Source organism: Engystomops pustulosus, unplaced genomic scaffold (assembly GCF_040894005.1).
Source record: "Engystomops pustulosus unplaced genomic scaffold, aEngPut4.maternal MAT_SCAFFOLD_444, whole genome shotgun sequence".
Lineage (NCBI taxonomy): Eukaryota > Metazoa > Chordata > Amphibia > Anura > Leptodactylidae > Engystomops > Engystomops pustulosus.
In genome coordinates, this window is record NW_027285323.1 from 1 (window position 1) to 65,216 (window position 65,216).

The following is a 65,216-nucleotide window of genomic DNA, read 5'->3' on the forward strand; positions in this document are numbered from 1 at the left end:
CGGCCGCCCTGGGGCTCCGCCCTCGTCCTGCCGCACACATGTACTGATGGCGTTGTCTTCTCAGGGCCCTCTTCATCCGCCCCTTTATGTTATTACTTGATGAGCCGACCAATCACCTGGACCTGGAGGCGTGTGTGTGGCTGGAGGAGGAGCTCAAGCAGTAAGTATGGCTGCCCTCTGGGGGTCCCCTGGATTGGGGTCTCTCGTCGGCTTCTCATACGTCGCTGTCTTTGCTCGCAGGTTCCGGAGAATCCTGGTCATGGTGTCACATTCTCAGGATTTTCTCAATGGAGTTTGTACAAACATAATCCATCTGCACAACCGTAAGCTGAAGTATTACACGGTGAGTGAGCCCCGCGCCTCGGCTGCCTCATGGCGCGTTCACGTGCTCCGCCAGCGCACAGGGGGCGGGGCTTGGGACCATCGCATATCCATTTCCAGGGAAACGCCCCGCCCTGTGTGCGCTAGCGTAGCATTACCAAAGCGATGCTAGCAGAACGTGTCAACGCGCCATAACAATTTTCCTAAGAAACTTCTAGTTGTAACCCGCAGTCAGTAAGATACGAGGTGTCCGTGCAGATAACGCGCTCGTCTCTCTGTGCAGGGGAATTACGATCAGTACGTGAAGACGCGGCTGGAGCTGGAGGAGAATCAGATGAAGAGGTTCAACTGGGAGCAGGATCAGATAGCACATATGAAGGTGAGTGATGGTAGGGAGCGGGCAGGGGGAGCACATGTGATGGTAGGGAGCGGGGGCAGGGGGAGCACATGTGATGGTAGGGAGCGGGGGCAGGGGGAGCACATGTGATGGTAGGGAGCGGGGGCAGGGGGAGCACATGTGATGGTAGGGAGCGGGCAGGGGGAGCACATGTGATGGTAGGGAGCGGGGGCAGGGGGAGCACATGTGATGGTAGGGAGCGGGGGCAGGGGGAGCACATGTGATGGTAGGGAGCGGGGGCAGGGGGAGCACGTGTGATGGTAGGGAGCGGGGGCAGGGGGAGCACATGTGATGGTAGGGAGCGGGCAGGGGGAGCACATGTGATGGTAGGGAGCGGGCAGGGGGAGCACATGTGATGGTAGGGGGCAGGGGGAGCACATGTGATGGTAGGGGGCAGGGGGAGCACATGTGATGGTAGGGAGCGGGGGCAGGGGGAGCACATGTGATGGTAGGGAGCGGGGGCAGGGGGAGCACATGTGATGGTAGGGAGCGGGGGCAGGGGGAGCACATGTGATGGTAGGCGAGCGGGCAGGGGGAGCACATGTGATGGTAGGGAGCGGGGGCAGGGGGAGCACATGTGATGGTAGGCGAGCGGGCAGGGGGAGCACATGTGATGGTAGGGAGCGGGCAGGGGGAGCACATGTGATGGTAGGGAGCGGGCAGGGGGAGCACATGTGATGGTAGGGGGCAGGGGGAGCACATGTGATGGTAGGGGGCAGGGGGAGCACATGTGATGGTAGGGAGCGGGGCAGGGGGGAGCACATGTGATGTAGGGAGCGGGCAGGGGGAGCACATGTGATGGTAGGGAGCGGGCAGGGGGAGCACATGTGATGGTAGGGAGCGGGCAGGGGGAGCACATGTGATGGTAGGGACGGGGGCAGGGGGAGCACATGTGATGTAGGGGCAGGGGGAGCACATGTGATGGTAGGGAGCGGGGCAGGGGGAGCACATGTGATGGTAGGGAGGGGGCAGGGGGAGCACATGTGATGGTAGGGAGCGGGCAGGGGGAGCACATGTGATGGTAGGGAGCGGGGCAGGGGGAGCACATGTGATGGTAGGAGCGGGCAGGGGGAGCACATGTGATGGTAGGGAGCGGGGCAGGGGGAGCACATGTGATGGTAGGGAGCGGGGGCAGGGGGAGCACATGTGATGGTAGGGAGCGGGGCAGGGGGAGCACATGTGATGGTAGGGAGCGGGGGCAGGGGGAGCACATGTGATGGTAGGGAGCGGGGCAGGGGGAGCACATGTGATGGTAGGGAGCGGGGGCAGGGGGAGCACATGTGATGGTAGGGAGCGGGGGCAGGGGGAGCACATGTGATGGTAGGGAGCGGGGGCAGGGGGAGCACATGTGATGGTAGGGAGCGGGGGCAGGGGGAGCACATGTGATGGTAGGGAGCGGGGGCAGGGGGAGCACATGTGATGGTAGGGAGCGGGGGCAGGGGGAGCACATGTGATGGTAGGGAGCGGGCAGGGGGAGCACATGTGATGGTAGGGAGCGGGGGCAGGGGGAGCACATGTGATGGTAGGGAGCGGGGGCAGGGGGAGCACATGTGATGGTAGGGGGCGGGGGCAGGGGGAGCACATGTGATGGTAGGGAGCGGGGGCAGGGGGAGCACATGTGATGGTAGGGGGCAGGGGCAGGGGGAGCACATGTGATGGTAGGGGGCAGGGGGAGCACATGTGATGGTAGGGGGCGGGGGCAGGGGGAGCACATGTGATGGTAGGGGGCGGGGGCAGGGGGAGCACATGTGATGGTAGGGAGCGGGGGCAGGGGGAGCACATGTGATGGTAGGGGGCAGGGGCAGGGGGAGCACATGTGATGGTAGGGGGCAGGGGGAGCACATGTGATGGTAGGGGGCAGGGGGAGCACATGTGATGGTAGGGGGCGGGGGCAGGGGGAGCACATGTGATGGTAGGGAGCGGGCAGGGGGAGCACATGTGATGGTAGGGAGCGGGCAGGGGGAGCACATGTGATGGTAGGGAGCGGGGGCAGGGGGAGCACATGTGATGGTAGGGAGCGGGGGCAGGGGGAGCACATGTGATGGTAGGGAGCGGGGGCAGGGGGAGCACATGTGATGGTAGGGGGCAGGGGCAGGGGGAGCACATGTGATGGTAGGGGGCAGGGGGAGCACATGTGATGGTAGGGAGCGGGGGCAGGGGGAGCACATGTGATGGTAGGGGGCGGGGGCAGGGGGAGCACATGTGATGGTAGGGAGCGGGGGCAGGGGGAGCACATGTGATGGTAGGGGGCAGGGGCAGGGGGAGCACATGTGATGGTAGGGGGCAGGGGGAGCACATGTGATGGTAGGGGGCGGGGGCAGGGGGAGCACATGTGATGGTAGGGAGCGGGGGCAGGGGGAGCACATGTGATGGTAGGGAGCGGGGGCAGGGGGAGCACATGTGATGGTAGGGGGCAGGGGGAGCACATGTGATGGTAGGGGGCAGGGGGAGCACATGTGATGGTAGGGGGCAGGGGGAGCACATGTGATGGTAGGGGGCAGGGGGAGCACATGTGATGGTAGGGGGCGGGGGCAGGGGGAGCACATGTGATGGTAGGGAGCGGGGGCAGGGGGAGCACATGTGATGGTAGGGAGCGGGGGCAGGGGGAGCACATGTGATGGTAGGGAGCGGGGGCAGGGGGAGCACATGTGATGGTAGGGAGCGGGGGCAGGGGGAGCACATGTGATGGTAGGGAGCGGGGGCAGGGGGAGCACATGTGATGGTAGGGAGCGGGGGCAGGGGGAGCACATGTGATGGTAGGGAGCGGGGGCAGGGGGAGCACATGTGATGGTAGGGAGCGGGGGCAGGGGGAGCACATGTGATGGTAGGGAGCGGGGGCAGGGGGAGCACATGTGATGGTAGGGAGCGGGGGCAGGGGGAGCACATGTGATGGTAGGGAGCGGGGGCAGGGGGAGCACATGTGATGGTAGGGAGCGGGGTATATGTGCCCTCATGAAGTGCCTGCACCTCCTTCCTCCAGAATTACATTGCCCGCTTTGGTCATGGCAGCGCTAAGTTGGCTCGTCAGGCGCAGAGCAAAGAGAAGACGCTCCAGAAGATGATGTCCTCAGGCCTGACAGAACGAGTGGTCTCTGACAAGGTGGGTGGGGGCCTCTGACAAGGTGGGTGGGGGCCTCTGACAAGGTGGGTGGGGGCCTCTGACAAGGTGGGTGGGGGCCTCTGACAAGGTGGGTGGGGGCCTCTGACAAGGTGGGTGGGGGCCTCTGACAAGGTGGGTGGGGGCCTCTGACAAGGTGGGTGGGGGCCTCTGACAAGGTGGGTGGGGGTCTCTGACAAGGTGGGTGGGGGCCTCCTGCGCTCCCTCTCCTGTGCTGTAATACTAGTGACGGCTGACGCACGCCTTGTCTTGTAGACGTTGTCCTTCTGCTTCCCGTCCTGTGGAAAGATCCCTCCTCCGGTCATCATGGTGCAGAACGTCAGCTTCCGCTACACTGCAGACGGGGTAAGGATCTGCAGGCCTAAGCTTCAGCCACGAGAGGCCACGTGTAACCTTCTCTCTCCATTGTACAGCCCCTCATATACAGGAACCTGGAATTTGGCATAGACCTTGATACCAGAGTGGCCCTGGTAGGACCCAATGGAGCTGGGAAGTCCACTCTCCTGAAGCTGCTGACCGGGGAGGTGAGGAGCTGCGCCTGTGTCTGTGCTCTGCTCTCCTCCCACTCAGTGCTGAACCTGTGTCCTGTCTGTAGCTGCTGCCCTCGGACGGGATGATCAGGAAACATTCACATGTGAAGATCGGAAGATACCATCAGCATCTGACGGAACAGCTGGACCTGGACCTGTCCCCCCTCGAATACATGATGAAGTGTTACCCTGAGATCAAGGAGAAGGAGGAGATGAGGAAGATCATCGGGAGGTACGGACTGACCGGAAAGCAGCAGGTGAGTGCCCCCCCCCTCCCCGGGTTAACACGCACGGTCAGCAGAGGAGATGTGGCACACAAGGGTTTGTCCCCTGTAGACCCTCTGACGTTGCCCTCACGTGTTGCTTCCTCCCTGTAGTTAACGCTCTTAAACCTTTGCTGTTCAGGTGAGTCCGATCCGTAATCTGTCCGATGGGCAGAAGTGCCGCGTGTGCTTTGCCTGGCTGGCGTGGCAGAACCCGCACATGCTCTTCTTGGATGAACCTACCAATCACTTGGACATTGAGACCATCGATGCCCTGGCCGATGCCATCAACGACTTTGAAGGGGGGATGATGCTGGTGAGCCATGACTTCCGGCTGATCCAGCAGGTGAGGGGTCACGGGTCTGTCGCTGGAGTCTTGTCTGTGCTTTTCCATCTAGAGCAGCGTGATGGCTTCTTGCTCTTATTTTAGGTGGCTCAGGAGATCTGGGTGTGCGAGAAACAAGCCGTCACCAAGTGGTCAGGAGACATCTTGTCCTACAAACAGCATCTCAAGTCCCGGCTAGGTGACGACGAACCGACACGAAAGGGCAACTGAGCCTCCCCCGCAGATGTGCACCAGGAGCCCGCGCTCTCATCATCCATCAGCAAATTTAGTTTTTCTTGTTATTTTTTAAAAAAAAAATAATTATTTATCTGTAACTGAAAAGACAAAATAAAGACAAACTCAGAAGCCGCGTCTCCTCTGCCGCCGCCAGGCGTCACGCTCCACGGCCGTCCTGCCATTACTCTGGGCTGTGACAAGCATTGGAGCATCACATATGACTGATGCCTGGAGCCCCAGTCCACACCACACTGCTGGCTGGATGGGGATCGCTCCTGGACGCTTCCTCTGGGATTGTTAGACTGAATGAACCAAACCTCCAGGATCTCTTAGCACCGGAGGCTGCTGTGACTGTATGTAGAAGGATCATCGGTTGTTTGATGCCACCGATCACTCCCCATATACTGCAGCACATGCCTGGAGCCTAGGGCAGTGAGGTGGAACCTTTAAGAAGCCAAAACAGCAAAAACTTATTTTTCCAAAACGTCCTCCATGACGGCCCACTTGAGGATGCCCCTTGACTTCTGTAGGGACAGGAAGCAGAGAGGTTAAAAGCCTCCCGCCCGTATCCTCCCGCCAGTGTCTTCCTGTCCCTACAGAGGGCAGGTTAAGAGAGGGCCTCTCTCTCCTCTAAGTGGTGGGGGGGGGGGGGGGGGGCGTTTTTTCCAAACTTACCTGGGGTTACGCCGGCCTATTGCAGGCTGTAGTTCTTCTCCGGATCGGGCCCACGGCTGGATCTCTCCTCCCTGGTCCCTGCTGGTCCGGCTTCCCGTTCTCCTTAGCGGCCGACATCGGGCTCATGCGAGGACGCGCGGGCGCTTGGGGAGGTTCAGTTCACAGGCGTCCTTCGCACTCCGTGACGACTTCTGGCCGCGACCGGAAGTAGGGCCGCAACGTCACGGAACCACCGCTGATCAGCTCCACTGCCACCTGCATGGGGGATGGGCTCCCCGATAAGGTATTTAAACATCCAGTTTTTCGACGTCCGTTTGTGCCTGGTGCCGATAGTGTGCTGTTTGGTTGCCGTCCCAGACTGTTGTTATGGCTGATGAGGTAGACTTGGGCCTACTCCACCCTCCTGGTCACGTAAGTGGTGCTATATGGCATGTTCTTATAGTATCTATGATACATACTAGAACCCCAAGTTAGTTACTTTCCTCACCTTTCCCCCTTAGGATCAAGGGTCTAAGGGGAAAGGCAAAGAGGACAGATCAGAAAGGTCTGAGAAACCCAGCAAGTCCAACCGTGCTATGAAGAGTAGGACCTCTGCTAGGAAGTGTAATATGTGTCTCCAGTTTATGCCCGAATCATACGCAAAACCCATATGCAGACCCTGTATTGACGAATTTATGCAGGGGGAAAAAACATAATTCATGGATGAGTTAAAGTCCTTTATTGAAGATAAGGTTATGGCTTCAGTGGCATCTGCGACACAAAAAGATCCTCCTCCTAAAAAACCTAGATTAGTGGATATCTCTTCTTCTGAGGAAGAAAATTATGATTCTGAGGGTCCGTCCTGTTCCCTAGTGGACACAGAGGAACAAGATTCCCAAGATACCAGTGAAAAATTGGATTCCCGTCACCTATTTCAGGTAGATGATCTGGATAACCTCTTGAAGGCGATCCGGGAAGCGCTAAATATTGAAGAGGAGGTTCCCTGTATGTCTCGGGAGGACAAATTGTTCGGGGGCCTAAGGGCCAAAAAACAACGTGTTTTTCCAGTTAATGATACCTTGAAGGGGTTAATCACGGAAGAACGGAGGGACCCGGAAAGGAAGATCATAACTTCTAAAAGCTTCAAGAAGTGTCTCGTCTTTGATCAAGAAGTCTCTAAGGTTTGGGACTCTTTCCCGAAGGTAGACGTGCAAGTAACGAAGGTGGTCAAAAAAACAGACCTTCCCTTTGAGGACTCCGCATAGCTCAGGGATCCCATGGACCAGAAGTCCAACACTCTTCTCAAAAAAGCCTGGGAGACATCGATGTTTAGTTTAAAATCCAACCTATCTGCTACCTCTGTTGCAAGGACCCTTTATTTCTGGCTGAATTAACTGGAATCACATATTAGAGAAGGTACTCCCAGAGCGACCCTACTGGAAAGCATTCCGCTTTTAAGATCTGCCACTGCCTTCTTGGCAGACGCCTCCGCTGAGGGTGTCCGTTTTGTAGCCAAGGAGGGGGCGTTAACAAACGCAACAAGTAGAGCCTTATGGCTTAAACAGTGGGGTGGTGATATACGCTCTAAGTCTAAGCTCTGCAGCATACCCTTCACAGGCGATTTTGTCTTTAGTCCAGAGTTGGACGCCATTTTAGAGAATTCCTCAGATAAGAAAAAAGGTTTTCCCAAAAACAGAACATCCTCCAAGAGACCTTCATTTCGCCCCTTCAAGAACCCTAAAGATTCCTTTCGGGGGAAAGGTAAACAGGGGTGCTGGAGTTACTCCAATGGAGGCAGAGGCAGGGGGTTTCTGTTCTCCAATCCTCCGGACAACTCTGGGGGAAAGAAGCAGTGACGCCAGAGTAGGGGGGCGTCTCCTAGAGTTCACCTCTCAATGGACTTCTATTACCTCAAACCCCTGGGTCTTGAACATTGTCAGTTCTGGCTACAGAATAGAATTCAGCACCTACCCTCCTTCAAGATTTATTTCCCCCTTATCCTCTACCTCTTCTTCTACCCATTCTCATATTTGGCAGGATGTTTCATCCCTCATCCATTCGGGAGTGGTCGTTCCGGTTCCTCGAGACCAAGAAAAGACGGGCTTCTACTCTCCACTGTTCCTGGTCAAGAAACCCAATGGATCGAATCGGCTGATCATAAATTTAAAATCCCTAAACCGCTTCATCACCTACAGGAGGTTTCACATGGAATCGGTAAGATCCGCTACTTAGCTTATTTACACTGATTACTATATGTGCACGATAGACCTTCGGGACGCCTATTACCACGTTCCAATTCACCACTCTTCTCAAAGGTTCCTCAGATTTTCAGTCCTTTCTCCAGAAAAAAAAATTATGGTGGAGGTCATTGCATTCCTGAGGCTGCAGAATGTGTCTATCGTTCCATATTTAGACTACCTTCTGATTGTGGGGAAAGACAGATCAGATCTCATTACAGCAAGAGATATTACCATGAGGGAACTCTCAGATCTGGGGTGGCTAATCAACACCCAAAAATCAGATCTATCTCCTTCCACTTACAAGAAATTTTTAGGAGTTATGTTGAACTCTACTCTTATGATGTCCTTTCTCCCTCAGGAAAAAGCAGATGGTCTAAGACTTCAAATTCGCTCCTTCAGAAAAAAAACCTCCATTACAATCCGAGAAGCAATGAAGGTTCTTGGTCTCTTTACGGCCTGCCTCCCATCTGGAGCCAGAGCCATTGTCGCACTCTGCAGAGTTGGATCCTCCGTTCTTGGAACCGGAGATCCTTGGGGTTGGACAAAAAGGTCACCATTCCATCCCCGGTAAAAAGAGACCTTCAATGGTGGTTGGAGTTGAAGAATCTGGAAAAAGGGGTTCCTTGGCACTGCCTTCAGTGTCTTACCATCACGACTGATGCAAGCAGTCTGGGCTGGGGAGCAGTCTTCCCCTCGCACTACGCCCAGGGATCTTGGACCCCTTCACTAGCAAAGAATCCATCAAATTATCGGGAACTACGAGCTGTCTGGGAAGCCTTAAGGTCCAATCCCCTGCTTTTAAAGAACCATGTTGGACAACATCACGGCGGTGTCTTACTTTGAGACGACAAGGAGGTACAAGGTCAGTAGCTCTTTCCTCCCTAACTCGCACCATCTTTTCCTGGGCAGAAGAAAACATACTCTCCCTTTCTGCAACTCACCTGAAGGGAGTTCTGAACAAGGAAGCAGACTTCTCTCCCAACGAATGGTGCATCAATCAGGAAATCTTCCGCCAGTTGACAGATCTTTGGGGCATCCCGCGGATCGACCTCTTCGCCACAAGGGAGAACTCAGTCGCAAGGGTCCTCAGAAAGATCCTTATGGACCATACAAGGGTAATACTCATCTGCCCGAACTGGTCAAAGAAGGACTGGTACCCCCTGCGGACATCCCTGGCCATCCAGCAACCGGTGATATTGCCTCCGAGGAAGGATCTTCTGCATCGGGGTCCTATTCTGCTATTCTACATCCAGACCCGGGGAAGCTTCAGCTAGCAGCTTGGATCCTGAGTCCGACTTCTTGAGATCGCAGGGTCTTTCCAGGGCTGTAGTAACCACACTTAAGGCAAGTAGAAAAAAAGTTACTTTTGCCATTTATCACAAAATTTGGAAGAGGTTTGTGTCTTTTTGTGGGGATAATCCTCCATCTCAACTCAGCCCAAATATTTTCCAGATCCTGGACTTTCTGCAGAAGGGCCTGGAATTGGGCCTTTCCACTAGCACCCTGAAGGTGCAGGTCTCGGGCGCTTTTTTTGATTTTCCCCTTGCAGACCACAGGTGGGTCAAGAGATTTATCCTAGCCTCCTCCAGAATCAGACCTCAGATTCTTAGGAGGACTCCTACGTGGGATCTCACCTTAGTCTTAGACGCACTTTACAGACCTCCCTTTGAACCTCTGGATAGTACCAGCATTAAAAATTTAACGCTAAAAACTACTCTACTGATTGCTGTTACTACAGCCAAGAGATTGGGGGAACTTCAGGCTATTTCCATCAGAGAACCCTATATGCGTATTCTTCCTGACCGTATTATTCTTACTCTAGACCCTGGTTTCGTTCCCAAGGTGGTATCAAAATTCCACAGGAGCCAGGAGATCACCCTCCCGTCCTTCTACGAGAATCCCTCTTCTAGTGACGAAGCCTCGTGGCATCTTCTGGATGTAAGATGTGTTGTGTTAGCTTATTTACAGGCTACAGAACCCTGGCGCATTGATCATAACCTGTTTATTCAATTCCAGGGAAAAATAAGGGGAAAAAAGCCTCCAAGGTATCGATAACAAGATGGCTGAAGTTGGCTATTTCTACCTGCTATACGTTGCAATGGAAGGAGGTTCCTACTAATCTAAAGGCTCATTCCACTAGGGATATGTCGGCCTCCTGGGCCGAAAGAAGAGGCGCATCACTCGAGCAGATTTGCAAGGCGGCCACCTGGGCCTCACCATCTACCTTCATAAAACACTAGCGTCTGGACTTGCCAAGTTCTCAAGACCTCTCCTTTGGGAGGAAGGTTCTCCAGGCTGTGGTCCCACCCTAGAGTTTCTACTTATTTGGTAGATCTCCAAGTGGGCCGTCATGGAGGATGTTTTGGAAATGGGGAATTAGTACTCACCGGTAATTCGGTTTCCATCTAGTCCTCCATGACTGCCTGTATATTTTCCCTCCCTATGTTTCCTGTACTGTAAGTGTATGTGAATATTTAACATACAAATAAAATTTTTTCTTTTACCTTCCACCGGTGAAGTTATTTGGTAGACACTGGCGGGAGGATGCGGGTGGGAGGCTTTTAACCTCTCTGCTTCCTGTCCCTACAGAGGACAAGGGGCATCCTCCAAGTGGGCCGTCATGGAGGACTAGATGGAAACCAAATTACTGGTGAGTACTAATTCACCATTTCCATAACGTCCCCCATGACGGCCCACTTGGAGGATGCCCCTTGTCCTCTGTAGGAACAGGAAGCAGAGAGGTTAAAAGCCTCCCACCTGCATCCTCCCCCCAGTGTTCTTCCTGTCCCTACAGGGGTCAGGTCAAGAGAGGGTCTCTCTCCTCCTAAGGGGGTGGGGGCGGGACGTTATTTTTAAAAAGAAAAGAAAAATTTTTCTATGTTTCTCTTACCTGGGGTTCGCTGACTTCGGTCTAGGTTCCCCTCCGGTCGGTCCTCGGTCGGTACGCCTGGTGCGGGCCTTCCCAGGATCATTTTCGGTCCGGCACTCGTCCTCTCCGGCGGCCAGGTGGATCGGGGCGGACGCAGAAATGTACTAAAACTACATTTCCCAGGCATCCCCTGCAGCCAATGACGACTTCCGATCGCGGCCGGAAGTGACGTGGGAGTTGTCTAGTTGCCATCGTTACAGCATGATAGCGTGGAACACCGATGGGGGTCACCTGCAAAGAGGAATGGGCTCCCCATAAAGGTATTTAAACCTCAGAGCGGGTTGTCAGTTGATCTGAGGTCTATGCTCGGAGTGTTTGCTGTCCCAGACAGAAAATGGCTAATGAGGCAGACTTGGGCCTACTCCACCCGCCGGTTCACATGAGAGGTGCTGTATGGCAGGTTCTGTTTTTTTTTTGTGTGTTTGGGAACACCAGGTCATTATTCCTTTGCCTTCCTCCCCCAGGAACAAGGGTATAAGGGGAAAGAAGACAAATCGGGCAAAGCCGAGAAGTCTAGTAGGGAAAAACCTGAGAAGAGTGAAAACCCTGCTAAAAAATGTAATATGTGCCTGCATACTCTACCAGAGGCTTATAAAAAGCCTATTTGTAGAGCCTGTATTGAGGAATTAATGCGGGAAGAAAAGACGTCCTTTATGGATGAACTAAAAACTTTTTCAAAAGGCAGTTTCTTCAGTTGCAGCCGCCACTCAGGGAGCTCCCCCGCAGAAAAAACCGAGAGTTGTATCAGTCTCCTCAGCAGAGGAGGAAGAAGGTTGCATTTCAGACTCCCCATCTTGCTCTATGGTAGAAGATCAGGAACAACAGGATCCCGATCAAGCAACCGATTCCCGTCGTTTGTTCCATAATGATGATCTGGACAACCTCCTAAAAGCTATGTGGGAAACATTGAATTTAGAAGATGAGGTGCCTCCTTTATCCCGTGAAGACGAGCTATTTAGCGGTCTAAAAGCCAAGAAACATTGTGTCTTTCCACTTAATGGGGTTAATTAGTGAAGAATGGAAGGATCCTGAGAGAAAGATCGAGATTTCCAAGAACTTCAGATTTCAAGAAGAATCAAAAGATTGGGACTCATTTCCAAAAGTAGACGTGGAGGTGTCTAAAGTCTTGAAAAAGATGGATCTTCCCTTTGAAGACTCAGCCCAACTCAGGGATCCAATGGATAGAAAATCAGAAGCCTTTTTGAAGAAGACTAATCAATGCTAAGCCTTAAGTCAAATCTAGCTGCCACATCGGTGGAAAGAACACTTCTTGGATTCGTATCCCAATCATGACGAATCCCTGGATTCTGAATATTATGCTATCAGGATACAAGATAGAATTTATGTACCCCCCCCCCCTCCTCAAGTTTTATCCCTCCTTTACCCTCTGCTTCTCTCTCTACCCATTCCCTCATGTGGCAGGAAGCATCTCATCTCGTCCACTTGGGAGTGGTGGTGCCTGTTCCTCGAGAGAAAGAAAGGTCAGGGTTCTACTCCCCTCTGTTCTTAATCAAAAAAACGAATGGATCAAACCGGCTGATCATAAATCTAAAGGGGCTAAACCACTTCACCACATACAGAAGATTTCGCATTGAGTCGGTAAGAACTGCTACCCAGCTAATTCACACAAACTCCTAAATGTGCACATTAGATCTGCAAGATGCATACTATCATGTACCTATTCACCCCTCATCTCAGAGATATCTCAGATTCTCGCTCCTCTCTCCTGGGGGTTCTATTCTACATTTTCAGTTCCGAGCACTTCCGTTTGGTATATCATCAGCCCCGAGAGTTTTTACCAAGATCATGGTGGAGGTGGTAGCCTTCTGAAGGCTACAAAACATATCCATTATTCCCTACCTAGACAGTTTGCTAATTGTAGGGAAGGACAGGCAGAGCCTATCGTCAGCAAGGGAAACTTCCCTGGGAATTCTCTGAGTTGGGATGGTTAATCAATTTGCATAAATCAAATTTAACACCTTCCACTCAAGAAATTTTTGGGGTTATATTGAATTCAACTCATCAAATGTCTTTGCTTCCCCAGGAAAAGATAATCAACATAAAAGACCAGATTTGATCCTTCAGAAGGAAGGACTCCATATCGGTCAGACAAGCGATGAAGATCCTGGGGCTCCTCACAGCGTGCCTTCCTTCAGTCGCCTGGAGTCAGAGTCACACTCGGATTCTTCAGAATTGGATCCTACGCCCCTGGAACAGGAAGTCCTCGGGGCTAGACAAAAAGATCCCCATCCCATCCTTTGTAAAGAGGGACTTGCTGTGGTGGATAGAATCAAGAAACCTGGGAAAAGGGGTATCTTGGCACCACCTCCCAAGTATAACCATTGTAACAGACGCAAGCAGCACGGGATGGGGAGCAGTCTTCCCTTCCCACTACGAGCAGGGATCCTGGACTCCATCCCAAGCAAAGAAAAGTTCAAACTAGAGAGAAATAAGGTCTAATACAGCTCTCCTGGAAAACCATCATATACATATCCTCTCGGACAACATCACGACGGTATCCTATCTAAGGAGACAAGGGGGTACAAGATCTCCGGTCCTATCAAATCTGGCTCACACCATCTTCTCCTGGGTGGAGAAAAACATCCTCTCCATCTCGGCCACCCATCTGAAGGGAACCTTAAACCAAGAGGCAGACTACCTCAGCAGGAGGGAAGTCTTACCCAACGAATGGTGTCTCAACCAAGAGTTATTTCTACATTTAACCAGCATCTGGGGTATTCCCCAAATCTATCTCTTTGCCACAAGAAGAAATCCGAAGTGCCAGCAATTTTATTCTCTGGAGTGCAGCGAGTCCAGGGATCACATGGATGCGTTCAGCCATCCCCGGAAAGGAAGTCTTGTGTACGCCTTTCCCCCTATTCCCTTAATCGCAAGAGTTCTCAAAAAGATCTTGCTCGACCAGGCGAGGGTGATTTTTATCTGCCCGAATTGGCCAAAAAGAAGTTAGTATCCGCTGCTGAGATCCCTGTCCATTCAATAACCACTCATCCTACCAGTTCAGAAGGACCTCCTGAACCAGTGTCCGATATTTCACCCAGATCCAGGGAAACTTCAACTGGCATCCTGGATCCTGAGTCAGAGATCCCAAGGACTCTCCAGAGCTGTAATATCCACACTGAAGGCAAGTAGGAAGAAGGTTACCTTTGCCATATACCACAAAATATGGAAAAGATTTGTGACTTTCTGTGGGGTTAGCCCCCCCCCCCCCCCTCTCAAGCTAATCCAAATATTTTGCAGGTCTAGGACTTCCTACAAAGGGGCCTAGAAATCGGACTATCTACAAGTACCTTGAAGGTGCAGATCTCGGCTCTAAGTGCTTTCTTCGACCATCCTCTGGCAGATCACAAGTGGGTCAAAAGATTTATTTTAGCCGCAACCAGGATCAGACCTCAGATCTTGAAGTGGGTCCCTTCATGGGATCTCTCCCTGGTACTAGATGCTCTCCCCAGGCCTCCCTTTGAGCCTTTGGAGAATATTAGTATAAAAAATGTAACCTTAAAGACTTCTCTCTTAATAGCTGTGACTTCAGCTAGGAGATTGGGGGAACTTTAGGCCATTTCCATTAGAGAACCCTATATGTGCATTCTTCCTGACCGGATAATTCTCACTCTAGATCCGAGTTTCGTTCCAAATTCCACAAGAATCAGGAAATAACCCTTCCATCCTTTTGCAAGAATCCCTCCTCAAGCAAGGAAGCATCGTGGCACTCCCTGGATGTAAGACGCTCAGTCTTGGCTTATTTACAAGCCACAGATCCCTGGCGGAAGGATCATAATCTTTGTTCAGTTTCAGGGGAAGAACAAAGGGGAAAAGGCATCCAAGACTTCGATAGCCAGGGGGTTAAGAATGGCCATAGCCACTTGCTATACAGAACAAGGGAAAGTGGTTCCCCATAACCTGAAAGCTCATTCCACTAGATCCATGTCATCCTCCTGGGCAGAAAGAAGAGGCGCTTCCCTTGAGCAAATTTGCAAGGCCGCTACGTGGGCTTCTCCATCCACCTTTATTAAACATTACCGTCTGGACTTACCCAGCTCCCAGGATCTCTTCAGTCGGAAGGTTCTCCAGGCCGTGGTCCCACCCTAATCTACTTATTTTGTAGATCTCCACGTGGGCCGTCATGGGGGATATTATGGAAATGGTGAATTAGTACTCACTGGTAACTCGGTTTCTATCTATTCTTCCATGACTATATATACTATATGGCCTATATATTTTTCCCTTCCTTTTATTTTGCATGTTTTATAGTCACTTACTATAAGTAACAACAAAAAGTATTTGTGTTGTATCTTCCACCGGTGTAGCTATTTGGTAGACACTGGCGGGAGGATGCGGGTGGGAGGCTTTAAACCTCTCTGCTTCCTGTCCCTACAGAGGTCAAGTGGAATTATGCTTGTGATTCAACCAGAAGGCGCACTCAGAGTGTGATATACAAATAGGTTTATTAAAGGTCGAGAAACACAACGCGTTTCGGGGTTAAAGTTCCCCTTTATCAAGTGTACAAAGACTATAGGACAATGACAGGTGGAGAAGGGAAGTTGGGGATATAAAATATAGTTGGTACTTAGTTGACAAAAGGAGTACAAAAAAATGTGAAATGGAAAAAAAATAATAATAATAAAGTGCATCTAATGTGCCAGTTCACTTTCAGACATTTTTCATAAAAAATTATATAAATGATAAATGAATAAATAAAACAATAAATAATCATCTAGATAGTTTAGAAAAATTGATAAAAGGTGGTATTGACGTTTTACGATAAAAACTGCTACACATGGCCATTCGCGCGCGCGCGGCTACACATGGCCATTCGCGCGCGCGCGCGGCTACACAGGGCCATTCGCGCGCGCGCGCGGCTACACAGGGCCATTCGCGCGCGCGCGCGGCTACACAGGGCCATTCGCGCGCGCGCGGCTACACAGGGCCATTCGCGCGCGCGCGGCTACACAGGGCCATTCGCGCGCGCGCGCGGCTACACAGGGCCATTCACGGGCGCGCGGCTACACGTGGCCATTCACGGGCGCGTCAGACAGGTTTGTCTGATGAGAAATGGAGGCTCTATAGCAGTGATGGGGAACCTTTGAGAGACCGAGTGCCCAAACTACAACCAAGACCCGCTTATTTATCGCAAAGTGCCAACACAGAAATGTAAATTGTGATTTATACTCCCTTCTCTGTCAGAGTTTTCATGGATAGCAGCCCCTGAGGACATCAATAAAGCAGAAAATAGAAGAAATTTGGATGATCATTGCAGCTTCCCTCCAGGGTCCCATAAACAGGAAGACTTGTCGGCTGAAGCAGGAGCTACAATGATAATCCAGATCTTCCAATTCCTCCAGTAGTCCCAAGTAGCTCTGTCACCTTATTATAGCTCTGTGCACAGCAAGTCCTGGGCTGTCTGGGACTGCAGGAAGATACCTGGAGTCATCTCTGGTGAGGGCCTGAGTGCCCACAGCAAGGGCTCCGGGTGCCACCTCCGGCACCCGTGCCATAGGTTAGCCACCATTGCTCTATAGGATGGGTCAGGCTTACGTTTAGGGATGGAGGATGCTTACCAGTGCTGGTGATGTTGTCTGTATCATCCAAAGCAATAATGGACACTATTAGCGCTCTTCCCCGTGCTCTCTTGCCATATTCTATCACTACAGAGGTCAAGGGGCATCCTCCAAGTGGGCCGTCATGGAGGACTAGATGGAAACCGAATTACCGGCGAGTACTTTCGTATTGGCGTCTGGAGGACACAAATTCCATTCAATAGACGGATATTGTGATTATCCCTGGACAGCAAGAACCGAAGGGCAGGAGCTCCAGTGATCCAGCGCCGGTCACTCACCTGTCTGACCAGCTCTGTGCCACAGGTTCCCCAAAAAGTTGTAAAAACCTAAAAGTTAAAATCCCCTTTCCCTAGAACTAATCTAAAGAAAATGCTAAACCTGTCGGGTCTCTTCACGGTCTGATCTATGGTAATATCCACACGATTATTCCCTGTGGTGATTCCGGTACTCGCCCCCAATGTCCAATGAAAACATCAGCTCTTCACACAAAAAAGACCCTGTGCTCCGTGCGCTGAAGTATACTCGATGCGATCACTGGGACGGATCCTCCACGGTCCTGTGTTCTGCTGGAAGAAAATGGGGAAAACCTGAGGAAGCCAAGTCCTCGTCTGATTCCCACAGCAGCTTCTCCCTCACAGGGAAATGTAGCCGATATCTCGGACCCCCAATGTTGTTGCTGGACCAGTCATTTCTGGGGGAATCTGGAATTTTCTGAGACCCAGTTGTGAAAATGTCACCTGGTCATGTGACCTGCGTGGCCTTAGGACTTGTCACCCAACTTACCGGCTCATATTCTCCTCTGGAAGTTAAACATCTCTGAACAACATCTTATTTTCGGCAAAAACTTTGTCCAAGACGACAAGGTGAGAAATGCAGCAGCAGCCGCTCCGTGTACAGCAGAGAATAGGAAACCTCCTTATGGGCTCCCTATAGCTCCGTGTACGGCAGAGAATCGGAAACCTCCTTATGGGCTCCCTATAGCTCCGTGTACGGCAGAGAATCGGAAACCTCCTTATGGGCTCCCTGTAGCTCTGTGTACGGCAGAGAATCGGAAACCTCCTTATGGGCTCCCTGTAGATCCGTGTACGGCAGAGAAGCGGAAACCTCCTTATGGGCTCCCTGTAGCTCCGTGTACGGCAGAGAATAGGAAACCTCCTTATGGGCTCCCTGTAGCTCCGTGTACGGCAGAGAATCGGAAACCTCCTTATGGGCTCCCTGTAGCTCCGTGTACGGCAGAGAATCTGTAACCTCCTTATGGGCTCCCTGTAGCTCCGTGTACAGCAGAGAATCGGAAACCTCCTTATGGGCTCCCTGTAGCTCCGTGTACGGCAGAGAATCGGAAACCTCCTTATGGGCTCCCTATAGCTCCATGTACAGCAGAGAAGTGGAAACCTCCTTATGGGCTCCCTGTAGCTCCGTGTACGGCAGAGAATCGGAAACCTCCTTATGGGCTCCCTGTAGCTCCGTGTACGTCAGAGAATCGGAAACCTCCTTATGGGCTCCCTGTAGCTCCGTGTACGGCAGAGAATCGGAAACCTCCTTATGGGCTCCCTGTAGCTCCGTGTACGGCAGAGAATCTGTAACCTCCTTATGGGCTCCTTGTAGCTCCGTGTACGGCAGAGAATCGGAAACCTCCTTATGGGCTCCCTGTAGCTCCGTGTACGGCAGAGAATCGGAAACCTCCTTATGGGCTCCCTGTAGCTCCGTGTACGGCAGAGAATCGGAAACCTCCTTATGGGCTCCCTGTAGCTCCGTGTACGGCAGAGAATCGGTAACCTCCTTATGGGCTCCCTGTAGCTCCGTGTACGGCAGAGAATCTGTAACCTCCTTATGGGCTCCCTGTAGCTCCGTGTACGGCAGAGAATCTGTAACCTCCTTATGGGCTCCCTGTAGCTCCGTGTACGGCAGAGAATCGGTAACCTCCTTATGGGCTCCCTGTAGCTCCGTGTACGGCAGAGAATCGGTAACCTCCTTATGGGCTCCCTGTAGCTCCGTGTACGGCAGAGAATAGGAAACCTCCTTATGGGCTCCCTGTAGCTCCATGTACGGCAGAGAATCTGTAACCTCCTTATGGGCTCCCTGTAGCTCCGTGTACGGCAGAGAATCGGAAACCTCCTTATGGGCTCCCTGTAGCTCCGTGTACGGCAGAGAATCGGAAACCTCCTTATGGGCTCCCTGTAGCTCCATGTACAGCAGAGAAGTGGAAACCTCCTTATGGGCTCCCTGTAGCTCCGTGTACGGCAGAGAATCTGTAACCTCCTTATAGGCTCCCTGTAGCTCCGTGTACGGCAGAGAATCGGAAACCTCCTTATGGGCTCCCTATAGCTCCATGTACAGCAGAGAAGTGGAAACCTCCTTATGGGCTCCCTGTAGCTCCGTGTACGGCAGAGAATCTGTAACCTCCTTATGGGCTCCCTGTAGCTCCGTGTACGTCAGAGAATCGGAAACCTCCTTATGGGCTCCCTGTAGCTCCGTGTACGGCAGAGAATCGGAAACCTCCTTATGGGCTCCCTGTAGCTCCGTGTACGGCAGAGAATCTGTAACCTCCTTATGGGCTCCTTGTAGCTCCGTGTACGGCAGAGAATCTGTAACCTCCTTATGGGCTCCCTGTAGCTCCGTGTACGGCAGAGAATCTGTAACCTCCTTATGGGCTCCCTGTAGCTCCATGTACGGCAGAGAATCTGTAACCTCCTTATGGGCTCCCTATAGCTCCGTGTACGGCAGAGAATCTGTAACCTCCTTATGGGCTCCCTGTAGCTCCGTGTACGGCAGAGAATCGGAAACCTCCTTATGGGCTCCCTGTAGCTCCGTGTACGGCAGAGAATCGGAAACCTCCTTATGGGCTCCCTGTAGCTCCGCGTACGGCAGAGAATCGGAAACCTCCTTATGGGCTCCCTGTAGCTCCGCGTACGGCAGAGAATCGGAAACCTCCTTATGGGCTCCCTGTAGCTCCGCGTACGGCAGAGAATCGGTAACCTCCTTATGGGCTCCCTGTAGCTCCATGGGGGTCATTTATCTCATCTCTGATGGTTTTGCTGCTCTTTTTGTGACTTCTTTCTGGTTTCTTTCTTCCATGTGCGACGTTTAGCATCTGGGATAGAAGATGAATGCGTCTGATATTAAACCTGCCTGGGCCGAGGATAGAAGTGGACGCAGCCTCGTCCTACAAGGAGCCGTCGCCGCTCCAGGCTCTTAGTTACATTTTGCTCTGATTGTAGGAGACGCTGACCCTTCCCGGTGACCTCGTTATCGGAAACCTCTTGTGTGCAGCCCCCCAGCCCCCATACCAGCAGGCATAGCCCCCGGGGCTCCGGTCCCCACCAGCACCACAGAAGCAGCGCATGAAATACTGCACCATGTGGACAGGTCCTGAATCCTATGAATGCAAAAACGGGGGAAACGTGACATGTAGCAAAAAACTATGAAGCTTTACGGAATACACAAACCAGACAAACTATAAAATCAATTAATAAGACAAGACGCACCCATATACTGGGTGACAACTGGAGCCCGACACCTGATAATGTCAGGACAAAAGAACCAAGCCCCCCACACAAGAACCAAGCCCTCCACAAAAGAACCAAGCCCCCCACACAAGAACCAAGCCCTCCACACAAGAACCAAGCCCTCCACAAAAGAACCAAGCCCTCCACAAAAGAACCAAGCCCTCACACAAGAACCAAGCCCCCCACAGAAGAACCAAGCCCTCCACAAAAGAACCAAGCCCTCCACAAAAGAACCAAGCCCCCCACAGAAGAACCAAGCCCCCCACAGAAGAACCAAGCCCTCCACAAAAGAACCAAGCCCTCCACAAAAGAACCAAGCCCCCCACACAAGAACCAAGCCCCCACACAAGAACCAAGCCCCCCACAAAAGAACCAAGCCCTCCACACAAGAACCAAGCCCTCCACACAAGAACCAAGCCCTCCACACAAGAACCAAGCCCTCCACAAAAGAACCAAGCCCTCCACAAAAGAACCAAGCCCCCCACAAAAGAACCAAGCCCCCACACAAGAGCCAAGCCCCCACACAAGAGCCAAGCCCCCACACAAGAACCAAGCCCCCCAGAGCAGGTCAGGGGCCTGGACTGTACCACATTTATAGCAGGTCAGAGGCATGGACTGTACCACATTTATAGCAGGTCAGGAGCCTGGACTGTACCACATTTATAGCAGGTCAGGAGCCTGGACTGTATCACATTTATAGCAGGTCAGGGGCCTGGACTGTACCACATTTATAGCAGGTCAGGGGCCTGGACTGTACCACATTTATAGCAGGTCAGGGGCCTGGACTGTACCACATTTATAGCAGGTCAGGGGCCTGGACTGTACCACATTTATAGCAGGTCAGGGGCCTGGACTGTACCACATTTATAGCAGGTCAGAGGCATGGACTGTACCACATTTATAGCAGGTCAGGAGCCTGGACTGTACCACATTTATAGCATGTCAGGGGCCTGGACTGTACCACATTTATAGCAGGTCAGGGGCCTGGACTGTACCACATTTATAGCAGGTCAGGGGCCTGGACTGTACCACATTTATAGCAGGTCAGGGGCCTGGACTGTACCACATTTATAGCAGGTCAGGGGCCTGGACTGTACCACATTTATAGCAGGTCAGGGGCCTGAACTGTACCACATTTATAGCAGGTCAGGGGCCTGGACTGTACCACATTTATAGCAGGTCAGGGGCCTGGACTGTACCACATTTATAGCAGGTCAGGGGCCTGGACTGTACCACATTTATAGCAGGTCAGGGGCCTGGACTGTACTACATTTATAGCAGGTCAGGGGCCTGGACTGTACCACATTTACAGCAGGTCAGGGGCCTGGACTGTACCACATTTATAGCAGGTCAGGGGCCTGGACTGTACCACATTTATAGCAGGTCAGGGGCCTGGACTGTACCACATTTAAAGCAGGTCAGGGGCCTGGACTGTACCACATTTATATCAGGTCAGGGGCCTGGACTGTACCACATTTATAGCAGGTCAGGGGCCTGGACTGTACCACATTTATAGCAGGTCAGGGGCCTGGACTGTACCACATTTATAGCAGGTCAGGAGCCTGGACTGTACCACATTTATAGCAGGTCAGGGGCCTGAACTGTACCACATTTATAGCAGGTCAGATGCATGGACTGTACCACATTTATAGCAGGTCAGGGGTCTGGACTGTACCACATTTATAGCAGGTCAGAGGCATGGACTGTACCACATTTATAGCAGGTCAGGGGCCTGGACTGTACCACATTTATAGCAGGTCAGGGGCCTGAACTGTACCACATTTATAGCAGGTCAGATGCATGGACTGTACCACATTTATAGCAGGTCAGGGGCCTGGACTGTACCACATTTATAGCAGGTCAGGGGCCTGAACTGTACCACATTTATAGCAGGTCAGATGCATGGACTGTACCACATTTATAGCAGGTCAGGGGCCTGGACTGTACCACATTTATAGCAGGTCAGGGGCCTGGACTGTACCACATTTATAGCAGGTCAGGGGTCTGGACTGTATCACATTTATAGCAGGTCAGGGGCCTGAACTGTACCACATTTATAGCAGGTCAGATGCATGGACTGTACCACATTTATAGCAGGTCAGGGGTCTGGACTGTACCACATTTATAGCAGGTCAGGGGCCTGGACTGTACCACATTTATAGCAGGTCAGGGGCCTGGACTGTACCACATTTATAGCAGGTCAGGAGCCTGGACTGTACCACATTTATAGCATGTCAGGGGCCTGGACTGTACCACATTTATAGCAGGTCAGGGGCCTGGACTGTACCACATTTATAGCAGGTCAGGAGCCTGGACTGTACCACATTTACAGCAGGTCAGGGGCCTGGACTGTACCACATTTATAGCAGGTCAGGGGCCTGGACTGTACCACATTTATAGCAGGTCAGGGGCCTGGACTGTACCACATTTAAAGCAGGTCAGGGGCCTGGACTGTACCACATTTATATCAGGTCAGGGGCCTGGACTGTACCACATTTATAGCAGGTCAGGGGCCTGGACTGTACCACATTTATAGCAGGTCAGGGGCCTGGACTGTACCACATTTATAGCTGGTCAGGGGCCTGGACTGTACCACATTTATAGCAGGTCAGGGGCCTGGACTGTACCACATTTATAGCAGGTCAGGGGCCTGGACTGTACCACATTTACAGCAGGTCAGGGGCCTGGACTGTACCACATTTATAGCAGGTCAGGGGCCTGGACTGTACCACATTTATAGCAGGTCAGGAGCCTGGACTGTACCACATTTATAGCAGGTCAGGGGCCTGAACTGTACCACATTTATAGCAGGTCAGGGGCCTGGACTGTACCACATTTATAGCAGGTCAGATGCATGGACTGTACCACATTTATAGCAGGTCAGGGGTCTGGACTGTACCACATTTATAGCAGGTCAGGGGCCTGGACTGTACCACATTTATAGCAGGTCAGATGCATGGACTGTACCACATTTATAGCAGGTCAGGGGTCTGGACTGTACCACATTTATAGCAGGTCAGAGGCATGGACTGTACCACATTTATAGCAGGTCAGGGGCCTGGACTGTACCACATTTATAGCAGGTCAGGGGCCTGAACTGTACCACATTTATAGCAGGTCAGATGCATGGACTGTACCACATTTATAGCAGGTCAGGGGCCTGGACTGTACCACATTTATAGCAGGTCAGGGGCCTGGACTGTACCACATTTATAGCAGGTCAGGGGTCTGGACTGTATCACATTTATAGCAGGTCAGGGGCCTGAACTGTACCACATTTATAGCAGGTCAGATGCATGGACTGTACCACATTTATAGCAGGTCAGGGGTCTGGACTGTACCACATTTATAGCAGGTCAGGGGCCTGGACTGTACCACATTTATAGCAGGTCAGGGGCCTGGACTGTACCACATTTATAGCAGGTCAGGAGCCTGGACTGTACCACATTTATAGCATGTCAGGGGCCTGGACTGTACCACATTTATAGCAGGTCAGGGGCCTGGACTGTACCACATTTATAGCAGGTCAGGGGTCTGGACTGTACCACATTTATAGCAGGTCAGGGGCCTGGACTGTACCACAATTATAGCAGGTCAGGGGCCTGGACTGTACCACATTTATAGCAGGTCAGGGGCCTGGACTGTACCACATTTATAGCAGGTCAGGGGCCTGGACTGTACCACATTTATAGCAGGTCAGGGGTCTGGACTGTACCACATTTATAGCAGGTCAGGGGCCTGGACTGTAGCAAATTTATAGCAGGTCAGGGCCTGGACTGTACCACATTTATAGCAGGTCAGGGGCCTGGACTGTACCACATTTATAGCAGGTCAGGGGTCTGGACTGTACCACATTTATAGCAGGTCAGGGGTCTGGACTGTACCACATTTATAGCAGGTCAGGGGCCTGGACTGTATCACATTTATAGCAGGTCAGGAGCCTGGACTGTATCACATTTATAGCAGGTCAGGGGCCTGGACTGTACCACATTTATAGCAGGTCAGGGGTCTGGACTGTACCACATTTATAGCAGGTCAGGGGCCTGGACTGTACCACATTTATAGCAGGTCAGGGGCCTGGACTGTACCACATTTATAGCAGGTCAGGGGCCTGGACTGTACCACATTTATAGCAGGTCAGGGGCCTGGACTGTACCACATTTATAGCAGGTCAGGGGCCTGGACTGTACCACATTTATAGCAGGTCAGGAGCCTGGACTGTACCACATTTATAGCAGGTCAGGAGCCTGGACTGTATCACATTTATAGCAGGTCAGGGGCCTGGACTGTATCACATTTATAGCAGGTCAGGGGTCTGGACTGTACCACATTTATAGCAGGTCAGGGGCCTGGACTGTACCACATTTATAGCAGGTCAGGGGCCTGGACTGTACCACATTTATAGCAGGTCAGGGGCCTGGACTGTACCACATTTATAGCAGGTCAGGGGCCTGGACTGTACCACATTTATAGCAGGTCAGGGGCCTGGACTGTACCACATTTATAGCAGGTCAGGGGCCTGGACTGTACCACATTTATAGCAGGTCAGGGGCCTGGACTGTACCACATTTACAGCAGGTCAGGGGCCTGGACTGTACCACATTTACAGCAGGTCAAGGGCCTTGACTGTACCACATTTATAGCAGGTCAGGGGCCTGGACTGTACCACATTTATAGCAGGTCAGGGCCCTGGACTGTACCACATTTATAGCAGGTCAGGGGCCTGGACTGTACCACATTTATAGCAGGTCAGGGGCCTGGACTGTACCACATTTATAGCAGGTCAGGGGCCTGGACTGTACCACATTTATAGCAGGTCAGGGGCCTGGACTGTACCACATTTATAGCAGGTCAGGAGCCTGGACTGTACCACATTTATAGCAGGTCAGGGGCCTGGACTGTACCACATTTATAGCAGGTCAGGGGCCTGGACTGTACCACATTTATAGCAGGTCAGGGGCCTGGACTGTACCACATTTATAGCAGGTCAGGAGCCTGGACTGTACCACATTTATAGCAGGTCAGGGGTCTGGACTGTACCACATTTATAGCAGGTCAGGGGCCTGGACTGTACCACATTTATAGCAGGTCGGGGGTCTGGACTGTACCACATTTATAGCAGGTCAGGGGCATGGACTGTACCAAATTTATAGCAGGTCAGGGGCCTGGACTGTACCACATTTATAGCAGGTCAGGGGTCTGGACTGTATCACATTTATAGCAGGTCAGGAGCCTGGACTGTACCACATTTATAGCAGGTCAGGGGCCTGGACTGTATCACATTTATAGCAGGTCAGGGGTCTGGACTGTACCACATTTATAGCAGGTCAGGGGCCTGGACTGTACCACATTTATAGCAGGTCGGGGGTCTGGACTGTACCACATTTATAGCAGGTCAGGGGCCTGGACTGTACCAAATTTATAGCAGGTCAGGGGCCTGGACTGTACCAAATTTATAGCAGGTCAGGGGCCTGGACTGTACCACATTTATAGCAGGTCAGGGGTCTGGACTGTATCACATTTATAGCAGGTCAGGGGTCTGGACTGTATCACATTTATAGCAGGTCAGGAGCCTGGACTGTACCACATTTATAGCAGGTCAGGGCCCTGGACTGTACCACATTTATAGCAGGTCATGGCCCTGGACTGTACCACATTTATAGCAGGTCAGGGGCCTGGACTGTACCACATTTATAACAGCTCAGGGTCCTGGACTGTACCACATTTATAGTATATCAGGGCCCTGGACTGTACCACATTTATAGCAGGTCAGGGGCCTGGACTGTACCACATTTATAGCAGGTCAGGGCCCTGGACTGTACCACATTTATAGCAGGTCAGGGGCCTGGACTGTACCACATTTATAACAGCTCAGGGTCCTGGACTGTACCACATTTATAACAGCTCAGGGTCCTGGACTGTACCACATTTATAGTATATCAGGGCCCTGGACTGTACCACATTTATAGCAGGTCAGGGGCCTGGACTGTACCACATTTATAGCAGGTCAGGGCCCTGGACTGTACCACATTTATAGCAGGTCAGGGGCCTGGACTGTACCACATTTATAACAGCTCAGGGTCCTGGACTGTACCACATTTATAACAGCTCAGGGTCCTGGACTGTACCACATTTATAGTATATCAGTCCCCTCGACTGTACCACATTTATAGCAGGTCAGGGCCCTGGACTGTACCACATTTATAGCAGGTCAGGGGCCTGGACTGTACCACATTTATAGTATATCAGGGCCCTGGACTGTACCACATTTATAGCAGGTCAGGGGCCTGGACTGTACCACATTTATAGCAGGTCAGGGCCCTGGACTATACCACATTTATTCAGAGCTTCAGGGTTGGGGAAATTGGTGAATGGCGTCATGTGACAAGTTAGGAATCTGTTGATTTTATATGGAATATTTATAGTAGATTTGGGGAAAAGTGGGAGGGATGACAATGACTTTACATGAGTAACAGAACTGAATAGGAAGCCTCGGGTCCTGCTGACTTCTTCCAGGTCCCATCACCCGTCCATAGATGTTTCTGGGAGACCCTGATCTTTAGGTGATTCTCCTCCTGACATGACCGATATCTGGTGAATGAATATGAGACCGTCCCCCTGCTAGGAGCTCGGAGATCAATCACAAGGTCCCATCCAAACCTCCGTCCATAGAAGTGAGAGGGAGAGTGACCTGAGGATCCGCAGAGTGAAGGTCACGTCCTTGCTGACCCCAGAGGCCTTGGCTCTCGCTCCTGGCAGGGATCTGCTGAGTAATGGCTTCATGGCACAAGATGTGGAGACCTGGAGATATTCCGTGTCCGGCCTCCAAGCCGTCACAAACTACGACAAAAATAAGACATGACGATAGTTATATATATAGATGACTCGGACAGAGGAGCAGAGAAAGGCACAGAAGAGACAGCCACAAAATGTCAGATAAGAAGAGACTATCAGGAAAAAAGTCATCGGAGAGACAGAGAAAAGACAGATGAAAAATAACCGAAAGACAGGCTGAGACAGACAGACTGAGACGGACAGACTGAGACAGACAGACTGAGACGGACAGACTGAGACGGACAGACTGAGACGGACAGATAGACAGACAGAGAGAGACAGACTGAGACGGACAGATAGACAGACAGAGAGAAACAGACTGAGACGGACAGACTGAGACGGACAGACAGACAGACAGAGAGAGACAGACTGAGACGGACAGATAGACAGAGAGAGACAGACTGAGACGGACAGACAGAGACGGACAGACAGACAGACAGACAGAGAGATACAGACTGAGACGGACAGACTGAGACGGACAGATAGACAGACAGAGAGAGACAGACTGCGACGGACAGACAGAGACGGACAGACAGACAGACAGACAGAGAGATACAGACTGAGACGGACAGACTGAGACGGACAGATAGACAGACAGAGAGAGACAGACTGAGACGGACAGACAGACAGACAGAGAGAGACAGACTGAGACGGACAGACTGAGACGGACAGACAGACAGACAGACAGAGAGAGACAGACTGAGACGGACAGATAGACAGAGAGAGACAGACTGAGACGGACAGACAGAGACGGACAGACAGACAGACAGACAGAGAGATACAGACTGAGACGGACAGACTGAGACGGACAGATAGACAGACAGAGAGAGACAGACTGAGACGGACAGACAGACAGACAGAGAGAAACAGACTGAGACGGACAGACTGAGACGGACAGACAGACAGACAGAGAGAGACAGACTGAGACGGACAGATAGACAGAGAGAGACAGACTGAGACGGACAGACAGAGACGGACAGACAGACAGACAGACAGAGAGATACAGACTGAGACGGACAGACTGAGACGGACAGATAGACAGACAGAGAGAGACAGACTGCGACGGACAGACAGAGACGGACAGACAGACAGACAGACAGAGAGATACAGACTGAGACGGACAGACTGAGACGGACAGATAGACAGACAGAGAGAGACAGACTGAGACGGACAGACAGACAGACAGAGAGAGACAGACTGAGACGGACAGACTGAGACGGACAGACAGACAGACAGACAGAGAGAGACAGACTGAGACGGACAGATAGACAGAGAGAGACAGACTGAGACGGACAGACAGAGACGGACAGACAGACAGACAGACAGACAGACAGACAGAGAGATACAGACTGAGACGGACAGATAGACAGAGAGAGACAGACAGACTGAGACGGACAGACTGAGATAGACAGACACGGAAGAGACACATAGAGAAGGCAGAGACAGGACAGATTGACAGGATCCACAATGTCAGCTGTGATTGTGACCCGGAAGGCGAGTGGTCCGGCGTTGGAGTACTGGATGTCTCTTCTATTGGGTCACACAGAGACTGTCCAGTATCTGCTGGAAGAGTCAGAGAATCTCATTCACCCGGACTCAGTGTTTGATACAAGTGATGTAGATGAATGGAGAAACTATCGTTACAACCCTTCTGCCCTTAGTATGTATGTCCCTGCCCTGAGCATGTGTGTCCCTGCCCTGAGCATGTGTGGCCCTGCCCAGAGCATGTGTGGCCCTGCCCAGAGCATGTGTGTCCCTGCCCTGAGCATGTGTGACCCTGCCCGGAACATGTGTGTCCCTGCCCTGAGCATGTGTGTCCCTGCCCTGAGCATGTGTTTCCCTGCCCTTAGTATGTATGTCCCTGCCCTGAGCATGTGTGGCCCTGCCCTGAGCATGTGTGTCCCTGCCCTGAGCATGTGTGTCCCTGCCCTGAGCATGTGTGTCCCTGCCTTGAGTATGTGTGGCCCTGCCCAGATCATGTGTTTCCCTGCCCTGAGCATGTGTGTCCCTGCCCTGAGCATGTGTGTCCCTGCCCGGAGCATGTGTGTCCCTGCCTTGAGTATGTGTGGCCCTGCCCTGAGCATGTGTGTCCCTTCCTGGAGCATGTGTGGCCCTGCCCTGAGCATGTGTGTCCCTGCCCGGAGCATGTGTGTCCCTGCCGTGAGCATGTGTGTCCCTGCCGTGAGCATGTGTGGCCCTGAGCATGTGTGTCCCTGCCTGGAGCATGTGTGTCCCTGTCTTGAGCATGTGTGTCCTTGCCCTGAGCATGTGTGTCCCTGCCCTAAGCATGTGTTTCCCTACCCTGAGCATGTGTGTCCCTGCCTGGAGCATGTGTTTCCCTGCCTGGAGTATGTGTGTCCCTGCCCTGAGAATTTGTGTCCCTGCCCTAAGCATGTGTGACCCTGCCCAGAGCATGTGTGTCCCTGCCCTGAGCATGTGTGTCCCTGCCCTGAGCATGTGTGTCCCTGAGGATGTCATTCATAATGACCCCGGTTCCTCTCTTCTCTCTCCAGGGATCTGGGCTCTGACGTATGAAGAGGAATATACGTGTCCCCTCTACGTGACAGCGAGCCGCGGATATTCCGAGTGCCTCCGGCTCCTCCTCAGGAAAGGGGCAGATGTAGATTTCGCTCCTGGGGGTGAGAGCGCCCTACACGGAGCCTGCGAGAGCGGCCAAGACCAATGTGTGAGACTGCTGCTAAGATATGGAGCCAACCCCAACATCCAGTCCCAGGAGGGCGACTCTCCCCTGCACCGGTGCAAGACGCCCGGGACCTACCTGTAAGTCCCAGAGACACCCCAGTGTATGCATCACCTGCAGCCTCATATAACACCAGAGATACCCCAGTGTGTGCATCACCTGCAGCCCCATGTAACACCAGAGAGAACCCAGGATATATACATCACCTGCAGCCCCATGTAACACCAGAGAGAGCCCAGTGTATGCATCACCTGCAGCCCCATGTAACACCAGAGAGAGCCCAGTGTATGCATCACCTGCAGCCCCATGTAACACCAGAGATACATACCTCCCAACATTTGGGAAAAGGAAAGAGGGACAAAATGGCGGCACGCGTAGCGTGCCGCGGCGAACCCCCTAAGCCACACCCCCAATCACTCCCTGGCCACGCCCCAAATTTTATCCATATTAAAAATAATAAAAATCATAATTTAAAAAAAAAAAAAAATATTATCCTCATTGGGATTTGAACCCAGAACCTGCAGTGTCCATGTACAATAATAACACAGCGCCTCAACCCACTGAGCTATAACCTCTGTGATTAACAAGTGGAGAATTTTGGTAACTAAGAACTATATACTGCCTTGGTATATAGGGAGGGATCTTCTCAGATTATTGTAATTATTGAGACTATTATTATTATTATTATTGAGATGATTATTATTATTTTTACCATTATTAATAATCATCTCCATAATAATAAAATTTATAATAATAATAATAATAATAATAGTCTCAATAATTACAATAATAACCTCTGAGAAGATCCCTCTCTATATATCAGGGCATTAGTCTGTGTCACAGTGTAAATGGCAGATAACATGTCTTACTTACCAGAAATCCTCAGCTCTGTATCACTGGGCTTATAGCTCAGTTAGTTAAGGCTCCTGTCTATGGTGCAGAGGGTCCCAGGCTCGATTCTCAGCCTGGCCAAAACTTTATTTAATTTAATTATATAAAGAGCTTGTGTCTGGGGAAGCCCTGGAGACCATATATGGACAGATAGAGATCTGAGCTGATGACGTGGTCCCTGCTCTCCGCTAAGCCGACACTTCTCTGAAAAGGATTCCCTGCCCGATGTCTGCTCTGGGGAACCCTAGGAGATGCAGTGACCATATATGGACAGATGCTGATCTGAGCTGATGACGTGGTCCCTGCTCTCTCCACTAAGCCGACACTTCTCTGAAAAGGATTCCCTGCCCGATGTCTGCTCTGGGGAACCCTAGGAGATGCAGTGACCATATATGGACAGATGGTGATCTGACCTGATGACGTGGTCCCTGCTCTCCACTAAGCCGACACTTCTCTGAAAAGGATTCCCTCCCGATGTCTGCTCTGGGGAACCCTAGGAGATACAGTGACCATATATGGACAGATGCTGATCTGAGCTGATGACGTGGTCCCTGCTCTCCGCTAAGCCCCGATGTCTGCTCTGGGGAACCCTAGGAGATGCAGTGACCATATATGGACAGATGCTGATCTGACCTGATGACGTGGTCCCTGCTCTCTCCACTAAGCCGACACTTCTCTGAAAAGGATTCCCTGCCCGATGTCTGCTCTGGGGAACCCTAGGAGATGCAGTGACCATATATGGACAGATCTGAAGCTGATGACGTGGTCCCTGCTCTCCACTAAGCCGACACTTCTCTGAAAAGGATTCCCTGCCCGATGTCTGCTCTGGGGAACCCTAGGAGATGCAGTGACCATATATGGACAGATCTGAACCTGATGACGTGGTCCCTGCTCTGCGCTAAGCCCGACACTTCTCTGAAAAGGATTCCCTGCCCGATGTCTGCTCTGGGGAACCCTAGGAGATGCAGTGACCATATATGGACAGATCTGAACCTGATGACGTGGTCCCTGCTCTGCGCTAAGCCCGACACTTCTCTGAAAAGGATTCCCTCCCGATGTCTGTAGAAGCCATTCTGTACTGTGAGTTCAGACTTTCAAAGTATTTACTATGCGGACACAGCAGCGGGACACAGCGGGACCTGGGGGGAGAATCCGTGACAATATCATAGCTGCCCGTGACGCGGGGCAGAGGTACGAAAAACGGGAAAGTCCCGTCAAAATCGGGACGGTTGGGAGCTATGGAGATACCCCAGTGTATGCATCACCTGCAGCCCCATGTAACACCAGAGATACCCCAGTGTATGCATCACCTGCAGCCCCATGTAACACCAGAGATACCCCAGTGTATGCATCACCTGCAGCCCCATGTAACACCAGAGATACCCCAGTGTATGCATCACCTGCAGCCCCATGTAACACCAGAGAGAACCCAGGATATATACATCACCTGCAGCCCCATGTAACACCAGAGATACCCCAGTGTATGCATCACCTGCAGCCCCATGTAACACCAGAGAGAACCCAGGATATATACATCACCTGCAGCCTCATGTAACACCAGAGAGAGCCCAGTGTATGCATCACCTGCAGCCCCATGTAAAACCAGAGAGAGCCCAGTGTATGCATCACCTGCAGCCCCATGTAACACCAGAGAGAGCCCAGTGTATGCATCACCTGCAGCCCCATGTAACACCAGAGAGAACCCAGGATATACATCACCTGCAGCCCCATGTAACACCAGAGAGAGCCCAGTGTATGCATCACCTGCAGCCCCATGTAACACAAGAGATACCCCAGTGTATACATCACCTGCAGCCCCATGTAACACCAGAGAGAACCCAGTGTATGCATCCCTGCAGCCGCATGTAACACCGGAGACACCCCAGTGTATGCATCACCTGCAGCCCCATGTAACACCAGAGATACCCCAGTGTTTACATCACCTGCAGCCCCATGTAACACCAGAGACACCCCAGTGTACACATCACCTGCAGCCCCATGTAACACCAGTGATACCCCAGTATATGCATCACCTGCAGCCCCATGTAACACCAGAGAGAACCCAGGATATACATCACCTGCAGCCCCATGTAACACCAGAGACACCCCAGTGTATACATCACCTGCAGCCCCATGTAACACCAGAGAGAGCCCAGTGTATGCATCACCTGCAGCCCCATGTAACACCAGAGACACCCCAGTGTATACATCACCTGCAGCGCCATGTAACACCAGAGATACCCCAGTGTATACATCACCTGCAGCCCCATGTAACACCAGAGATACCCCAGTGTATGCATCACCTGCAGCCCCATGTAACACCAGAGATACCCCAGTGTACACATCACCTGCAGCCCCATGTAACACCAGAGATACACCAGTGTATGCATCACCTGCAGCCCCATGTAACACCAGAGAGAGCCCAGTGTATGCATCACCTGCAGCCCCATGTAACACCAGAGAGAACCCAGGATATACATCACCTGCAGCCCCATGTAACACCAGAGATACCCCAGTGTATGCATCACCTGCAGCCCCATGTAACACCAGAGAACCCAGGATATACATCACCTGCAGCCCCATGTAACACCAGAGATACCCCAGTGTATGCATCACCTGCAGCCCCATGTAACACCAGAGATATCCCAGTGTATGCATCACCTGCAGCCCCATGTAACACCAGAAAGAGCCCAGTGTATACATCACCTGCAGCCCCATGTAACACTAGAGATACCCCAGTGTATGCATCACCTGCAGCCCCATGTAACACCAGAGAGAGCCCAGTGTATGCATCACCTGCAGCCCCATGTAACACTAGAAATACCCCAGTGTATGCATCACCTGCAGCCCCATGTAACACCAGAGAGAGCCCGGGACATACATCAACCCCTCATCCTCATAGACTGTAAGCTCTTGTTTCCCCCCTCATCCTCATAGACTGTAAGCTCTTGTGTCCCCCCTCATCCTCATAGACTGTAAGCTCTTGTGTCCACCCCTCCTCCTCATAGACTGTAAGCTCTTGTATCCACCCCTCCTCCTCATAGACTGTAAGCTCTTGTGTCCTCCCCTCATCCTCATAGACTGTAAGCTCTTGTGTCACCCCCTCATCCTCATGGACTGTAAGCTCTTGTGTCACCCCCTCATCCTCATAGACTGTAAGCTCTTGTGTCACCCCCTCATCCTCATAGACTGTAAGCTCTTGTGTCCTCCCCTCATCCTCATAGACTGTAAGCTCTTGTGTCCTCCCCTCATCCTCATAGACTGTAAGCTCTTGTGTCACCCCCTCATCCTCATAGACTGTAAGCTCTTGTGTCACCCCCTCATCCTCATAGACTGTAAGCTCTTGTGTCACCCCCTCATCCTCATAGACTGTAAGCTCTTGTGTCACCCCCTCATCCTCATAGACTGTAAGCTCTTGTGTCACCCCCTCATCCTCATAGACTGTAAGCTCTTGTGTCCTCCCCTCATCCTCATAGACTGTAAGCTCTTGTGTCACCCCCTCATCCTCATAGACTGTAAGCACTTGTGTCACCCCTCATCCTCAGACTGTAAGCTCTTGTGTCCCTCCTCATCCTAATAGACTGTAAGCTCTTGTGTCCTCCCCTCATCCTCATAGACTGTAAGCTCTTGTGTCACCCCCTCATCCTCATAGACTGTAAGCTCTTGTGTCACCCCCTCATCCTCATAGACTGTAAGCTCTTGTGTCCCCCCCTCATCTTCATAGACTGTAAGCTCTTGTGTCTCCCCCTCATCCTCATAGACATTTAAGCTCTTGTGTCCTCCCCTCATCCTCATAGACTGTAAGCTCTTGTGTCCCCCCTCATCCTCATAGACTGTAAGCTCTTGTGTCCCCCCTCATCCTCATAGACTGTAAGCTCTTGTGTCCCTCCTCATCCTCATAGACTGTAAGCTCTTGTGTCCTCCCCTCATCCTCATAGACTGTAAGCTCTTGTGTCACCCCTCATCCTCATAGACATTTAAGCTCTTGTGTCTCCCCTCATCCTCATAGACTGCAAGCTCTTGTGTCCCTCCTCATCCTCATAGACTGTAAGCTCTTGTGTCCTCCCCTCATCCTCATAGACTGTAAGCTCTTGTGTCCCCCCCCTCATCCTCATAGACTGTAAGCTCTTGTGTCCCCCTCATCCTCATAGACTGTAAGCTCTTGTGTCCCGCTCATCCTCATAGACTGTAAGCTCCTGTGTCCTCCCCTCATCCTCATAGACTGTAAGCTCTTGTGTCACCCCCTCATCCTCATAGACTGTAAGCTCTTGTGTCACCCCCTCATCCTCATAGACTGTAAGCTCTTGTGTCACCCCCTCATCCTCATAGACTGTAAGCTCTTGTGTCACCCCCTCATCCTCATAGACTGTAAGCTCTTGTGTCCTCCCCTCATCCTCATAGACTGTAAGCTCTTGTGTCACCCCCTCATCCTCATAGACTGTAAGCACTTGTGTCACCCCTCATCCTCAGACTGTAAGCTCTTGTGTCCCTCCTCATCCTAATAGACTGTAAGCTCTTGTGTCCTCCCCTCATCCTCATAGACTGTAAGCTCTTGTGTCACCCCCTCATCCTCATAGACTGTAAGCTCTTGTGTCACCCCCTCATCCTCATAGACTGTAAGCTCTTGTGTCCCCCCCTCATCTTCATAGACTGTAAGCTCTTGTGTCTCCCCCTCATCCTCATAGACATTTAAGCTCTTGTGTCCTCCCCTCATCCTCATAGACTGTAAGCTCTTGTGTCCCCCCTCATCCTCATAGACTGTAAGCTCTTGTGTCCCCCCTCATCCTCATAGACTGTAAGCTCTTGTGTCCCTCCTCATCCTCATAGACTGTAAGCTCTTGTGTCCTCCCCTCATCCTCATAGACTGTAAGCTCTTGTGTCACCCCTCATCCTCATAGACATTTAAGCTCTTGTGTCTCCCCTCATCCTCATAGACTGCAAGCTCTTGTGTCCCTCCTCATCCTCATAGACTGTAAGCTCTTGTGTCCTCCCCTCATCCTCATAGACTGTAAGCTCTTGTGTCCCCCCCCTCATCCTCATAGACTGTAAGCTCTTGTGTCCCCCTCATCCTCATAGACTGTAAGCTCTTGTGTCCCGCTCATCCTCATAGACTGTAAGCTCCTGTGTCCTCCCCTCATCCTCATAGACTGTAAGCTCTTGTGTCCCCCCTCATCCTCATAGACTGTAAGCTCTTGTGTCCCCCCTCATCCTCATAGACTGTAAGCTCTTGTGTCCTCCCCTCATCCTCATAGACTGTAAGCTCTTGTATCCTCCTCATCCTCATAGACTGTAAGCTCTTGTGTCCTCCCCCTCATCCTCATAGACTGTAAGCTCTTGTGTCCTCCCCTCATCCTCATAGACTGTAAGCTCTTGTGTCACCCCCTCATCCTCATAGACTGTAAGCTCTTGTGTCACTCCCTCATTCTCATAGACTGTAAGCTCTTGAGTCCTCCCCTCATCCTCATAGACTGTAAGCTCTTGTGTCACCCCCTCATCCTCATAGACTGTAAGCTCTTGTGTCACCCCCTCATCTTCATAGACTGTAAGCTCTTGTATCACCCCCTCATCCTCATAGACTGTAAGCTCTTGTGTCACCCCCTCATCCTCATAGACTATAAGCTCTTGTGTCCCTCCTCATCCTCATAGACTGTAAGCTCTTGTGTCCCGCTCATCCTCATAGACTGTAAGCTCTTGTGTCACCCCCTCATCCTCATAGACTGTAAGCTCTTGTGTCCCTCCTCATCCTCATAGACTGTAAGCTCTTGAGTCTCTCCTCATCCTCATAGACTGTAAGCTCTTGTGTCTTTCCTCATCCTCATAGACTGTAAGCTCTTGTGTCCCCCCTCATCCTCATAGACTGTAAGCTCTTGTGTCCACCTCATCCTCATAGACTGTAAGCTCTTGTGTCACCCCCTCATCCTCATAGACTGTAAGCTCTTGTGTCACCCCTCATCCTCATGGACTGTATGCTCTTGTGTCCCCCTCATCCTCATAGACTGTAAGCTCTTGTGTCCTCCTCTCATCCTCATAGACTGTAAGCTCTTGTGTCCCCCTCATCCTCATAGACTGTAAGCTCTTGTGTCCTCCTCTCATCCTCATAGACTGTAAGCTCTTGTGTCCCCCTCATCCTCATAGACTGTAAGCTCTTGTGCCCTCCTCTCATCCTCATAGACTGTAAGCTCTTGTGTCCTCCTCTCATCCTCATAGACTGTAAGCTCTTGTGTCCCCCTCATCCTCATAGACTGTAAGCTCTTGTGTCCCCCCCTCATCCTCATAGACTGTAAGCTCTTGTGTCCCCCCCTCATCCTCATAGACTGTAAGCTCTTGTGTCCCCCCCTCATCCTCATAGACTGTAAGCTCTTGTGTCACCTCCCTCATCCTCATAGACTGTAAGCTCTTGTGTCCTCCTCATCCTCATAGACTGTAAGCTCTTGTGTCCTCCCCTCATCCTCATAGACTGTAAGCTCTTGTGTCACCCCCTCATCCTCATAGACTGTAAGCTCTTGTGTCACCCCCTCATCCTCATAGACTGTAAGCTCTTGTGTCACCCCCTCATCCTCATAGTCTGTAAGCTCTTGTGTCCCCCCCCTCATCCTCATAGACTGTAAGCTCTTGTGTCCTCCATCATCCTCATAGACTGAAAGCTCCTGTCCCCCCCCCTCATCCTCATAGACTGTAAGCTCTTGTGTCTCCCCTCATCCTCATAGACTGTAAGCCCTTGTGTCACCCCTCATCCTCATAGACTGTAAGCTCTTGTGTCCCCCTCATCCTCATAGACTGTAAGCTCTTGTGTCCCCCCTCATCCTCATAGACTGTAAGCTCTTGTGTCCCCCCCTCATCCTCATAGACTGTAAGCTCTTGTGTCTCCCCCTCATCCTCATAGACTGTAAGCTCTTGTGTCACCCCCTCATCCTCATAGACTGTAAGCTCTTGTGTCCCCTCCTCATCCTCATAGACTGTAAGCTCTTGTGTCACCCCCTCATCCTCATAGACTGTAAGCTCTTGTGTCCCCCCCTCATCCTCATAGACTGTAAGCTCTTGTGTCCCCCCCCTCATCCTCATAGACTGTAAGCTCTTGTGTCACCCCCTCATCCTCATAGACTGTAAGCTCTTGTGTCACCCCCTCATCCTCATAGACTGTAAGCTCTTGTGTCCCCTCCTCATCCTCATAGACTGTAAGCTCTTGTGTCCCCCTCATCCTCATAGACTGTAAGCTCTTGTGTCACCCCCTCATCCTCATAGACTGTAAGCTCTTGTGTCCCCTCCTCATCCTCATAGACTGTAAGCTCTTGTGTCCCCCCCTCATCCTCATAGACTGTAAGCTCTTGTGTCCCCCCCTCATCCTCATAGACTGTAAGCTCTTGTGTCCCCCCCCTCATCCTCATAGACTGTAAGCTCTTGTGTCTCCCCCTCATCCTCATAGACTGTGGCATTGCTGTAGATGTCGCCTGCAGTCCCATGTAAGAGCACATTACGTCTTGTTATCAGCTGTGCTGAGCTTCTTCTGCAGTCCGGAGCCCTGGTGAACGTGGGGTCGGAGGAGGAGGAGCTGACCCCGTTACATGTGGCAGCCCGCCACGGGTTAGTGGCTCACGTGGACCTCTACCTGCGTTATGATGCAGCGGTGGATAAGAGAGATGTTCATGGGGAGACGCCTCTAAGCTCCGCCTGCAGCCACCCCCAGAGCCCCGAGCAGCTGGACCGGTACCATAGAGTGTGTCAGCACCTCATCGAGGGCGGAGCCAACATCCTGTCCCGGGACAACGAGCAGCAGAGCCCCCTGCACCTGGCCTGTAAGAGCGCCAATCCTCAGGTGGTGGAGCTCCTCCTGGAGCACGGAGCCCAGGTCAACGCCATGAGCTACAGTGGGAACACGCCCATGCAGAACATCCTCCAGGTAACCGCATACAAGCTCCAGAACCGGCCCGAGCTCATCGTGCAGGCGCTGCTCAACCATGGGGCCATCCGGGTCTGGCCTGGAGCCCTCAGCAAGGTACTACAAGAGGATCGGCGCAGCTGCCCAGCTTCTGCGTGCTGCTGACTGGTTCTGCGTGCTGCTGACTAGTCCTGCGTGGAGCTGCCTGGTTCTGAATGGTTCTGCGTGGTGCTGCCCTGGTTCTGCGTGGTGCTGCCTGGTTCTGCGTGGTGCTGCCTGGTTCTGCGTGGTGCTGCGTAGTTCTGCGTGGTCCTGCATGGTGCTGCCTGGTCCTATGTGTTGCCGACTGGTTCTACGTGGTCCTGTGTGGTGCTGACTGGTCCTGCCTGGTTCTGCGTGGTCCTGCGTGGAGCTAACTGGTTCTGTGTGGTGCTGACTGGCTCAACGTGGTGCTGACAGGTTCTGCGTGGTCCTGCATGGTGCCGACTGATTCTGTGTGGTCCTGCGCGGTGCTGCCTGGTCCTGCGTGGTGCTGCCTGGTCCTGCGTGGTCCTGTGTGGTGCTGCCTGGTCCTATGTGTTGCTGACTGGTTCTACGTGTTCCTATGTGGTTCTGACTGGTCCTGCGTGGTCCGGTGTGGTGCTGACTGGTTCTGCGTGGTCCTATATGGTGCTGACTGGTTCTGTGTGGTCCTGCCTGGTCCTGTGTGGTGCTGACTGGTCCTGCGTGGTTCTGCGTGGTCCGGTGTGGTGCTGACTGGTTCTGCGTGGTCCTATATGGTGCTGACTGGTTCTGTGTGGTCCTGTCTGGTTCTGCATGGTGCCGACTGGTCCTGCGTGGTGCTGACTGGTGCCGACTGGTTCTGCGTGGCGATGACTGGTTCCACATGGTGCTGACTGATTCTGTGTGGTCCTGCGTGGTTGTGCGTGGTGCTGCGTGGTTCTGCGTGGTGCTGACTGGTGCTGCGTGGTGCTGACTGGTGCTGCGTGGTTCTGATTGGTTTCACGTGGACCTGCCTGGTCCTATGTGTTGCTGACTGGTTCTGCGTGGTCCGGTGTGGTGCTGCCTGGTTCTGCGCGGTGCTGACTGGTCCTGCGCGGTGCTGACTGGTCCTGCGCGGTGCTGACTGGTCCTGCGCGGTGCTGACTGGTCCTGCGCGGTGCTGACTGGTCCTGCGCGGTGCTGACTGGTCCTGCGCGGTGCTGACTGGTCCTGCGCGGTGCTGACTGGTCCTGCGCGGTGCTGACTGGTCCTGCGCGGTGCTGACTGGTCCTGCGCGGTGCTGACTGGTCCTGCGCGGTGCTGACTGGTCCTGCGCGGTGCTGACTGGTCCTGCGCGGTGCTGACTGGTCCTGCGCGGTGCTGACTGGTCCTGCGCGGTGCTGACTGGTCCTGCGCGGTGCTGACTGGTCCTGCGCGGTGCTGACTGGTCCTGCGCGGTGCTGACTGGTCCTGCGCGGTGCTGACTGGTCCTGCGCGGTGCTGACTGGTTTCACGTGGTCCTGACTAGTCCTGTGTGGTCCTGCGTGGTCCGGTGTGGTGCTGCCTGGTTCTGCGTGGTCCGGTGTGGTGCTGCCTGGTTCTGCGTGGTCCGGTGTGGTGCTGCCTGGTTCTGCGTGGTCCGGTGTGGTGCTGCCTGGTTCTGCGTGGTCCGGTGTGGTGCTGCCTGGTTCTGCGTGGTCCGGTGTGGTGCTGCCTGGTTCTGCGTGGTCCGGTGTGGTGCTGCCTGGTTCTGCGTGGTCCGGTGTGGTGCTGCCTGGTTCTGCGTGGTCCGGTGTGGTGCTGCCTGGTTCACCGCGGTGCTGACTGGTCCTGCGCGGTGCTGACTGGTCCTGCGCGGTGCTGACTGGTCCTGCGCGGTGCTGACTGGTCCTGCGCGGTGCTGACTGGTCCTGCGCGGTGCTGACTGGTTCTGACTGGTGCTGCCTGGTTTCACGTGGTCCTGACTGGTCCTGTGTGGTGCTGCCTGGGCCTGCGTGGTGCTGACTGGTCCTGTGTGGTGCTGACTGGTTCTGCGTGGTCCGGTGTGGTGCTGACTGGTCCTGTGTGGTGCTGCCTGGTTCTGCGTGGTCCGTTGTGGTGCTGCCTGGTTCTGCGTGGTCCGGTGTGGTGCTGACTGGTTCTGCGTGGTCCTATATGGTGCTGACTGGTTCACCGTGGTCCTGACTGGTCCTGCGTGGTGCTGACTGGTTCTGACTGGTGCTGCCTGGTTTCACGTGGTCCTGACTGGTCCTGTGTGGTGCTGCCTGGGCCTGCGTGGTCCTGACTGGTCCTGTGTGGTGCTGCCTGGGCCTGCGTGGTGCTGACTGGTCCTGTGTGGTGCTGACTGGTTCTGCGTGGTCCGGTGTGGTGCTGACTGGTCCTGTGTGGTGCTGCCTGGTTCTGCGTGGTCCGTTGTGGTGCTGCCTGGTTCTGCGTGGTCCGGTGTGGTGCTGACTGGTTCTGCGTGGTCCTATATGGTGCTGACTGGTTCACCGTGGTCCTGACTGGTCCTGCGTGGTGCTGACTGGTCCTGCGCGGTGCTGACTGGTCCTGCGCGGTGCTGACTGGTCCTGCATGGTGCTGCCTGGGCCTGCGTGGTGCTGACTGGTCCTGCGTGGTGCTGACTGGTCCTGCGTGGTGCTGCCTGGTTCTGCGTGGTCCGGTGTGGTGCTGCCTGGTTCTGCGTGGTCCTATATGGTGCTGACTGGTTCACCGTGGTGCTGACTGGTCCTGCGTGGTGCTGACTGGTTCTGACTGGTGCTGCCTGGTTTCACGTGGTCCTGACTGGTCCTGTGTGGTGCTGCCTGGGCCTGCGTGGTGCTGCCTGGGCCTGCGTGGTGCTGCCTGGTCCTGCGTGGTGCTGACTGGTCCTGCGTGGTGCTGACTGGTCCTGCGTGGTGCTGACTGGTCCTGCGTGGTGCTGACTGGTCCTGCGTGGTGCTGACTGGTCCTGCGTGGTGCTGCCTGGGCCTGTGTGGTGCTGACTGGTTCTGTGTGGTCGTGACTGGTTCTGTGTGGTGCTGCCTTGTTCTGCATGGTGCTGACTAGTCCTGTGTGGTGCTGCCTGGTTTTGCGTGGTGCTGACTGGTTCTGCGTGGTGCTGTGTCGTGCTGCCTGGTCCTATGTGTTGCTGACTGGTTCTACGTGGTCCTGTGTGGTGCTGACTGGTTCCGCGTGGTCCTATGTGGTTCTGACTGGTCCTGCGTGGTGCTGCCTGGTTCTGACTGGTGCTGCCTGGTTCTGACTGGTGCTGCCTGGTTCTGACTGGTTTCACGTGGTCCTGACTGGACCTGTGTGGTGCTGCCTGGTCCTATGTGTTGCTGACTGGTTCTACTTGGTCCTGTGTGGTGCTGACTGGTTCCGCGTGGTCCTGACTGGTTCCGCGTGGTCCTGACTGGTGCTGCCTGGTTCTGCGTGGTGCTGCCTGGTTCTGCGTGGTCCTATATGGTGCTGACTGGTTCACCGTGTTCCTGACTGGTTCTGTGTGGTCCTGCGTGGTGCCGACTGGTCCTGTGTGGCGCTGACTGGTTCCACATGGTCCTGCCTGGTTCCGCGTGGTCCTGACCGGTCCTGTGTGATGCTGCCGGGTTCTGCATGGTGCTGACTGGTCCTGTGTGGTCCTGCCTGGTTCTGACTGGTTCTGCGTGGTGCTGACTGGTTCTGTGTGGTCCTGCGTGGTGCCGACTGGTCCTGTGTGGCGCTGACTTGTTCCACATGGTCCTGCCTGGTTCCGCGTGGTCCTGACCGGTCCTGTGTGATGCTGCCGGGTTCTGACTGGTTCTGCGTGGTGCTGACTGGTTCTGTGTGGTCCTGCGTGGTGCCGACTGGTCCTGTGTGGCGCTGACTGGTTCCACATGGTCCTGCCTGGTTCCGCGTGGTCCTGACCGGTCCTGTGTGATGCTGCCGGGTTCTGCATGGTGCTGACTGGTCCTGTGTGGTCCTGCCTGGTTCTGACTGGTTCTGCGTGGTGCTGACTGGTTCTGTGTGGTGCTGACAGGTTCTGCGTGGTCCTGCATGGTGCCGACTGATTCTGCGTGGTCCTGCGTGGTGCTGCCTGGTCCTGCGTGGTGCTGCCTGGTCCTGCGTGGTGCTGCCTGGTCCTGCGTGGTGCTGCCTGGTCCTGCGTGGTGCTGACTGGTCCTGCGTGGTGCTGACTGGTCCTGCGTGGTGCTGACTGGTCCTGCGTGGTGCTGACTGGTCCTGCGTGGTGCTGACTGGTCCTGCGTGGTGCTGACTGGTCCTGCGTGGTGCTGACTGGTCCTGCGTGGTCCTGCCTGGTCCTATGTGTTGCTGACTGGTTCTACGTGGTCCTGTGTGGTGCTGACTGGTTCTACGTGTTCCTATGTGGTTCTGACTGGTCCTGCGTGGTCCGGTGTGGTGCTGACTGGTTCTGCGTGGTCCTATATGGTGCTGACTGGTTCTGTGTGGTCCTGCCTGGTCCTGTGTGGTGCTGACTGGTCCTGTGTGGTGCTGACTGGTTCTGCGTGGTCCGGTGTGGTGCTGACTGGTTCTGCGTGGTCCTATATGGTGCTGACTGGTCCTGCGTGGTGCTGACTGGTGCCGACTGGTTCTGCGTGGCGCTGACTGGTTCCACATGGTCCTGCCTGGTTCTGCGTGGTGCTGACAGGTTCTGCGTGGTCCTGCATGGTGCTGACTGATTCTGTGTGGTCCTGTGTGGTTGTGCGTGGTTCTGCCTGGTCCTGCGTGGTCCGGTGTGGTGCTGACTGGTCCTGTGTGGTGCTGACTGGTCCTGTGTGGTGCTGACTGGTCCTGTGTGGTGCTGACTGGTCCTGTGTGGTGCTGACTGGTCCTGTGTGGTGCTGACTGGTCCTGTGTGGTGCTGACTGGTCCTGTGTGGTGCTGACTGGTCCTGTGTGGTGCTGACTGGTCCTGTGTGGTGCTGACTGGTCCTGTGTGGTGCTGACTGGTCCTGTGTGGTGCTGACTGGTCCTGCGTGGTGCTGACTGGTTCTGCGTGGTGCTGACTGGTTCTGCGTGGTCCGGTGTGGTGCTGACTGGTTCTGCGTGGTCCGGTGTGGTGCTGCCTGGTTCTGCGTGGTCCGGTGTGGTGCTGACTGGTTCTGCGTGGTGCTGCGTGGTGCTGCGTGGTGCTGCCTGGTCCTGCGTGGTGCTGACTGGTCCTGCGTGGTGCTGACTGGTCCTGCGTGGTGCTGACTGGTCCTACGTGGTGCTGACTGGTCCTGCGTGGTGCTGACTGGTCCTGCGTGGTGCTGACTGGTCCTGCGTGGTGCTGACTGGTCCTGCGTGGTGCTGACTGGTTCTGCGTGGTGCTGCCTTGTCCTGTGTGGCGCTGACTGGTGCTGACTGGTTCCGCGTGGTCCTGACTGGTCCTGCGTAGTGCTGACTGGGTCTGCGTGGTCCTATATGGTGCTGACTGGTTCACCATGGTCCTGAATGGTCCTTTGTGGTCCTGTCTGGTTCTGCATGGTGCTGCGTGGTGCTGACTGGTTCTGCGTGGCGCTGACTGGTGCTGACTGGTTCCGCGTGGTCCTTACTGGTCCTGCGTAGTGCTGACTGGGTCTGCGTGGTCCTATATGGTGCTGACTGGTTCACCATGGTCCTGAATGGTCCTTTGTGGTCCTGTCTGGTTCTGCATGGTGCTGCGTGGTGCTGCGTGGTGCTGACTGGTTCTGCCTGATTCTGCCTGGTTCTTCGTGGTCCTGCGGGTGGTGCTGCCTGGTCCTGCGGGTGGTGCTGCCTGGTTTTGCATGGTGCTGACTGGTGCGGTTTGGTTCAGTTTGCAGATGAATTGCTCTGGGCCACCGGTGTGAGTTTGTCCTGGGTCTTGTGTTCAGGTCCGATTGGCCGTGGCCCCTGATTCTCGGCTCCTTTCCTCCAGGTCCTGCGCTATTGTTGCACTTCTCCTCGCACCGTTGAGGTTCTGCTGAACACGTATAGTACAGTGCGAGGTTCTGAGGACTGGGCCGAGGTTGTCCCAGAGGAAGAGCGGCAGGTAAATCCCGCACATGCTCAGTTTGCTGTTTGGGTTGGCGCTGAGGGCGGGGCACAGTGACTCTCAGATGTCTCTTTCCAGAAGGACCCGCCTTTCTTCCGCTCAGTGTTCTCGCTCTCGCGCAGTCCGCGCTGTCTCCAGCATCTCTGTCGCTGCGCTCTGCGCTCACATCTGGAGGGACGGCTCCCGACCTCGCTGCCCCGGCTCCCTCTCCCGACTCCACTCATCAACTTCCTACAGCTGCGCATCCAGGGCGTCCTGTACTGATTTACCCTGTGGGGGCAGAAGTGTCTGAGGGCAGATAATAAACCTCCAAGTGCCACAGTCTGTGTGTGAACTGCGTGTAAGACCGCGGAGCACGAGAAACACCGCGCGGGGGGGGGGGGGTTCTGACATGTGAGACAGCTGGGGGGGGGGGGGCCTAGGAGTAGTGGGAGCTATAGGAGTAGTGGGAGCTATAGGAGTAGTGGGTGCCACATACACCAATAATAGTCTGGCCATACGGGCATTAACTATCCGCCTAGCACAATCCACGGCCCCCGACTATCTCTGACCACACCAGGACCATTTCGGGGAAAAAGGAGGTAAGCCTCTCGATATCTGACCGCATCAGTGTGAACAATTCGGCCGCCCTGGTAAGGCACAAATCATTCCCCCCAGCGTGTATCACTAATATAACTGGGCTGGCTGCAGAAACACTGACGACTGATGTTGACGACTTCCGGAAGGACCTGAGACCACCTCAGGCCCCGAATCCCTCACCAATGCAGGTTAACACCTCGGAAGCCAAGATTTCTGCCGCCAGGCCGTATTTCCGCTCTTTGCGCTGCCCAGAAAACGTAGGAATGACCTAATAACCAAACAGACGGCACCGGGCGTTGCTGCTGAGCAGAACCTAAAAAGAGAAAAAACGTTAAACCAAAATCACTGTAACAGGTCCGGCCTGACCCTAGAAAAACAAGCTGAGCGCCACCGCCCTATGCGCATCACCTCCGAATCGGGAAGGCCTGCCCTAGCCGCTTCTGTAGCTGCACCAATGCGGAACGAGTGCGTACCATACTCCGAATGGGTCACGCCCGAAACCTCCAGGCATTTCTTAAACACCGAGGAAAATTGGAAACGTGTAAGCGGGGAACAGTCCTCATGAACTAACAAACGCTCGGCTGCTATAGGGAGCGCCAAAAAACACCATGCAAGCGCAAAAGGGCAAGCAGGGCCAGATACTGCCTGCAACCAAACCCAAGCTCCCCTCCCATAAACATCTGTCTTAGATTTGCGCACTCTTATGCGGACCACCTCAGAGACCAGTACCACATTCCTTCTCAGGAGGCCGCCGGGGCGAGAGGCAGAAAGGGGGACCCGCTCCCCAATGCATACCACCGCACACGCCTGGACTAAGGAGCAGAGCAAAGTAAAAGATACCAGGCGGCGGCATTCGTCAGACACTCCCTCCCGTTTCCAACACTTCAGTATTCGATGGACTATGAAAGCCTTGGTGACATCCGCCCATCCCAACAATTGGAAATGGAATGAGATGCCAGCAAGGCGCCTCTGTGCCACAGAGCCAGATACCTGACTGCCCCGCAGAACGGACAGGTATTGGCGCGTAACATCAAGGCGATTCGACTCACTAGAGGACACCGGTCTCTCCCCCGTAATGGCCAGCCAGGTTACCCATGCCTTACCATATTGCTGCCATGTGTGGTGCTGACTGGTCCTGTGTGGTGCTGACTGGTCCTGTGTGGTTCTGCGTGGTCCGGTGTGGTGCTGACTGGTTCTGCGTGGTCCGGTGTGGTGCTGCCTGGTTCTGCGTGGTCCGGTGTGGTGCTGACTGGTTCTGCGTGGTGCTGCGTGGTGCTGACTGGTTCTGCGTGGTGCTGACTGGTCCTGCGTGGTGCTGCGTGGTGCTGACTGGTCCTGCGTGGTGCTGACTGGTCCTGCGTGGTGCTGACTGGTCCTGCGTGGTGCTGACTGGTCCTGCGTGGTGCTGACTGGTCCTGCGTGGTGCTGACTGGTCCTGCGTGGTGCTGACTGGTCCTGCGTGGTGCTGACTGGTCCTGCGTGGTGCTGACTGGTCCTGCGTGGTGCTGACTGGTCCTGCGTGGTGCTGACTGGTTCTGCGTGGTGCTGACTGGTTCTGCGTGGTGCTGACTGGTTCTGCGTGGCGCTGACTGGTGCTGACTGGTTCCGCGTGGTCCTTACTGGTCCTGCGTAGTGCTGACTGGGTCTGCGTGGTCCTATATGGTGCTGACTGGTTCACCATGGTCCTGAATGGTCCTTTGTGGTCCTGTCTGGTTCTGCATGGTGCTGCGTGGTGCTGCGTGGTGCTGACTGGTTCTGCCTGATTCTGCCTGGTTCTTCGTGGTCCTGCGGGTGGTGCTGCCTGGTCCTGCGGGTGGTGCTGCCTGGTTTTGCATGGTGCTGACTGGTGCGGTTTGGTTCAGTTTGCAGATGAATTGCTCTGGGCCACCGGTGTGAGTTTGTCCTGGGTCTTGTGTTCAGGTCCGATTGGCCGTGGCCCCTGATTCTCGGCTCCTTTCCTCCAGGTCCTGCGCTATTGTTGCACTTCTCCTCGCACCGTTGAGGTTCTGCTGAACACGTATAGTACAGTGCGAGGTTCTGAGGACTGGGCCGAGGTTGTCCCAGAGGAAGAGCGGCAGGTAAATCCCGCACATGCTCAGTTTGCTGTTTGGGTTGGCGCTGAGGGCGGGGCACAGTGACTCTCAGATGTCTCTTTCCAGAAGGACCCGCCTTTCTTCCGCTCAGTGTTCTTGCTCTCGCGCAGTCTGCGCTGTCTCCAGCATCTCTGTCGCTGCGCTCTGCGCTCACATCTGGAGGGACGGCTCCCGACCTCGCTGCCCCGGCTCCCTCTCCCGACTCCACTCATCAACTTCCTACAGCTGCACATCCAGGGCGTCCTGTACTGATTTACCCTGTGGGGGCAGAAGTGTCTGAGGGCAGATAATAAACCTCCAAGTGCCACAGTCTGTGTGTGAACTGCGTGTAAGACCGCGGAGCACGAGAAACACCGCGCGGGGGGGGAGGGGGTTCTGACATGTGAGACAGCTGGGGGGGGGGGCCTAGGAGTAGTGGGAGCTATAGGAGTAGTGGGTGCCACATACACCAATAATAGTCTGGCCATACGGGCATTAACTATCCGCCTAGCACAATCCACGGCCCCCGACTATCTCTGACCACACCAGGACCATTTCGGGGAAAAAGGAGGTAAGCCTCTCGATATCTGACCGCATCAGTGTGAACAATTCGGCCGCCCTGGTAAGGCACAAATCATTCCCCCCAGCGTGTATCACTAATATAACTGGGCTGGCTGCAGAAACACTGACGACTGATGTTGACGACTTCCGGAAGGACCTGAGACCACCTCAGGCCCCGAATCCCTCACCAATGCAGGTTAACACCTCGGAAGCCAAGATTTCTGCCGCCAGGCCGTATTTCCGCTCTTTGCGCTGCCCAGAAAACGTAGGAATGACCTAATAACCAAACAGACGGCACCGGGCGTTGCTGCTGAGCAGAACCTAAAAAGAGAAAAAACGTTAAACCAAAATCACTGTAACAGGTCCGGCCTGACCCTAGAAAAACAAGCTGAGCGCCACCGCCCTATGCGCATCACCTCCGAATCGGGAAGGCCTGCCCTAGCCGCTTCTGTAGCTGCACCAATGCGGAACGAGTGCGTACCATACTCCGAATGGGTCACGCCCGAAACCTCCAGGCATTTCTTAAACACCGAGGAAAATTGGAAACGTGTAAGCGGGGAACAGTCCTCATGAACTAACAAACGCTCGGCTGCTATAGGGAGCGCCAAAAAACACCATGCAAGCGCAAAAGGGCAAGCAGGGCCAGATACTGCCTGCAACCAAACCCAAGCTCCCCTCCCATAAACATCTGTCTTAGATTTGCGCACTCTTATGCGGACCACCTCAGAGACCAGTACCACATTCCTTCTCAGGAGGCCGCCGGGGCGAGAGGCAGAAAGGGGGACCCGCTCCCCAATGCATACCACCGCACACGCCTGGACTAAGGAGCAGAGCAAAGTAAAAGATACCAGGCGGCGGCATTCGTCAGACACTCCCTCCCGTTTCCAACACTTCAGTATTCGATGGACTATGAAAGCCTTGGTGACATCCGCCCATCCCAACAATTGGAAATGGAATGAGATGCCAGCAAGGCGCCTCTGTGCCACAGAGCCAGATACCTGACTGCCCCGCAGAACGGACAGGTATTGGCGCGTAACATCAAGGCGATTCGACTCACTAGAGGACACCGGTCTCTCCCCCGTAATGGCCAGCCAGGTTACCCATGCCTTACCATATTGCTGCCATGTTGCCGGGGCCAATGACGCCCTCACCAAGGACATCAAACCTGGATCAAGTCCCACAGCAGGGACGGACATTCCCGCCCCTCCAGGAGGGACGAAGGCAGCAGGGACCGGAATTCCTGCCAATGAAACCGAGATAAAGAGTTAGCAACAGAATTCAAAACACCCGGGACATGACGGGAACTGAACACGATATTGTATTGCAAGCAACGTAGAACCAGATGACGAAGGAGAGATAGCACTGGTAGAGAGGAAGAAGATAACTTGTTAATACAATAAACCACGGAAGAATTATCTGTCCAGAAACATATACTCCGATTTGCCATCTCCGGTCCCCAAATCTCAATGGCTACGACAATGGGAAAGGGCTCCAGAAGAGTCGAACCGGACGAATCCGTGTACAGAGACCGCTCAGAATTGGGAACCGAGGGTGGCAGCCAACAGGTCTGACCATTGTACGTCAGAAGAAGCGCCGCCACACCATCAAATCCTAGCGGAGAGAACGAGTAATCCTAATGTAATGGTTAGGCCTAGTTGCGCCTCTCGTGGCAAGACACAAGCGGCGGGAAAAAACGCGCCCCATGGGAATTATCCTGCACGCAAAGACCAGCATTCCGAGCAGGGATTGGACCTGCCGAAGCGTGACCCTGCGTACCGAACAAGACCCATCTACTATGGACAGCAGGCGTTCGAGCTTCTCCCTAGGAAGGCGGAAGACCATAGCTACAGAATCAAGCTCTATTCCGAGAAAAGTGATAACCTGGCTAGGACCCTCCGTCTTCTCCTCCGACAGGGGGACCCCGAAAAGCTGCATGAGGAAACGAAAAGTGGATAACAAAAAGGAAAACACTGGGCTGTCCGCAGAACCAATGAAAAGAAAATGGGTAATGGGTAATGGGTAACAGAACGATGACCCGACTCCAGACACACTACCCACTCGAGAAAGGAACTAAACATCCCGAAATAACGGCAGGAAATTAAACACCCCATGGGCAGGCATGCATCAGAAATATTGACCGTCAACACAGCACCCCAAAAGATGGTAGCAGTCAGGGTGAACTGGCAACAGGCGAAACGCCGATTCGATGTCGGATTTCGCCATCAAGGCCCCTGGACCGGCACTGCGTTGTCAAATGAAGCATATATCACGGAGGACTCCTCCGGAAGGAAACCATCGTTCACAGAGGAGCCCTTTGGGAACGACAAGTAATGTATCAGGCGATACTTAACCGATTCCTTCTTTGGCACCACCCCCAGTGGGGACACTCGAAAATTAGTAAATGGGGGGGGGGGGGGAATGGGCCAACTATGCGCCCCAAAACAACTTCCTTATACACCTTATCCCTGAGGACGTCAGGAAATTCACGGGCAGACTTTCAAATAAAGAAACCAAATGTGAAACCCCCACGCAGGGTGGCCGCATCTGACTTATTGGGATACCTGTCTAGCCAAGGCCCCATCGCGGCTACGCTCACCGGGGTCCTTTTGTTCTTGACCATGTGTAACTGTTCTACCCATTTTAACGGTGGGCCGAGTGCAACCAATTATTTATGGTTTTCGCAACTCTGGGCGAGGGGGTCCAGGGGGGGCATAACCGCGAGGGGGTTCAGGCGGGGGCATAACCGCCACAGGGGCCGATGCCTCGGGGGACACTACTTGGGAAAGCCAGCCTACACCCTCTCTCCTAACTCGGTCCCGCAGGGCCGCGATGAGGGGGTCGCCCATGATACCTGGCAGGGAAGCGCCCCAATTCTGCTCACAGCTATGCCAAGCTTGAGGTGAAGGTCAAAGAGGCCGAACCCTAGACCACATCCCCCTTTTATACCCTAAAGTGACTGCTGGGAGAGGGAGGGGAAAACTTTGCATCTCGGGAAACAGAACATCCCACCATGGGGGTTGGGGCAGGTGGCTGCGACGGCTCCGGCCCCTGCGGGGGCGGCAACGGTGCCTGCGGTGGATCAGGCACCGCTACTAGTTCCGGCATTGCCTTGGCATTAAATTCCTCCGAGAAGGCTGGGGAGCTTGCCCGCGTGCCCATCGCGTGTAATGGCAGCTGAATAGGAGCAACCGGAAGTGCGGATGGCCCGGGCGGAAGTGACGTCATAGGGGGCGAGCCAAGAGCGGAGCCGACTGCGGCTGCGCGGCAGCACCCGCACCCTACCGGGGTGCCGCTCCGCTCCGAGGGCGCGTGCAGGATTGCGGGCGCGAACCCCCGCCACGGACTCTGGACCTGGGTAAGTGAGAGGGGTAGAGGGGGGAGAGGGGCTCAAGCGCGACGGAGGCCGCGAGCAGCGCGGACCGCCGACCCGGACAAGGGGGTTCAGGCAGGGGCATAACCGCCACGGGGGCCGATGCCTCGGGGGACACTACTTGGGAAAGGCAGCTTACACACTCTCTCCTACCTCTGTCCCACAGGGCCGCGATGAGGGGGTCGCCCATGATACCTGGCAGGGAAGCGCCCCAATTCTGCTCACAGCTATGCCAAGCTTGAGGTGAAGGTCAAAGAGGCCGAACCCTAGACCACATCCCCCTTTTATACCCTAAAGTGACTGCTGGGAGAGGGAGGGGAAAACTCTGCATCATGGGAAACAGAACATCCCACCCCCTTCCTAAAGTGCATGATTAACCTCTTTGTACCTGAGTAAAACTATAGACACCACGTCTGAGTGCACCCTTCTTATACAGTCGAGTGTACACTCCAGATAGTCAGACTCGTGTATACATGGAGGGGAAAGGCGGCTGCACGCTCAGATGTTTCCTCTCGGTGTTGGGGTTCTGCTCCTCTCTAGATGAGGCGCGCAGCTTCACAATTCAGGGTTCCCACCTGTGTGGTGTGTAAGAGGTTAATCCCTGCCCACTGCTTAACCTTTACTGACTGGCGAAATTCATAACCACCTTCCCCTTATACCCCCGGGGCACTTTCTTGAATAACCCACATAAAACACCATTTTCCTGAAATAATTGCCCCTGAGGCTCATGTTGGGAGGTGGAGACCGGTCACAGCTTTACTATCACATATCTTGATATAAATCGTTATAAAACTCAAATTTCAGCATTATACACATTTTAATGTAAATCGCCACAGCGAAGAAAACGGCTCGACTGCACTATGGCCGTCCGGACTCCCAGACGACAAGTCGGCCAGACGAGCAAAGCAGCATTCCATTATCTCTCCATTTCTCTCCGCCAGCTGTGACTTCGTTAGGAAACCCGAAAATCTCCACAGTGAAACACATGGCTCCAGTGCACATCCGGACTCCCAGGTGACACCATTATTTCTCCATTTCTCACTTACTTATAAAACCTGGAAATCTCATCAGACACATTTTTAGGTAAATCTCCATAAGAAAAACTGCTCGTACTGCACTATGCCCATCCGGACTCCCAGATGACAAGTCGGCCAGAAGAGCAGCACATCCGTCCTCTCTCCATTTCTTTCCGCCATCCGTGACTTCAGGGCTATAAAACATGGAAAATATTAACAGTACAACATAAAACTGTAACCTGTAGGGAGGGGGGGGGGAGCGGCTTTGGTGCCGCAGATCAAAAGAGGAAGAGGAGGAGCTGACAGCCCCTTATAAAACCAGGAAACAGGAAGAAGCAGGAAGGGGGAGGAGAAAACACTCAGCAACACCCAGCTCAATAAAGCGCCAAGTTATCCCTGTAGTGCAGAGACTAAACTAGAAACAGCATTCACCAGTCCAGGCGCACCTTCCCTAACTGGTCAGGAGTCACCACATTCCATGATCTCTGCTTGCTGTCAGGGCCCTGTCCTAAGGGGAGGGAGGGAGTTCAATTAATTGACAACAAGCAGAGGTCTGTTAAGACTCTGCAGAGAATCTCCTGGCTGATGGGTTCTCTCCTGGCTGATGGGTGCTCTCCTGGCTGATGGGTGCTCTCCTCGGACTCCTCCTGCTAGGACCCCGTCCCCGGGATAGTGCGGCTTCCTGGCCGGAGCATAATATTATTAGGCAGCACCCCATCTCCCATCAGCCCTGGAGCCACTGCAGAAGACGTAAGAAGAATTTTGCCGCCAAATTGGTGACCAACTGGGGGCAGTGGCGTAACAGGTTTGGGGTGATTGGGATGAGGTGGATGAGGCGCGGGGTGCGGCGCGGGGTGCGGTGGATGAGGCGCGGGGTGATTGGGGTGCGGTGGATGAGGCGCGGGGTGATTGGGGTGCGGTGGATGAGGCGCGGGGTGATTGGGGTGCGGTGGATGAGGCGCGGGGTGATTGGGGTGCGGTGGATGAGGCGCGGGGTGCGGTGGGTGAGGCGCGGGGTGATTGGGGTGCGGTGGATGAGGCGCGGGGTGATTGGGGTGCGGTGGATGAGGCGCGGGGTGATTGGGATGAGGTGGATGAGGCGCGGGGTGATTGGGGTGCGGTGGATGAGGCGCGGGGTGATTGGGGTGCGGTGGATGAGGCGCGGGGTGATTGGGATGAGGTGGATGAGGCGCGGGGTGATTGGGGTGCGGTGGATGAGGCGCGGGGTGATTGGGATGAGGTGGATGAGGCGCGGGGTGATTGGGGTGCGGTGGGTGAGGCGCGGGGTGATTGGGATGAGGTGGATGAGGCGCGGGGTGATTGGGGTGCGGTGGATGAGGCGCGGGGTGATTGGGATGAGGTGGATGAGGCGCGGGGTGATTGGGGTGCGGTGGGTGAGGCGCGGGGTGATTGGGATGAGGTGGATGAGGCGCGGGGTGATTGGGATGAGGTGGATGAGGCGCGGGGTGATTGGGGTGCGGTGGATGCGGCGCGGGGTGATTGGGGTGCGGTGGATGAGGCGCGGGGTGATTGGGGTGCGGTGGATGAGGCGCGGGGTGATTGGGGTGCGGTGGATGAGGCGCGGGGTGCGGTGGGTGAGGCGCGGGGTGATTGGGGTGCGGTGGATGAGGCGCGGGGTGATTGGGGTGCGGTGGATGAGGCGCGGGGTGATTGGGATGAGGTGGATGAGGCGCGGGGTGATTGGGGTGCGGTGGATGAGGCGCGGGGTGATTGGGGTGCGGTGGATGAGGCGCGGGGTGATTGGGGTGCGGTGGATGAGGCGCGGGGTGATTGGGGTGCGGTGGATGAGGCGCGGGGTGATTGGGGTGCGGTGGATGAGGCGCGGGGTGATTGGGGTGCGGTGGATGAGGCGCGGGGTGATTGGGGTGCGGTGGATGAGGCGCGGGGTGATTGGGGTGCGGTGGATGAGGCGCGGGGTGATTGGGGTGCGGTGGATGAGGCGCGGGGTGATTGGGGTGCGGTGGATGAGGCGCGGGGTGATTGGGGTGCGGTGGATGAGGCGCGGGGTGATTGGGGTGCGGTGGATGAGGCGCGGGGTGATTGGGGTGCGGTGGATGAGGCGCGGGGTGATTGGGGTGCGGTGGATGAGGCGCGGGGTGATTGGGGTGCGGTGGATGAGGCGCGGGGTGATTGGGGTGCGGTGGATGAGGCGCGGGGTGATTGGGGTGCGGTGGATGAGGCGCGGGGTGATTGGGGTGCGGTGGATGAGGCGCGGGGTGATTGGGGTGCGGTGGATGAGGCGCGGGGTGATTGGGGTGCGGTGGATGAGGCGCGGGGTGATTGGGGTGCGGTGGATGAGGCGCGGGGTGATTGGGGTGCGGTGGATGAGGCGCGGGGTGATTGGGGTGCGGTGGATGAGGCGCGGGGTGCGGTGGGTGAGGCGCGGGGTGATTGGGATGAGGTGGATGAGGCGCGGGGTGATTGGGGTGCGGTGGATGAGGCGCGGGGTGATTGGGGTGCGGTGGATGAGGCGCGGGGTGATTGGGGTGCGGTGGATGAGGCGCGGGGTGCGGTGCATGAGGCGCGGGGTGATTGGGGTGCGGTGGATGAGGCGCGGGGTGATTGGGGTGCGGTGGATGAGGCGCGGGGTGATTGGGGTGCGGTGGATGAGGCGCGGGGTGATTGGGGTGCGGTGGATGAGGCGCGGGGTGATTGGGGTGCGGTGGATGAGGCGCGGGGTGATTGGGGTGCGGTGGATGAGGCGCGGGGTGATTGGGGTGCGGTGGATGAGGCGCGGGGTGATTGGGGTGCGGTGGATGAGGCGCGGGGTGATTGGGGTGCGGTGGATGAGGCGCGGGGTGCGGTGCATGAGGCGCGGGGTGATTGGGGTGCGGTGGATGAGGCGCGGGGTGATTGGGGTGCGGTGGATGAGGCGCGGGGTGCGGTGGATGAGGCGCGGGGTGATTGGGGTGCGGTGGATGAGGCGCGGGGTGATTGGGGTGCGGTGGATGAGGCGCGGGGTGATTGGGGTGCGGTGGATGAGGCGCGGGGTGATTGGGGTGCGGTGGATGAGGCGCGGGGTGATTGGGGTGCGGTGGATGAGGCGCGGGGTGATTGGGGTGCGGTGGATGAGGCGCGGGGTGCGGTGGATGAGGCGCGGGGTGATTGGGGTGCGGTGGATGAGGCGCGGGGTGATTGGAGTGCGGTGGATGAGGCGCGGGGTGATTGGGGTGCGGTGGATGAGGCGCGGGGTGATTGGGGTGCGGTGGATGAGGCGCGGGGTGATTGGGGTGCGGTGGATGAGGCGCGGGGTGATTGGGGTGCGGTGGATGAGGCGCGGGGTGATTGGGGTGCGGTGGATGAGGCGCGGGGTGCGGTGGATGAGGCGCGGGTTGAGGTCACGCTGAGGGCTCCTCTGGGTCCTGATGGTCTGGGGTCCTGTGAGGGCGATGAGACTCGTTAGTAATTACAGGGATAATTAGCGGCTCTGACCCTCTGCGCTAATCAGCGGCGCCTCCTCTCCAGTAATCAGCGGCCGCTGAATAGGACTAATCAGAGGAAGGAAGACTCCAATCATCCGGGAGAGGGGGGGGCAGCACCCGGCTATTAACTCCTGCACTGCCACACGCCAACACCAGGAGGCTACAGGGTCACACTAGTCACCGGAAGCAGGGGCACATTATCCAGGAGCTGACACTCTATTCTCCCTATGACACAGTGTATCACCCCCATCATCCCTGACCCCAGGAGCTGACACTCTATTCTCCCTATGACACACAGTGTATCACTCCCATCATCCCTGACCCCAGGAGCTGACTCTCTATTCTCCCTATGACACTCAATGTATCACCCCCATCATCCTGACCCCAGGAGCTGACACTCTATTCTCCCAATGACACAGTGTATCACTCCCATCATCCTGACCCCAGGAGCTAACACTCTATTCTCCCTATGACACAGTATCACCCCCATCATCCCTGACCCCAGGAGCTGACTCTCTATTCTCCCTATGACACAGTGTATCACCCCATCATCCTGACCCCAGGAGCTGACACTCTATTCTCCCTATGACACAGTGTATCACTCCCATCATCCTGACCCCAGGAGCTGACACTCTATTCTCCCTATGACACAGTGTATCACCCCCATCATCCTGACCCCAGGAGCTGACACTCTATTCTCCCAATGACACAGTGTATCACTCCCATCATCCCTGACCCCAGGAGCTGACTCTCTATTCTCCCTATGACAGTATCACCCCCATCATCCTGACCCCAGGAGCTGACACTCTATTCTCCCTATGACACAGTGTATCACTCCCATCATCCTGACCCCAGGAGCTGACTCTCTATTCTCCCTATGACACAGTATCACTCCCATCATCCCTGACCCCAGGAGCTGACTCTCTATTCTCCCTATGACACAGTATCACTCCCATCATCCCTGACCCCAGGAGCTGACTCTCTATTCTCCCTATGACACAGTGTATCACTCCCATCATCCCTGACCCCAGGAGCTGACTCTCTATTCTCCCTATGACACAGTGTATCACTCCCATCATCCTGACCCCAGGAGCTGACACTCTATTCTCCCTATGACACAGTGTATCACTCCCATCATCCCTGACCCCAGGAGCTGACTCTCTATTCTCCCTATGACACTCAATGTATCACCCCCATCATCCTGACCCCAGGAGCTGACACTCTATTCTCCCTATGACACAGTGTATCACTCCCATCATCCCTGACCCCAGGAGCTGACACTCTATTCTCCCTATGACACAGTGTATCACTCCCATCATCCTGACCCCAGGAGCTGACACTCTATTCTCCCTATGACACAGTATCACCCCCATCATCCTGACCCCAGGAGCTGACACTCTATTCTCCCTATGACACAGTATCACCCCCATCATCCTGACCCCAGGAGCTGACACTCTATTCTCCCTATGACACAGTGTATCACTCCCATCATCCCTGACCCCAGGAGCTGACACTCTATTCTCCCTATGACACAGTGTATCACTCCCATCATCCCTGACCCCAGGAGCTGACACTCTATTCTCCCTATGACACAGTGTATCACTCCCATCATCTCTGGCCCCAGGAGCTGACACTCTATTCTCCCTATGACACAGTGTATCACTCCCATCATCCTGAACCCAGGAGCTGACACTCTATTCTCCCAATGACACAGTATCACTCCCATCATCCCTGACCCCAGGAGCTGACACTCTATTCTCCCTATGACACAGTGTATCACTCCCATCATCCTGACCCCAGGAGCTGACACTCTATTCTCCCTATGACACAGTATCACCCCCATCATCCCTGACCCCAGGAGCTGACTCTCTATTCTCCCTATGACACAGTGTATCACCCCATCATCCTGACCCCAGGAGCTGACACTCTATTCTCCCTATGACACAGTGTATCACTCCCATCATCCTGACCCCAGGAGCTGACACTCTATTCTCCCTATGACACAGTGTATCACCCCCATCATCCTGACCCCAGGAGCTGACACTCTATTCTCCCAATGACACAGTGTATCACTCCCATCATCCCTGACCCCAGGAGCTGACTCTCTATTCTCCCTATGACACAGTATCACCCCCATCATCCTGACCCCAGGAGCTGACACTCTATTCTCCCTATGACACAGTGTATCACTCCCATCATCCTGACCCCAGGAGCTGACTCTCTATTCTCCCTATGACACAGTATCACTCCCATCATCCCTGACCCCAGGAGCTGACTCTCTATTCTCCCTATGACACAGTATCACTCCCATCATCCCTGACCCCAGGAGCTGACTCTCTATTCTCCCTATGACACAGTGTATCACTCCCATCATCCCTGACCCCAGGAGCTGACTCTCTATTCTCCCTATGACACAGTGTATCACTCCCATCATCCTGACCCCAGGAGCTGACACTCTATTCTCCCTATGACACAGTGTATCACTCCCATCATCCCTGACCCCAGGAGCTGACTCTCTATTCTCCCTATGACACTCAATGTATCACCCCCATCATCCTGACCCCAGGAGCTGACACTCTATTCTCCCTATGACACAGTGTATCACTCCCATCATCCCTGACCCCAGGAGCTGACACTCTATTCTCCCTATGACACAGTGTATCACTCCCATCATCCTGACCCCAGGAGCTGACACTCTATTCTCCCTATGACACAGTATCACCCCCATCATCCTGACCCCAGGAGCTGACACTCTATTCTCCCTATGACACAGTATCACCCCCATCATCCTGACCCCAGGAGCTGACACTCTATTCTCCCTATGACACAGTGTATCACTCCCATCATCCCTGACCCCAGGAGCTGACACTCTATTCTCCCTATGACACAGTGTATCACTCCCATCATCCCTGACCCCAGGAGCTGACACTCTATTCTCCCTATGACACAGTGTATCACTCCCATCATCCCTGACCCCAGGAGCTGACACTCTATTCTCCCTATGACACAGTGTATCACTCCCATCATCCTGAACCCAGGAGCTGACACTCTATTCTCCCAATGACACAGTATCACTCCCATCATCCCTGACCCCAGGAGCTGACACTCTATTCTCCCTATGACACAGTGTATCACCCCATCATCCTGACCCCAGGAGCTGACACTCTATTCTCCCTATGACACAGTATCACCCCCATCATCCCTGACCCCAGGAGCTGACACTCTATTCTCCCTATGACACAGTATCACCCCCATCATCCCTGACCCCAGGAGCTGACTCTCTATTCTCCCTATGACACAGTGTATCACCCCATCATCCTGACCCCAGGAGCTGACACTCTATTCTCCCTATGACACAGTGTATCACTCCCATCATCCTGACCCCAGGAGCTGACACTCTATTCTCCCTATGACACAGTGTATCACCCCCATCATCCTGACCCCAGGAGCTGACACTCTATTCTCCCAATGACACAGTGTATCACTCCCATCATCCCTGACCCCAGGAGCTGACTCTCTATTCTCCCTATGACAGTATCACCCCCATCATCCTGACCCCAGGAGCTGACACTCTATTCTCCCTATGACACAGTATCACCCCCATCATCCTGACCCCAGGAGCTGACACTCTATTCTCCCTATGACACAGTATCACCCCCATCATCCTGACCCCAGGAGCTGACACTCTATTCTCCCTATGACACAGTATCACCCCCATCATCCCTGACCCCAGGAGCTGACACTCTATTCTCCCTATGACACAGTATCACCCCCATCATCCTGACCCCAGGAGCTGACACTCTATTCTCCCTATGACACAGTGTATCACCCCCATCATCCTGACCCCAGGAGCTGACTCTCTATTCTCCCTATGACACAGTATCACTCCCATCATCCCTGACCCCAGGAGCTGACTCTCTATTCTCCCTATGACACAGTATCACCCCCATCATGCAGCGGTGGGGGGGATGATGGGAGCCTCCCCCTGGCTCTGCCTCCCTGATGTGCCAGCAGACGCCTCACACGCCGGCAGCTCCGGAGGTGGAAGGACCCCTGTGCCCCTGTGTCTGTGCTGCCCCCTCTCCTGCCCCTGTGTCTGTGCTGCCCCCTCTCCTGCCCCTGTGTCTGCGCTGCCCCTCTCCTGCCCCTGTGTCTGCGCTGCCCCCTCTCCTGCCCCTGTCCCTGCGCTGCCCCCTCTCCTGCCCCTGTGTCTGTGCTGCTCCCTCTCCTGCCCCTGCGTCTGTGCTGCCCCCCTCTCCTGCCCCTGTCCCTGCGCTGCCCCCTCTCCTGCCCCTGTGCTGCCCCCTCTCCTGCCCCTGTCCCTGTGCTGCCCCCTCTCCTGCCCTGTCCCTGCGCTGCCCCCTCTCCTGCCCCTGTCCCTGCGCTGCCCCCTCTCCTGCCCCTGTCCCTGCGCTGCCCCCTCTCCTGCCCCTGTCCCTGCGCTGCCCCCTCTCCTGCCCCTGTCCCTGCGCTGCCCCCTCTCCTGCCCCTGTCCCTGCGCTGCCCCCTCTCCTGCCCCTGTCCCTGCGCTGCCCCCTCTCCTGCCCCTGTCCCTGCGCTGCCCCCTCTCCTGCCCCTGTCCCTGCGCTGCCCCCTCTCCTGCCCCTGTCCCTGCGCTGCCCCCTCTCCTGCGTTGCCCCCTCTCCTGCCCCTGTCCCTGCGCTGCCCCCTCTCCTGCCCCTGTCCCTGCGCTGCCCCCTCTCCTGCCCCTGCGCTGCCCCCTCTCCTGCCCCTGCGCTGCCCCCTCTCCTGCCCCGGAGGGCACAATGCATCGTCCTAGTGGGGCGCTCAGCACCTTCTCCATAGACTCCCTGATTGGGACCCCCGCAGTCAGGCCGGGGCAGGTGCTGTACACGGGGTACCCCATGCTCATGCCCTACAGACCCCTGGTGCTGCCCCCGGCCCCCCTGCCCCCCTTCTGTGTGCCCTCCCTGGTGACTTTCCCGGGTGGATTGTATCCGCAGGAACCCGACAGCCGATCCCCGAACTCTACAGAAGGAAACTGTCAGCAGGAAGCGGAAACCTACCCCAGCCTGGCAGGTAAGTGCCCCTCACCTGCGCTCACACAGTATCTCATGTCCAGAGGGGAAGCTTCTCCGTGCTCCGCTGCTAAACCTGAACGTATGGAGGGGTAAGGTATATAATATATATCAGTGTGTGTGGGGGTAAGGTATATAATATATATCAGTGTGTGGGGGGGGTAAGGTATATAATATATATCAGTGTGTGGGGGGGTAAGGTATATAATATATATCAGTGTGTGTGGGGGTAAGGTATATAATATATATCAGTGTGTGGGGGGTAAGGTATATAATATATATCAGTGTGTGGGGGGGTAAGGTATATAATATATATCAGTGTGTGGGGGGGTAAGGTATATAATATATATCAGTGTGTGGGGGGGTAAGGTATATAATATATATCAGTGTGTGTGGGGGGGTAAGGTATATAATATATATCAGTGTGTGGGGGGGTAAGGTATATAATATATATCAGTGTGTGGGGGGGTAAGGTATATAATATATATCAGTGTGTGGGGGGTAAGGTATATAATATATATCAGTGTGTGTGGGGGGGGTAAGGTATATAATATATATCAGTGTGTGGGGGGGGGGGTAAGGTATATAATATATATCAGTGTGTGGGGGGTAAGGTATATAATATATATCAGTGTGTGTGGGGGGGGTAAGGTATATAATATATATCAGTGTGTGGGGGGGGGGTAAGGTATATAATATATATCAGTGTGTGGGGGGTAAGGTATATAATATATATCAGTGTGTGTGGGGGGGTAATGTATATAATATATATCAGTGTGTGGGGGGTAAGGTATATAATATATATCAGTGTGTGGGGGTAAGGTATATAATATATATCAGTGTGTGTGGGGGGTAAGGTATATAATATATATCAGTGTGTGGGGGTAAGGTATATAATATATATCAGTGTGTGGGGGGTAAGGTATATAATATATATCAGTGTGTGTGGGGGGGTAAGGTATATAATATATATCAGTGTGTGTGGGGGGTAAGGTATATAATATATATCAGTGTGTGGGGGGGGAAGGTATATAATATATATCAGTGTGTGTGGGGGGGTAAGGTATATAATATATATCAGTGTGTGGGGGGTAAGGTATATAATATATATCAGTGTGTGGGGGGGTAAGGTATATAATATATATCAGTGTGTGTGGGGGGTAAGGTATATAATATATATCAGTGTGTGGGGGGGGGTAAGGTATATAATATATATCAGTGTGTGGGGGGTAAGGTATATAATATATATCAGTGTGTGGGGGGGGGTAAGGTATATAATATATATCAGTGTGTGGGGGGTAAGGTATATAATATATATCAGTGTGTGTGGGGGGTAAGGTATATAATATATATCAGTGTGTGGGGGGTAAGGTATATAATATATATCAGTGTGTGTGGGGGGGTAAGGTATATAATATATATCAGTGTGTGGGGGGGTAAGGTATATAATATATATCAGTGTGTGGGAGGGTAAGGTATATAATATATATCAGTGTGTGGGGGGGTAAGGTATATAATATATATCAGTGTGTGGGGGGTAAGGTATATAATGTATATCAAGTGTGGGTGGGGTAAGGTATATAATATATATCAGTGTGTGGGGGGGTAAGGTATATAATATATATCAGTGTGTGTGGGGGTAAGGTATATAATATATATCAGTGTGGGGGGGTAAGGTATATAATATATATCAGTGTGTGGGGGGTAAGGTATATAATATATATCAGTGTGTGGGGGGTAAGGTATATAATATATATCAGTGTGTGGGGGGTAAGGTATATAATATATATCAGTGTGTGGGGGGGGGTAAGGTATATAATATATATCAGTGTGTGGGGGGTAAGGTATATAATATATATCAGTGTGTGGGGGGTAAGGTATATAATATATATCAGTGTGTGGGGGGGTAAGGTATATAATATATATCAGTGTGTGGGGGGTAAGGTATATAATATATATCAGTGTGTGGGGGGTAAGGTATATAATATATATCAGTGTGTGTGGGGGGGTAAGGTATATAATATATATCAGTGGTGTGGGGGGTAAGGTATATAATATATATCAGTGTGTGGGGGGGTAAGGTATATAATATATATCAGTGTTGTGGGGGGGTAAGGTATATAATATATATCAGTGTGTGTGGGGGTAAGGTATATAATATATATCAGTGTGTGGGGGGGTAAGGTATATAATATATATCAGTGTGTGGGGGTAAGGTATATAATATATATCAGTGTGTGTGGGGGGTAAGGTATATATATATATCAGTGTGTGGGGGGTAAGGTATATAATATATATCAGTGTGTGGGGGGTAAGGTATATAATATATATCAGTGTGTGTGGGGGGTAAGGTATATAATATATATCAGTGTGTGTGGGGGGTAAGGTATATAATATATATCAGTGTGTGGGGGGGGAAGGTATATAATATATATCAGTGTGTGTGGGGGGGTAAGGTATATAATATATATCAGTGTGTGGGGGGTAAGGTATATAATATATATCAGTGTGTGGGGGGGTAAGGTATATAATATATATCAGTGTGTGTGGGGGGTAAGGTATATAATATATATCAGTGTGTGGGGGGGGGTAAGGTATATAATATATATCAGTGTGTGGGGGGTAAGGTATATAATATATATCAGTGTGTGGGGGGGGTAAGGTATATAATATATATCAGTGTGTGGGGGGTAAGGTATATAATATATATCAGTGTGTGTGGGGGGTAAGGTATTATAATATATATCAGTGTGTGGGGGGTAAGGTATATAATATATATCAGTGTGTGTGGGGGGGTAAGGTATATAATATATATCAGTGTGTGGGGGGGTAAGGTATATAATATATATCAGTGTGTGGGAGGGTAAGGTATATAATATATATCAGTGTGTGGGGGGGGTAAGGTATATAATATATATCAGTGTGTGGGGGGTAAGGTATATAATGTATATCAGTGTGGGTGGGGTAAGGTATATAATATATATCAGTGTGTGGGGGGTAAGGTATATAATATATATCAGTGTGTGTGGGGGGTAAGGTATATAATATATATCAGTGTGGGGGGTAAGGTATATAATATATATCAGTGTGTGGGGGGTAAGGTATATAATATATATCAGTGTGTGGGGGGTAAGGTATATAATATATATCAGTGTGTGGGGGGGTAAGGTATATAATATATATCAGTGTGTGGGGGGGGGTAAGGTATATAATATATATCAGTGTGTGGGGGGTAAGGTATATAATATATATCAGGTGTGTGGGGGGTAAGGTATATAATATATATCAGTGTGTGGGGGGGTAAGGTATATAATATATATCAGTGTGTGGGGGGTAAGGTATATAATATATATCAGTGTGTGGGGGGTAAGGTATATAATATATATCAGTGTGTGTGGGGGGGTAAGGTATATAATATATATCAGTGTGTGTGGGGGGGTAAGGTATATAATATATATCAGTGTGTGGGGGGGGTAAGGTATATAATATATATCAGTGTGTGGGGGGGTAAGGTATATAATATATATCAGTGTGTGTGGGGGGTAAGGTATATAATATATATCAGTGTGTGGGGGGTAAGGTATATAATATATATCAGTGTGTGTGGGGGGTAAGGTATATAATATATATCAGTGTGTGTGGGGGGGGTAAGGTATATAATATATATCAGTGTGTGGGGGGGGGTAAGGTATATAATATATATCAGTGTGTGGGGGGGTAAGGTATATAATATATATCAGTGTGTGTGGGGGGGTAAGGTATATAATATATATCAGTGTGTGGGGGGGTAAGGTATATAATATATATCAGTGTGGGGGGGGGTAAGGTATATAATATATATCAGTGTGTGGGGGGGTAAGGTATATAATATATATCAGTGTGTGGGGGGGGTAAGGTATATAATATATATCAGTGGTGTGGGGGGGGTAAGGTATATAATATATATCAGTGTGTGTGGGGGGGTAAGGTATATAATATATATCAGTGTGTGGGGGGTAAGGTATATAATATATATCAGTGTGTGGGGGGGGTAAGGTATATAATATATATCAGTGTGTGTGGGGGTAAGGTATATAATATATATCAGTGTGTGGGGGGTAAGGTATATAATATATATCAGTGTGTGTGGGGGGTAAGGTATATAATATATATCAGTGTGTGGGGGGGTAAGGTATATAATATATATCAGTGTGTGTGGGGGGTAAGGTATATAATATATATCAGTGTGTGGGGGGGTAAGGTATATAATATATATCAGTGTGTGGGGGGGTAAGGTATATAATATATATCAGTGTGTGTGGGGGTAAGGTATATAATATATATCAGTGTGTGTGGGGGGTAAGGTATATAATATATATCAGTGTGTGGGGGGGTAAGGTATATAATATATATCAGTGTGTGTGGGGGGTAAGGTATATAATATATATCAGTGTGTGGGGGGGTAAGGTATATAATATATATCAGTGTGTGGGGGGGGTAAGGTATATAATATATATCAGTGTGTGGGGGGTAAGGTATATAATATATATCAGTGTGTGTGGGGGGTAAGGTATATAATATATATCAGTGTGTGTGGGGGGTAAGGTATATAATATATATCAGTGTGTGTGGGGGGGTAAGGTATATAATATATATCAGTGTGTGGGGGGGTAAGGTATATAATATATATCAGTGTGTGTGGGGGGTAAGGTATATAATATATATCAGTGTGTGGGGGGTAAGGTATATAATATATATCAGTGTGTGGGGGGTAAGGTATATAATATATATCAGTGTGTGG

The 65,216-nt window shown here is 53.3% G+C and overlaps 2 protein-coding genes across 3 annotated transcripts; both read left to right on the plus strand.

Moving 5' to 3' along the window:
• The first annotated feature begins 33 nt into the window (after positions 1-33).
• On the plus strand, positions 34-5,320 carry ABCF2 (ATP binding cassette subfamily F member 2). The gene is made up of 9 exons (XM_072132372.1): positions 34-160; positions 241-343; positions 605-700; positions 3,699-3,818; positions 4,092-4,181; positions 4,250-4,360; positions 4,432-4,623; positions 4,772-4,975; positions 5,060-5,320. Exons 1-9 carry the CDS (start codon positions 87-89, stop codon positions 5,183-5,185), a joined length of 1,116 nt encoding a protein of 371 aa, XP_071988473.1. The 5' UTR covers positions 34-86; the 3' UTR covers positions 5,186-5,320.
• A 22,757-nt stretch (positions 5,321-28,077) lies between these two features.
• Positions 28,078-44,677, plus strand: ASB10 (ankyrin repeat and SOCS box containing 10). 2 transcript variants are annotated; one of them, XM_072132373.1, is made up of 5 exons: positions 28,078-28,590; positions 29,444-29,711; positions 38,011-38,515; positions 44,240-44,353; positions 44,435-44,677. In XM_072132373.1, the coding sequence occupies exons 1-5, from the start codon at positions 28,398-28,400 to the stop codon at positions 44,618-44,620; spliced, it is 1,266 nt and encodes a 421-aa protein (XP_071988474.1). In that variant the 5' UTR covers positions 28,078-28,397; the 3' UTR covers positions 44,621-44,677. The 2 variants fall into 2 exon arrangements, with proteins under 2 accessions (XP_071988474.1, XP_071988475.1); XM_072132374.1 differs by having other exon boundaries at positions 38,011-38,419.
• The last annotated feature ends 20,539 nt before the right edge of the window (positions 44,678-65,216 follow it).

Coding starts and splice junctions, on each gene's coding strand:
- ABCF2 (XM_072132372.1), top strand. CDS start 87: ATGTTATTACTTGATGAGCCGACCAATCACCTGGACCTGGAGGCGTGT. Junction 701..3,698: donor ATCAGATAGCACATATGAAG/GTGAGTGATGGT, acceptor TCCTTCCTCCAG/AATTACATTGCCCGCTTTGG. Junction 4,624..4,771: donor GACTGACCGGAAAGCAGCAG/GTGAGTGCCCCC, acceptor TTTGCTGTTCAG/GTGAGTCCGATCCGTAATCT.
- ASB10 (XM_072132373.1), top strand. CDS start 28,398: ATGTCAGCTGTGATTGTGACCCGGAAGGCGAGTGGTCCGGCGTTGGAG. Junction 29,712..38,010: donor AAGACGCCCGGGACCTACCT/GTAAGTCCCAGA, acceptor TCTTGTTATCAG/CTGTGCTGAGCTTCTTCTGC. Junction 44,354..44,434: donor TCCCAGAGGAAGAGCGGCAG/GTAAATCCCGCA, acceptor GTCTCTTTCCAG/AAGGACCCGCCTTTCTTCCG.